The following is a 64,053-nucleotide window of genomic DNA, read 5'->3' as shown; positions in this document are numbered from 1 at the left end:
ATAATAAAAAAGAATGATTTTTATGATAAAAATATATAACACTTTATAAATATGAAACTTTTGATGAAAAGTCACAATTAATACTATAAATAAGAGTTTGTTCTTTTTCTACCTTTTACACAAGATATTACTATATAATCAACATCCTCTAAATGGTTTAATGTAATATTGTTTCAATCTTCATATTTATATACCCAATATATTCCGATATGGTATCATATCACAAGTCAAATGACAGACTTAATAGTCTAAAGTATTCTTGGATACAAGTAACAACACATCAAACCAAAAACTAACTTAGCTAAAGTGGTGGGTCTAACAACCAATAATGGTTGCACTAGAATGGGGGTGTTAGACACATTTAATAAAATTGAGTAAAGTAAGTGGTATATAAATGTATGTATTAAACTTTAACATAAGTCAATTGGTTTTGTATAATATGGTTTCAATTTTCATACCTATACATCCAATATATTCCAACAATTTTTTTTTATAAATGTAATTATGATTTATATGATTGATAGTTTGATGTTATAAATGTAATTATGATTTACATGCGTATCAAAGTTTAAAGTTTAACTATTTCCGTTTTAATGTAATTCTTATGACTTACATTTAAAAAGGTATATTTTGTTGATATCTTTAAAGAAGTGATTTAAACAAACAATTAACTCTTTAATTTTTAGTTAAAAGTAAATCTGACAATTCATGTCATTTGCTCGTATTTGTATTGTGTTAGTTCGACTTTCAAGTCAAGGACCTTCAGCCTTACTCATCCTGAATCAAAGTTGTATTAAAATCTTGTAACCTTAACTTGATTCGAAATATGACTGGGTTGGACTAATGCGGGTTGAATTGACTTGAACTATGTAATAGGTCATGTTATATCAAAACACAATCCATTTGACATGAAATAACACAATTTGTCAAGAAACGACACATTTCACCATGAAACAACATATTTTGTTAAAACGAAATTGTTCTATTATAATTTAATTGTTTATTTATTTTGTTCCATACTTATAAAAAATAAAATAAATGAATTATACATCAATTAATTAACACACATGAATAATAAAAATATGCAAACATATAAATATATCAATAAGAATCCATAAATGGTCTAAGGTCAGTAAACATTTAATTAGCTCATTTATGCCCATCTTACTAAGGTCCTTTGACTCTTTAATGATTATTACTAAGGCCAAGAGCTCGATTCTTTTTTCCTAATCCCATCAAATCATTGACAAGGTTTGAGAACCTTTTGTACATCTCCTTTGATTTCATTTCAAATAGCTTGTGTTCTCTTAAAAGCAACTCAATATTGGATTCCTTTACTTGACTAGTTCCTTTATGAGTTGTTTAACAAATAATTCATACTTATTCAGTCAATTCACATGCTGATACTCTATTAAATTTTGTCAAATCCAAAGCATAATAAAGAATATCAATAGCTTTTGCATTTAGGCTTAATAATTTTTCATCCTCATCGGTATAGTTGATCTCATTCTTAGGTTCATTGATCTTAGGACCTATTGGCACAAGGTCACCATGTTCTACAATTTTCCGTAACTTATAATCTATGGATCAATTGGAAGTCTCGTTCTAATCTTTTATTGATTAAAGTTAACACCATAAAACATTAATGTTTTAGTTGTGCTTTGTCTTTCACTAGATACAAGCATAGATTTGCTAGTCATTCCGTATGATCTTTACATATTGTTAAATTTACAACCTAGAGTCCAAGATCTTATTCTAATTGAAATTCCCTAATAACTTAAATAAATCCTAGCAGGGTGAATGGGATTAGTAAAAAGTAAAACACAAATTATAGATTCAAACAAAGATAATAATAAGCACAAATTTAAAGATATAAAGTTAGAGGATGCTCAAGGTTATATAGTGGTTCAGAGTTTTTCATGCAAGCCTCCTACGTCCACTTCTTCAAAAACAACTACTTGAAGTTTTGCTAGAAAAGAATTACTTTCTACAATAGTTGTTTAAGATTGCACCCAATACAATAGTTATATGAGATTTTACTCACAAGAGTTTAAATACAAGATGTTTTTATTACAATGCTTCCAAAAGGTTGATTACAACAAATTAAGAACAAGAATTCTCTCAAGTAATTGAATTAAATTACTTGAAAGAGTGAAATGATGGCTATTCAAGAGAATGAAGAATATAGCTTGAGTTTGTTGCTTCTCAAGGGTTGGAAGTGATGAAATAGTAGTTAAACACTTGAATGTATATATTTTTCTTATTGAAATACTCAAACAAATGGTTGTTTAGTAGGAATGCATAGTCACTCCTAACCATAAAATCACTTTTTCAAATGAAGTCAAATATAGTACAAATTCACATACCTAACTGAAGTTCTATGAATTTAGATTTTGGATTCTTGTTCTTCAAATTAAAATTGTTGTGGTGTATCAAAATATATCCACAACATGATTTGTTGTTTTATACTATTGTATTTTGTGAATTTTGTGTTCTGTCAAAAATGCTAGAGAGAAAAAACACAAAAGAGTTTTTGGTTTCCTTGTTCTTTTTAATGTGTAGTAATGGTTGAGAACAATAGTTTTGGAACTTTCACTATAGTCCCAACTACCCTCAACCTCTCTTAACTACAATGGACAATATTATAAAAATGATGTTATGTTAGGCATAGGTTAGGTTAACCCATCATGGATAGACCAAATCTAATATCTCTCACTCACACATAATGGGTGATCTGAACCAAATACTCATACATAAAAATGTCATACAACAATACATTTCATATTTACAAATGTATTGTGTGACCTTGTAAGGCACTTGAACTTGAGAGTTTTTTTACTATGCATCTGTTAAGAATACTATAATCCTTTCAATCCAAAAAAAAAAAAATAAACACAATTAAATACAAGCTAAGCTAAAAGATAAAAATACCTACAGGTGCTATAGGTGCTACACTGCCCTTCAGCTAGCTAGGACTCTTCCATTTCATGATTCACAACTTCTAAGGTCTCTTGTTCATTAAGGACATAATACATTTTCAAATGTCAAATATTATAATTCTCTCATTTGTTCAAATCAGCAATAATATTTTTGGATGTCATTGTTTGTAAGACTGCAGAAGCACATTAAACATAACATCAACTAATAAAGATATATACACATCGATTGTCATAATTGTGCATTAAAATTAAAAAAATCTCACAAAAGGCATAAAATTGAAAATTCACTTTGTTTCTAATCATTGTCTATTATTCAAATATTCGATATTTTAAAATATAATTCAATTATGATAATATTAATTTTAGATGAGTTTTTTATTAAATTCTATCAATCAAAGAATTGTCACAAAGCAACATATCAATTGTTAAATGAACAAACAATCAAAAATAATAATGATGCAATCAATATATATATATATATATATATATATATATATATATATATATATATATATATATATATATATATATATATATATATATATTGCAATATAATAACAGTCATTACAAATAACATTTCAACCATGACTAGAACCAACTTCTAAACTATTCTTAATAAGAGGTTATAATCATTAAAACATGACATTATAATTGTCAACCATTCTTCATATATATTGTTTAGTCTCTATTCAGAATCAAGAAAGACCATTTTTTCTACCCTTACAATTCTTAAACTTACTTTTTCCATGATAAAGTTCCTATACAGTTTGTGATAGCCCACATGTCTCGCACTCCGTTGATTTGGGAGAATAGATAGAGTTGTAGATTTTCTTATATTCATTACAATGCTTTATTCTTCAACAAGTTGTAATCCTTCCACATAATCCCAAAAAGTCTTAACATTCTTGTCCTAGAAAAGATTAATTTTTGTGGGATTCAATTGGTTTAACATGGACTCAAGAAGACCAATTATCCTTTTTTTTTGGTTAAAAATACATTATCATGTTTTAAATCTTTGTATCTACCATTTATATTCCCAATGTGTGCTAATGGATTGTGGAATGACCCTATCTTATAGTTCAATTAATAGTCCTTAGTTAACATATTCATCTTATACCTAAAAAATGGACAAAAATAAAAACATAATAACACAAACAAACATAAATTGACATGTTATTTAGCATCGTATAATTTAAAACATGTGCACAGAAATATTGTTACATGTTTGCTTAGGACGAAAAAAGGTCATATAAGCTTTTACACATAATAGGACCACCTAGATTTGAGTCAACGTGTAAATCCAAGATTGAACACACTACCACACACTGGTGGGAAGGTCCCACGTGCTCTTAAGCATCGAGATAAGCTCTCATGCATTGAAATAGTGTCCTTACATGCCTTCAAGCATCAAAATGGTGTCTCATGTGCCACCATGCACTAAAAAGGATTTTCACATGCCTTAGATGTGTGGCCACAAGCCACCATGTGTCGTTGCCAAATTTTGACCATTGACCAATCAACCATTGATTGTTGACTGGTGAAATATTTATTTTTGATTGGTCAACTAATGTAACACCCTTCTCCAGATACATATCTCTATCTGAAATATGATCTAAAGAGACATGCATAACTGAACTACTTCATTTAAAACTTTATAATTTAATGTATGATCATAAATTCTTAAGTGTGCAAAAAGGTATGATAAGAAGATACTGAAATATCCCATTTATTAAAATTCATAGATAAAGATGTATGAAACTAAATTGAAATAATATGTATGCATAAATAACTATAAAATCATGACTAAATATCAGAATACATATATAGATAAATTTGAAATGACTACTACGCCTTCACCCTTGCACAACTAGTAACTAGACGACTGGATTCCCCACATGCCCTAATTCTCACCTCTACCTATAAAACAACAAAAAAGAATGTGTGAGTGAAAACACTCAGTAAATCAGTGACCTCATGACACCCTAAATACTCGTAAAACTAATAAACTTGGTATCCCATTTGTGAATTTGAGCGTGGTCAAAATTACAAAGGTAACTAAGACCTAAGCTAAAATCAACATATTTGATGCCCTTATTAAAAGCATAAAACATGTTATGTGTCACTATTTCTCGTGTCTTGTGCATATGTCATACGACCTATTGGGCTAACTAAAGAGAACACCTTGATCACACCAAAAAAAAAAAATCTGGTAGTAATCTCTTCCCTTACCACATAATTGAAACTATTTTCTAAACTATCCTATGATGACCCCATATTGTGGGTACATATGTGATGCATTCCATTGACCCTGTCAGAAAATATCTAAAAAGCCACAATTCTTACCATGCACACCTAAACAAACTGGCTATGTGTTTTACCGCCAAATGCATGATGCATCTCATGGGTATCCAATCCCCTTGCTTTCATGAAACTTACCACTTACACACACAACTGGTGGCTAATTGAATATGAATTACTTTTTTCAACTTTTCTAATTTTTGACTCGGATCTAACTCAATTGAAGTCTCATGTTGTCTCTTATATAATCAGTTACTCTTTTTAGTTCTATCTTGCTTGTTTTTCTTACTAAAGTCTCTTATTTTTTTTGTTTTCTTCTTTTTCCTTTTCCTTGAGTTTCAACTAAGGGTAAAATAATCTTTTAACTGGATATATAGGTTGTATGCCTAAGGTGCACCCTCATGTGTCTCTTTTTAAGTGCAACATCCATTTTTGGAAAGCCACAAATGAGCATGTCTCATGTAACACGATTGCATATAGCTTTCCTTAAAATAAGCGCAAAAAAATTATGACATTTTCTAATTTAAACTAAGGATACACAAGTATGTATAAGACCATATATGGTCATGTATTACAATTTAGAGATTGCAAAAAGATATGGGTTATACTAATTTTGCAAACCTCTGGTGAATCATTGAAAATATCTTTTTTAAACCTTAAGATATCATACAAAATCAGTCCATAACATTTGTGAACAAATATAACAATTTACAAGTATGCTACAAACATTGAATAATCATCATCACATCATGCATCTACCATGAAATCATTTTTCATTACAAATATTAACCTAATTAAGAGCATGCTTGTTTAGTCATGAGAAGGAGAGACCAACTTACTTGTCTTCTAAAGTAAAAGCAATTCTTTGCATGAATACAGTGATTTATGCGATCAATGACTTATTTTCAGTAATTACAAAACTCTTCTCTAATTGTTCTTTTATTAGCGGTAGTTGGGTGTGAATAGAATTAAAGAAATTAGGTTTAACATACTTTTATTTCTACTTACTAAACACGATACACAAGTGTGTATAGATGTACACGGGCGTGTGCCAGTCGCGTAACTAAGACAACATTTAATCTTGCCACAATTCTTATCTTATCTAATAAATTCAAATCTGCTAATGATATACGATCGTGTATATCTCCATACATGGGTGTGTATCCCTTTAGAAACATTAATTAGCTCAATTTAAAATAATGAAAGAGACTAAAATGCCCTTCAGCTTACCTCTGGGTGTTATAATCCTTTCTCCCTTATAAGCATTTTTTCATCGAAATTCATTTGAAAAGCTATGAGAACTACTGCCTCATATTATGCTTGACCTCTCATATGGTCTCCTCAACTAAAAGTGTGCATTGGTTTGGGTTGGTGCGGTTTGATAACTTTTTCAAACCAAACTGAAAAAAAGGTTTTTAAAATTTCCAAACTAAACCAAACCAATCTGTTTTAGGTTTAAAACCAAACTAATATATTTTAGGTTTAAAACCAAACTAAACTGAAAAAATACAGTTTAGTCTAGTTTAGATTATGGTTTGAACTATAGTTTTCAATATCTTATGATACATAATACGTATCTTATAATACGATACATATGAAAAGTCATATGTATCATAAGGTGTATTAAATTAATACGATACAATAAATATATCTTACAATGTGATACATATTATCGATTCGAGTTGAAGCAAGTGCAAATGGATTGCAGGACATAAATTTTGATGGTGCAATTAAGTTGCAGGGAACAGGTACATAAGTGAATGTAAATTTGTTACAAGGAACAAAACCTAAACTGTAAATGGGTAGCAGGGAGTAAAAATTCACATGATTTAGTCACAGGGAACAAAAACTAAATTGAATGAGGATGGGTTACAGGGAATTACAACTAAAGTGGATGCAAGTGGAGTGCAAGATGAATTAGCTAAAGTAGTATAAGAAACATAAATCTAAGAAAAACCTAAAGCTTTGAAAAAATTGAGAGTAATGCTCCTAGTTACCAGAATAAGTAACCAAGATAAAGTAGATTGGTTGCAGAGAACAATTATTTAGATAGAATTCTCTCCTTATACCCAGAAAAATTAAAGATATGGTCTCTCGGTAAGTCTCACGATTATCATTCTCACTCTCATAAATAAATAAATATATATATATGTAAGGGCTACCAAAACATGATACTCTATATATATATAGCTACCAAAACGTGATACTATGTTAATTAAGGGAAGAGGAGGGCTACACAATTCATGGCTCTTACTGTAAGGCTAAGATAAGCGGTGCAAGCTCCCAATGCAAGATCTCATCTTTTAAGATAATTCTAAATTAAATTCTCCATTGTTAATCACTGTCTACTATTTGGTAGATAGTTGGAGTAGATTCAACCATGTCAATTAAGGGAAGACGAGGGCTACACAAATCATGGCTTTTATTATAAAGCTAAGATAATTGGCTCAAGCTCCCAATTAAAGATCTCATCTTTTAAGATAATTCTAAATTAAATTCTCTACTGTTAATTATTGTCTACTATCTAGCAGACAGTTGGAGTAGATTCAAGAGATGAGTTTTTCTTCTTCGAATTATTTAGTTCTATAAGACAATCAATAATAATTAATTTCAATTTTAATTTTTAATTATTTTTAATTAAAATTAATATAAATAAACGATAAAAATATAGTTAATAAAATTTTGAGAGAGAAATGTTATTTAACTTGAGATTTTTTTTTTTTGTCGTTTTAACAATTTTTTAAGAAATTTGATTGATTCTTTTTAATAAATTTAACATATGAGTAGAAAAATGGTTTTTCAAACTAAAATAGTGAGAATCTATTGTTATATTGAATCTTGGTTGAAAAGTGGTCAATTGAACACTGATAATTTTGGATATTTATTGATTTTGAATCCAAAAAGCAATATTGGAAACTTTAACCTTTAAAATCACAAACAAATTGAGAAAATATATTAAATAAGATTTTTTAAGGGTAATTGATTAAAGTAACTCTATTAAAAGATATTTGTGTGAGACAAGCTAATTTTGAAGGTTATACAGATATGACCAAAACGATTATAAAACCCATATAGTGAGATAATTACACATACCTATCTCTGACGAGATTTTAGACAATTTCAATATTCTTTTATGATTAAAATGGGAAAAATGTTAGTATATTGTTCCTTATTATGTTTATTACTTACAATATTAAGACATAGACTTTTTTCAAATATATTTCATAGGTTTCAAATTAAGGTTTCAGTGGTTGTACTTTTGTGTGAAAACACTTGAATGTTTTTGTGATTGACATGAAATTTGTCAATGATTTTATGGTTTAGATAGGTTTAAAATTGATTATTGATAAAATGAGGTTCGAAAATAGGTGATTTCATCATCATGTGTGATTCGCAATCACTATACGAGTCAAACATGGTTAAAGCCAATGAAGGTGGAGGTTTCGAATATTTGTTAAGAATGTGTAATGCATATAATGAGAGTTATTGATATTTTTCAGCATGTGAGGAGGGTTGGATATTTTTAATTAGGAAATTGAAATTTTTACCCTTATTTTAATCTATGTATGCATATATGTCACTCATCATAAAACTTAAATAAATATATCACAATAGTAATCTGTTTTTCTAAAATACCCCTCTTGATGCGACTCATACAAAGATTCTTTTTTTTTTCTCTACAACTTTTTCTCTGCAACTTTGAAAGACATTTTGTGTCAATGGAAACTATTTAAAGCAGTGAGATGATGTTATAATATATAATATAATAATAATTAAAAATTAAAATAGTAAGATAGTTATTAATGTCACTTCCAATAAGGGAAAGTGAGAAGTAAAGGGTTGGCGTCTACAGTTGAAAATTTTAAAAATGGCATGGGTTACGTAAGTGAATTTAAAAATTTTGGAGTTAAAATTTTTAGATTAAATTTCAACTTTTTTCTTCTTAATCTTATCTCCTTAAATTTTGATTGGCGTTAATATTCATATTTAAGCCACTCGTAAAGAGCATGCAGTGAAGGTTTTGGTGTGAGACATAAAATATAGAATATTGCATAGAATCTTGTAGAGATTGTATAGAATATGAATATAATGCAATGTATTCAACAAGCAAAAAATATTATAATGAATATATATGAATAATGCACTGACAAGTAAAGAATATTATCCACATATATATGAATAATGCACAGACAAGCAGAGAATATAATGAATATGCAGAAGACTTTGCTTGTGTGCTTCCATTTTTCTTTCACATGAAAGTCTTGTTTACTTCCATATATGTGCATGCTATTGCAAATTGTCTACAAAAGTATTTGCTTACTTGCTTCCATATAGCATATATAACATAGATTGTCCAATTGTTTTTTCGTGCACAAAGAAAATTCAGTGAACAGCTTCATCGATCATCAGCAGTGTCAACATAATGGCTGGATGACTGGTCAGGTTTCCTTATAAAAATGGAAGTATAATTGTATCGTATCAAATTTAGTTCAGTCTGAATTCAATGTAAATTGAAATTTAATTTGTCCAAATTGAAATTAATTTTGATTTGATCGAATTAATTTGAAATTGAAATTGAAATTAATTTGATTTGATCGAATTAATTTCAAATTAAATTGCAATTTGTGTTGTGTATCAAATTTGGGGGAGGTTGGCGAAAACGCAAAGACTTGGTGTTGCCGCCAAGGGCGGCAACACCAACACTTGGTGCCAAGCCTTGCACCCATCTATTTATTTATTTTTATATAATGTGCAACACCAAGCCTTGTTCCCATTGCTCCTATCTATTTATTTTTATATGTTGTGTCATCTATCAAATTTAGTGAATAGATTTTAAATATTTAAATGTGATTTATCTGTTTCTTTTTATGTGGCTTGAATTTAGTGAGTAGATTTTAAATATGATTTGATTGTGCAATTTGTGGCTTAAATATTTATACCCCCACCAACCTTTTTTTTGTCAGGTTTGATTCCAATTTTGGCGGCCAACAATCTTTTCTTTTAAAAAATGTTCATTTAATAATAATAATCCAGTTTGTTTGACTCATGTTTGATTAAAATAATTGTCTTTCATTAATGTAATTTAATGAATTACTATATATTTTTAGGCATTTGCAATCAACTACTAGGAGGGGCCGTACAAATTCCATGATACATACAGATTCTAAGTGCACATATCACTTTGGACAAAGATGGATATTGTCACTATAATTAGGAATAAACTAACATCTACTCAGAGAGCTATTTTTCGGACAACCTATTTCAGACACTTATTAGATTTGGCAGAGCCACGATTTAGTGTCGTATTTGTATTTAGTGGACAATTTAGATGCATTTAGTCGATATCCATGGGGGACAGTGACATGCAATAAAACAATTGAATCAATGCGGAAGGGTATTTATAACAAATATCAATATTATGTTAAACACTACCTATCGTACACCTGTCCGCTTCTTAGTTACAATATTTTGGGATATCCGATTGCTTTTTAGGTAAGTATCGCATAGTAAATAAAGTTTACATTTATACCGACAATTGTAAATACTAACCTTAAATGTTGTACAATTCAGAATCTATTGCCTTGTGTCAGTTTAGAAGCAATTGGTCAAATCCCCCGTATCCTAAAATGGAAGACAATTATACTACTGACCTGAGATGACATATTGATACTTTAGGACATTCCTCCGATAAGTTACTCATTAGTAGATTTATATTTTATGGTTCCATCTTGCATTTCATTAATTTTTATAAATTTCCTTCATGTTCCAAGAGGAGATTACAATCGCATTATATCAGACCGAGACTGAGCATAACTCTGAGTGGTACATTCAGGCTGTAGAGTTTATGAGAGAATAGACACCATTGACATTATCAGATGATGAGTCTATAAATTCAAACGATGATGATGACATCCAATCGAATCGTCCTATTATCTTTCAGATAACCTCCAGAGGGTCTTCACAATCCTCTATCACTTTCGTACGAATATCTTTATTATAAGGTGTCTGACCCATTGTTCTTGGGACATCTCGTATTGGACAGGCATCCCCTCCACAAGTGTCATCCTCTCACACTGCATACCTCCAAGAGTCACATAGAACCTTTGATAATGTACGTGTATCCCCTCCATGAATGTCTACCTTTCATGTCTCTCATCCTCAAGAGTACTAGAGGGATGAGCCTACAAAACACTTAATTCACGGGATGTCGTATAGTGATGTATCATATAACCATCTCCAATAGATCTTAATGGAACATGGAAAAGGCATCAGTTCTCATATGCAACAACAATTGGACTAGTACATTGTAATGATGCACATAGAATGAGAGTGATAGACATCGGTGTTTCGTGGGGAGTGCAAGAGCAATGGCAGTAGCAGACATCAATGTTTCATAGGGATATGTAAGCGCATTGGCAACAACAGACATCGATGTTTCATAGGGAGATACAAGAACAATGGCAACGTCAGACATCGATGTTTCAGGGAGAGATGCAAGAACTCCAATCATCATTAAATAATCGAATTATAAGACTTGAAGATTTTTATGTTTAGGCATCATGATCAGTACGGGTTATTATCCACTATACTTATATTTTATTTTAGTTAGTTGTGTTATAAAATAATGTTAACCATAATTTTTTTCAGTTGGATGATTCATCAAAGGATGATGTTCAACAATAAAAGCAGAACCAATCGATAACTATTCAGGAGCTGACGAAAACAAAAAAAGTGTCAACATTTGAACGTGTGCTGCAAAAAGGAAAACAGTTGGTAAGTCCATTCATAGATCCAATAAAGACAAAAAAGAACAAATAGCCCATACCTGAGGACCATCATTTGGACTCGCGATTGGCTGAGGCCTACTCAAAGTTCTTACGTGGTATCGTCATGCATCAGATAATGACACTCAATTTGTCTTCCTTAGGGGACCAACCTGAATGATAGCCTATATAAGCAAACCATGGTAGACCCAAATTGTAACGTTGGGGCAATGGCTGGAAAACACGGTATGCATCTTTCCTTTGTATTAGTTCATATTAGTTATCACTTTCAACTTATGGTCTAACTTATTTGTGTACGCAACACATCAAAGCTTTCATGGGAATACTCCGTAAATCTTTTCCAGATGGTAACTAGATGATTGTTTCAACCTAGTTCGTTGCACTTCTCTTATAGTGCTACAATGAGTTCAAACGGTTTGGTGCAAAAATATAGTGGCCCACATTTTTCCTAGATCTAATCAATGACATCTCACGTCAATAGTCCACTGAATTCTTTCGGTCATAGAGTAGTGTTGACAAGGTGATTTACAATTGTAAATCGTTTACGGTATATTTGATTATTGATACTTATTTCTCTTCATTGGTTTGCAGGTATTTATTCCCCTCAGCATCGACAACTAACATTGGGTGTGTAGCGCATTGGATATCAACGATTGAAAGTTGTATATATACGACTCTGCCCAATATACCACTAACTTAGAAAGGGTGAAGAAGTTGATAATGCCATATAGGACACTGACACCTAATGAAGGCGAGTAATTTCTATACATAAAAAAGAATTCAACCGCTAGATACTCCACCAACATTATAATATAGGTGTGTTCGTGACGTACCAAAACAAGATGTAGGAAGTGAAGACTATGACCTTTTTCTACTTATGTTTATAGAATACCTTGCCCGAGATCGACCATTTAATTTCATATCGAAACATTCTAAGAGGCTAAGAATGTGCGTAGCCATAACCATATTCCAAGGAAAGACCTTCAGTAAGTATTTAGGGTTTACAGGTTTGTTTATACGTTACCAGACTTTACTTAATTGATTATATTTATTAAATTCAATTGGGTTATGAAAATGCAGGTTTCGAGGAATTCGATTAAAGCGTGGGTAGGCAGGCATGCATATGGATTAGATGTCATTTTATTATTATTTCAATGATGTATTTTATTATGGTTTTACTGATGTATTTGTAGTATAAATCATAACTTCCTTTTGATGATTTTTTAATGCTTATTCATGAAATGAAACTAATTAATAAAAAATGTTATTACGAAATACATAGTATGATATAATAAAAAATCAAATATATACATAACATAAACAATAACAAATAAATGTCGTGGTAATTCTAGTCTACTATTTTGATCAATTGCCATTGTGTACATGTAAGAGCCTGAACATAAAAAATTAATACATTAAAATTTGTACAAAACCCAATAGATAAAGTACAAAAAATTAAACATGCAATATATATACAATTAAAATTATAATATCAAGCGCAATTAGAAAAATTAACCATGATAACTTATTCGATCGTTCCGGTTGCACTATGATTATGATGACCTTGTCATCGTATGTAACTTTGTATGCAGGATGAGCCAACCATGGGCATTGGAGCTAGACTTGGATAATTCAAGCGAGTATGGCCAGGTTGATGACATCGGTTGTAGTTTTGTTGTCGAACTTCCTCTCATTGTGAAGGTCTTCTTATATGGTTAGAAGGACAATCGAATCGTCGTTGTTCCATCACTGAAGGATAAATCGCAGACATATTTGATAGTGTCTAAGTTGATTGATCCTCTAATGGATTAATATCTTCTTCATACACTCTACGTAAATATTCAATAGAGTAATATGTACTAACCTAGCTTACATAGTCCGACAGGTTATTATACCTTGCTATAGTTGTAGTTGTGCATACAAAATATGGGAAAGTTGAAATTTCCCACAATCACACGTTTGATATAAAATATTCACGATGAACACTTATTGTTATGAATCATGAACTTCGTATTGTTGCATGTTGATTAGTCTAACAACCATGTTGGTAGATTTGAACATATGTTGAGTAAGCTTGTTCTCAACCCATGGTGTTAAAGGGTGAGATCTCTCACTTGCAAAAAACAACTAATAAATGCAATGAAAAAAAAGAAACATCATTAAAATTTTAGTCATATTTACCAGCCATGTTTCGCCTATTGAAAAACCAATGTTGTATTATGCTTTGAAAAAACTTAACCAATATGGTGATAGACAAAACGCAAGCATTTTGTGTCAAAGCATTAAAGGACTCAGTAATATTGGTCGTCATAATATTGTATCACCATCCTCCAAAGTGGCATGCACTTATCTTTCATACCCAATGTCAATCAAATAGGCTACTGCAGCGGGATTTACTCTAGTAATTCTACTTATAGTAGCTTGAAAGTCCTTGATGCTATATGTCTTAGCAACTTTCCAAAATAATGTTTCAATATGTTTAGTTTTTTTGAACAATGAACGCATGTTACCCTTTATGTGGTAATTACAAAATGACGGGCATAAGGCATTACGTTCGTGACCAACGTAATTATTGAATGATGATGATTAGAAATAATGGCCAAATTCAGCAAATCGCCAATGCATATATGAAGGTATGTCAAAAAAGGCATCCATGTTTTTATTCCCTCCTTGTGCCCAACAACAAATGCAAGTGGGTAAATTTGGTTATTACCATCCTTCACAACAACAATGAAAAAGACCCAAGATACTTTCCCTTTAAGTGTGAAACATCAATGCATATCACCGAACAACATAATTGTTGGAACCGTCTTATTGAACGCCCCATACACATGAAAAAAAACTTGAACCTATTCTTTGGGTCGATATCAATACGTGTCATAGTTTTTGAGTTTTAAAGCTCCAACTTATGACAATACTCGCGTAATAAATTGAAAGACTCTTCTGGAGATCTTTATAATGCATTTATTGCATATGTTTTGACATGTCATGCTTGCGTGTAGAATATGTCAATTCTGTACCTATCTGTCATGTCGAAAATAATTTCCTTTAGTCGATAAATGTGATCAACCACAAATATTGACTTAAATATGTTCCCTAACGATTTTGCACCAGCTTGTCTATGGTGCGACAATATTTGATCTTGTAGACAAGTGTGTGTCCCATCTATACGTCGTAAGACCTAATAGTCACCATCTTGCTCTCTCATTACTCATTCGCAACATTTACATTATAGGTGTATGCACTTAAGCTCATACGATATATTATCAAAGTGACTAACCTTCTATTAAATTTTTGTCTCTAAGGCATATGTTCAAAATAATACTTTCAATTCTGCCTTCGAGTTATAGAAACCCATCACTTGTTAATGGTTGCCCCTTTATGTTGCTTGATTACTAATACTTGTATTCTCAACATCAATAGCAGATTTAATAACCCATTGAAATGGATTTGGATTATGAATGTGACTTGGATATGCTCAAATATTCATAAAGCTATGATGTCTTATGCTATATTCAGCCCCCTCATTACAAGCATGACTTTGACTTTTGCCAATGTCTTGGCTCGGAACACCGTACATGTCCTTATCAAACCCCGAGAATTCTTTGTTGTCATTATCATCATCATCCTCATTACCTTCTGTTTCATAATCCTCATACATGTTGTTGTCATTATCATCATTAACATCATAATTCCCACTAAACTCTTGAAAACTTTGTGGATGTGCCCACTCATTTATTAGATGATTTTCCTTTTCTTCCTCATGAACATCTTCGGCTTGTTGATTGTCCCTTCCGTCAATTGGACTTTCGGTAACATAAAGTTTTGTATATCTTTGTGAACTTCTTGTTACAACCATCAAAAACTCCACATCATTATCGTTTACAATCTCAATCAAACCCACATCACCTAGGGTAAATTCGCGCACATTTGACTGACTTCGATCGAGTCTTAGACGATAATTGATTCTTGCAATAAATCCTTCAAAATCAACACTTTTGTTAATACACATCTCTCTCTCATTCCTACTAACATATCTTACCATATTATCATCACCTTCAATCCATTGGCCTCTATAGCGAATCTTAAATACAACTTTTTCCATCCTGATTAAAAATAAACCTAAAAAAATAAAAACTCCAAATTGCACTACTTTACAATTTTTTCAAATTAAGCTCCAAATGCAATACCAATGCAACCAAGCTTTATACATACGTATTTATAACACATTAAACTATCATATCATCAAGTGATGTACAAATATTCATTAAGGCAAGACAATAAAAAATGGAAGAAAATGACAGTGGTAATTGTGTAATTTTTTATGCAACTCTCTGTCAAGACAAGGAAAACAATACACATATGAGCACCAAATTGGAATAAACAAACATAAAAAATAAAGGAATTGAGTGCAATGGAAGAAAACAGAAAAAAATAAATAAATTTAGTGGGGTCCGGGGGGTTTGCTTTAACACCTGCCAACCTTTAGTGGTAACGCCGACCTGTTCTTCATTTGAAATTTTTTCAAGCTTGAATTTTGGTATTTTATAACCATCATTACAATATTAAACAATATTATAACAACTTTAAACGATATAAATAACATGAAATAATAACATTAAACAATCTAACAACATGAAATCACAACAAAATTAAATTTTACATGAAGTTATGAATATAAATCTATCATACTTATTTTATTTTCAATTGTTCATAAAGAAAACACATAACATATGGGCTTGAGTCAAGACCGACTTGAATGTGAATGATTTTGCTGTGAAATCTTTGCAGTAGATGTTACTTCTCTTAATAAATTTTGCAATTTTCGTCTCTCCCTCCCTTGTGTCCAAGTTAAATCATTTATAATAGTTTTCTCACGGGTTTTATTGTTCAATCATATATTTTCTCTGATGAAAAATTTATTTTTTTTCATGCTGTAGGGATTGCTTCCTCACTTGAAAGCTGAGGAAGAAGAGAGAAAAAATTGAAGAAAAAAAGAGAGAATTTCTGTATGAGTCACGTCAAGAAGAGTATTTTGGGGAAGCAGATTACTATTGTAGTATATTTGTTTAAACTTTGAGATGAGTGACATATATGTATACACGGATTAAAATAAAGCTTTGAGATGAGTGACATATATGAATTGTGTGGGGATTGATATTTTTTAGCATGTTTGTTTAATTCATTATGTGTGTGTGGTGGATTTTTTTTTAAATATTTTCCAATACGGGAGTTAATTGAGATTTTCCATTTTAGGAGTAGGCAATATTTTCAACATAAAGGATTTTTTAATTTTTTTGGTTTTTTTCACAATAAAGCACAATAAATATGTAACTATTATGAAAATTAATTCATTTATAATTTTTTTGTGTAAAATGTAACTTTAAAGCACAAGAGAAAATATGAAATACCAATTGGAAATGAGAGATTTTTAGCCTCACGCTACTTTAAGTTACAAGTAATCACATGAGGCTATTGTGACATAATGGCTAAGATTTGAGCCACAATAATAGATGAGCTAAAGAAACTTTTCAAATTGCATGCTTTGGAAAGTTAATAAATTTAAAGGAGTCTTGTTTTGATAGAGTATTAGCAGAGTTCATTTTATTAAGAGAGATTATGAGCAAACTTTGAAAAGGAGTTTGGTTCATATTAAATAGGATTGACACTTGGTTCAACCCATTGTTTGTTGTCATCACAGGACTATGATTCAATTGTCAAATTGAGATGCAACATTACCTTCCCACATAAATAGGATTGATGATTCAAGAGACATACTTTAATGATGAGGCATCAGTCAATTATGATATTGTGTTTATGGTATTTTCTAGTATTTAACCTAGTATGTAAAAAATATCAATTAACCATCTAACATTTTTATACCAAAAATATTATCTCAACCCTTTCTATAATTTGAGATTTTTAAATGCACTTCAAAATTATCAAATCAATTAAACACATACACACTAAAAAAAAAAACACAATCATCAAATAAATAAAATTTTGAGTTAAATTTCATATATATACTTGGATATATCAAACTTTTTACCTTGATTTCAAAATCACAATATTAGAATTTGAATGAAAGTGAGAAAATAATAAATTTTAAACTTTGTAAGGTTTGGTTGTGATATTGGTTTGTATAAAACATTAGGGTTTATGTAAACAAGGATAAGAGTATTTTGGTATTGGAATTTGAGTTTTGGTTATGTTTGTATGATATCTAAAGAATTGGTCAATTTTGTATAGACCCCTTTAATAGGATCATTTTAATTAATTTCTCTCTCAAATTTTTTTTTTCCAATTTCAACTACTTATAGTAAAATTATTACCATTGAATCTAAACAAACCCTTTTTCATCTTCATAATGACTTTATTTTCACTAGATTTCTCCATTTTCAATGGATTTCTCTATCTTCATTCGATTTTTCATCCATAGTGAATCTCTTTATTTTCACTCAATCTCCAATTTAATGCACTTTTTTCAAATTTAAAGTGTATAATATTCTTCTGGTTTGACTTTAAATTAAAAATATAAGGTTTATGTCTTTTTGATAAAACCCATAAATTTGGTTAGATTCAAAGTTTCAACTAGAAACTATAGGAAAGGAGGAAGATCAAGTTGGCCAAAACAAGGGTGTCAGTGTAATGAAATTTTTTCAACTAGATTTGATCAAATGGGATACATGCTATGTTCCTTGACTTTAGATGAAAAAAATCTATGGTTTATGTACCGAGCCTAGAATTTCGGCCAATAAAAAAATATAAAAGGGAGGAAGAAAAAGGTTTTGGCTAGATAGGCTAACCCCTTTGCTAGTGAAATTTGAATAAAATGGACCAACATCCCCACTTTTCGGCCAAAATTGATAATATGTTATATTGTGCACTTTGTTTGAATTTAGTTAAAACACGCATTTAAAATAAGTTGGTTGAATTCTACCGAAACAATATATCCAAACCAACTACTTATTACAAAGTTGATTTTAGTTTCTAGATAGACTCTAACCCATATTTAGTGATTGGCCCCTTTTGTTCGGAGCCATTAACCATCTTATATTTCTTGTCCTTTGAATCGCATTAGACACATTCATGTATTTGAGGAAAATGTGCATCTCAAAGCAATCATCCAAATGTAAAAGTAGTTCATGCACGTTGGCTAAAGCTTCATGAGTTATAAGATAGTTACATTTCATTTCATCAAACTTAATCCAACCAAATCGTTTTTATTAGTGACTAAATGCTCAATGATTGGACCGATCAAGTGTTCATAAGTTTCAGTTTGTCTTATACCATTTGAATTACTCTTTGGTACAAAATTAAATGATATTCAAGAATGCTAGATCAGTCCAACCACTCAATTGACAACCAATTGTCAAATATGGTCTTCTAGAAAATGTTATGTAAGTTACTGAAATATAAGATTAAACCAACTTTTTTTTCCCCTTTCTCATATCAAGTCTAACCAAATATAGTGTTGTGTTATTGTTTTTAGTTATAATTTAGTATTAAACTACTTTATTTTCTTACTGTGCTGTGTATCTACATACTAAAAGTCATAGATTTCAAACTTTCATATACCAAAGGCCAAAGGACTATTTCACCCCCAAGTTTTAGTGCATTGTTAAAGTCACATCCACAGGGTTTGAAAAACCCGAAATCCCATCTATAGACTAACTTCTGTTAAAAAAAGTTAGGATAAAATCGTTATTTCATTAATTATATTAAAAAAATATAAAATTCATTATGTTTTCCCCCCATAGTTTTAAAAACTAACAAATTTACCCTTGTCTAAAGTTTTCTAACTTTCAAAAGTAATATTCCCCCCCTCCCCAAAACCTAGGGTTTATTTTTTAGAGGCTCTCCAACCACCATCTGACCAGCCACCTCTAAAGCTTCCAGATGACCCACCAGAGACTCATCTTTATCGATTCCAGAAGAATCGACAAAGACCTATCTTTATCGATTCTAGATGAATCGACTGAGACAAGGGTCTTTGTCGATTCGTCACACCTACGGGGTTTGAAAAACTCGAAGTCTCATCCATGAACTAACTTCTGTTAAAAAAAGTAAAGGCAAAATCGTTATTTTATTAATTATATTAAAAAAATATAAAATTTATTACGTTTTCCCCCCATAGTTTTAAAAACTAACAAATTTACCCATGTCTAAAGTTTTCTAACTTTCAAAAGTAACATTCCCCCCCTCCAAAACCTAAGGTTTATTTTTCAAAGGCTCTCTGACCATCGACGTGTCTTCATTGCGTCTTCTTCCACCGGAGAGTGAAGATCTGGTGGCTGACGAGTAGTGGGTTGAAGCGTTGTTGTTAGTTGCCAGAGATGGTGGTCGAAGAATGTCTGGAAAATAATTCCTAGGTTTTGTGGGGGAGGGGGGGGAATGTTACTTTTGAAAGTTAGAAAACTTTAGGAAGGGGTGAAGTTGTTAGTTTTTAAAACTGTGGGAGAAAAATATAATGAATTATATATTTTTTAAATATAATTAATGAAATAATGATTTTACCCTTACTTTTTTAACAGAAGTTAGCTTATGGGTGGGACTTTGAGTTTTTCAAATCTCGTGGACGTGACTTTAAGAAGCCACTAAAACTTGGGGGTGAAATAGCCCTTTGGCCTATACCAAAACATAACTTTTCTCTCTTGTCAATATCAACAAATCTGGAAAAAAAAAAGAGGTTTTCCTCCAAATCACAAAATCAACTCTCTGGATGGGGTTTTGGATTGTAAGCTTGAATTTTGCATTAATGAAACTAGATTCATCAGTAGGAACAATTTAATCTACACAATGTTGTTAAATTGAATTATATTTCGTTTTGATTGGTTACCCATAAAGTGTTAGTTTCCACTTCAATGGTTAACATATCATTTAATTAAAAAGTTATTAATTAAAATTGATCATATTTTGACGGAATTATACATAAATGATCAATTTTTGAAGGACTAAACTTCCATCGAGCTTCATTAAATACAAATTTATCTTAATCTCACACTTCACAGTCAACTTTATTCCAAGTTTAAAGCGTACTCTATACTTTGATTTGCCGGAAAAAATCTTTTTTAAAAATTAATTAACTATTAAATCTAATATAATAAAATATATAATTAAATTTTTTTTTATATAATAAATAATGTATTAGTCAATTACAAAAAACAAACAAATTAATTAGTGTAGATTTCAGACTTTAGATCAGAATGAATTTTTATATAAGTCATACAAGAGAAAAATACAAAATTAAGTCTAAGAATTAAAAAAAAATATTGTTGGACTTTTTTTAAATAACAATGGTATTTTCATAATAATTAAAAATAGAATAGACAATTTTATACCTTAAGTTTAGTAAAAGAATAAAAAATATGATAAACATAAAATCCAATATATAATTCACATTTAATATACAAATAATATAAAATACGTGTTTAATATTTTTTGGGTTAAAATATTCTTTTAAATGTATTTAATACACAAATAATATGAGAATGTAAATAATATACGAATTATATGCATATTTACTAATTAGGTTAAATTGACTTTTTAAGATTAAACTAATTATCTAAATAGATAAAATTTTGTGTCTAATAATTAGATTTATAATTACTAAATTATATCACTCAGAAAGTATGATTTTGTCTAATTACAAAAAATAGCAAACTTAACTGCCAAGGCGGACCGACAATTAGAAGGGGAGCAGAATCTATTTGTATTCACGGGCATTTTCCTAAAAATAGGGTTATCTGGATAAATAATTATATGTTTATATGTTTTAATATAAATAAATATACTTAAATTAAAAATAAAATAATATTTAATTTTATAATTATATATTAATATATTATTATTTGTATATATTTTATATATGTATAATTTTATTATTTCGTTAATTTATAATTTATTGTTAGGTTTGGTCCTTCCAAAATTGGTTATTTACCACAACTCCTCGAAACCCCTAGTTAAATTTTTGAGACAAATATTCCTGAACAATATAATTAAAACAAGCAACAGTTGATGAATAAAATTAGAAACAGTAAGTCAATCAGCTGCAACTTCCATTAAACATTGGAACCCCTCATTTCTAACAACACCTCATTACAAATTGCGTAGCCCAAATTTCTTGGGCGTATACCTGAAATCATCCATGGCAGCAATCTCTATGCTCTCCCTACTCTACCTTACTTCAATCCTCGCTTTTCTTCATTTTCTTGACATCAAAATTTCACAAAAATTACTAATAAGCCATGGCAATCACAAAGTTCGCCTGAAGAAAAACCCAGATCTTCCTCTCCGGTTTCGTCACGATGGTACCTTCAAAATCCTTCAGGTTGGTTTAATTAATTAAGCTGCTAGCTTCTTTTTTTTTTTTTTGTTTGATTTGACGTGAGTATGTTGGTTTGTGAAGGTAGCTGATATGCATTATGGAATGGGGGTGATAACTCGGTGCAGAGACGTGATGAGCAGTGAGTTCGACTTCTGTTCTGATCTAAACACTACTCATTTTCTTAAGAGGATGATTGAAGATGAGAAGCCAGATTTCATCGCCTTTAATGGTAATAACCTTTTATTCATTTTATATGTTTGCTTGAATGATGATTGAAGATGAGAAATTGAATTTAGACTTGTCCATGGGCTGGGCCGTGGACAAGTGAATTAGGAATGACTGATTCAGGATTCAAACTAGGCCTATGAATCATAATAGGAGACAATTTATATGGTTTGAATATTAGAATTATTTAAATATTAGCAAATGATGATATCCACAAAGAAAAATGAACACAGCAGAACAATTTGGAATCTAGTAGATTGCCATTGTAGAATAGCAATGATATACAAACCTATTAGTTTTTGGTTGTTTAACTTTTTTAATTTTTATTGTCTCAATTGTGTATAATTTTCATACATCATTGAAGAAAATTGTGTTTAACAGAGTTGAATGTTCACTGATTAATAGAAGTTTTCCTATTGGCATAAAAAATTTAACAATTAGTTGAAAATCAATTATATTAAACGATATTAAATAAAAACCAAGTGATACTGCTAGTTCAAAGTGAGAGAAAAAAAGTGTTGCAATCCATGTATGGATTGACCAATAAACTTTTATATTCATGTTTAAAATTTTTATATATAAAGTATATTTATAAAACAGTTCATTAAAAATAACATTAAAACTGAAAATTTGATTGTGAATGATACAGGTTTGGTTATTTTAAATTAGATTACGCTGAAGAAATTGGTCTCACTTTTCTTTCAACAACACACTCATAAAACATAAAGGCGAGAGCATATAGTAAAGGAGACAACACTTTTTACATGCTTCAGCTAAAATTTAACTTATTCGTCATCCATGGGACCAAGTCCAACTCAATTAAATTACTAAATAATAAACCCAGCTGTTAGATACAAAGATGAAATTAACATACACAGTAAACACTCTTTGTTTACTAAATTAATTTCCTTACTCTCCTTCTGTCAGTGTCTATTGCCTAGATTTGAAAAACTCTGAGTATCCCACTCAGTTGTTCAAGCTCCTTTTGAACTTTCAAGTTGAAAACCCTTCACCTCTTGGTCTCAAAATCTCTTCAAGCACCAATCATAGAGTGGTATCCCATGATTTGAAGGAATAAGCTAACCTGTAAGACAATAACAAAAAAACATAGAGCAGCAAATGCAATATTTCTCTGCAAAAAATAAATTGATCCTGACAAAAAATGAGGTGCTTTAAATCAGTGCCCGAAATCAGAGAATATTAGGTCGGTGAATCTCTCGGAAGAAGCAAGATTAAATACCAAGCAAAGGCCAATCAAGAGTGACACTTGTATAGAATCACAACAGGGCATATGGACAACAACCAACAAAATTAGATACAAACAAAGGAAACTGTCAGTTGTACTTAAATGAAAAAACACATCCAGATGTTCATGCATTGATGCAACCATGTGTACACATATTATAAGACAATTTTGAGTTATTTTTTTATTTTTTATTTTCCGTTGGTTTTGGAGATTTTTTATATATATATATATGTATATATATGACATGAGTCAAAGGTTTAGAACACATACTATTGTTCATATTAGTGTACATGAGCACTATTAAATTTTCTCATAATTGTAGTTTATTATATTATTGAGATAGCTGGATAAGAACAACTTAGAGTGAAAGCTATATATTTTTTCTTTCAGTATCAAAGCTTTTTAGCTAGCTGAATATTATTTAATTTATTCCAACAGTAAATTATATAATAAGGAAATAAAAATTAAAGGTAAAAATAAAAGTGGGATTCAAACTAATTTTTCTTTCTATTGAAATCTTATCTAAAAATATACTAATATGATTCATTACGATTATGTAGGTGATAATATATTTGGAGCTAGCACAACTGATGCTGCTGAATCCATGATGAAAGCCTTTGGTCCTGCTATGGAATCTGGACTTCCATGGGCTGCAGTTTTAGGAAATCACGACCAAGAATCCACTATGAACCGTGAAGAATTGATGTACTTTATCTCCCTTATGGATTATTCAGTAGCACAAACCAACCCTGCCAAAGAAAGCATGAAAGAAAATATTGATGGCTTTGGAAATTATGACTTGAATGTATATGGTCCTCCAGGTTCCCATTTGGCAAACAGCAGCCTTCTCAATCTTTTTTTTCTTGACAGTGGGGATAGAGAAATTGTTCAAGGAGTTCGAACTTATGGCTGGATTAAGGAATCTCAACTTCATTGGCTTCACAAAGTTTCTGAGGGATTGCAGGTGAGGAAAACTGAATACAGCTATTATAACTAAGACATGCTTTAATATTCATTGCACTTTCTCTTTTTCACTTACCACAAGTGTCTTGATGAGTATGGAAAATTTTTGAAAAATTTGCCAAAAATTAATGGTGATAAATTTATTACTTATTTATATATATGTTCTCTGCTGCCAAAATTTGTTCACATGCTTATTCAGCAAAAGACAAATAAATATACTACATTCAAGTTCTTGTGTATCATATGCTTCATAAATACTTACCATGTTTTCCAGTTCCCACAAGGGAAGTTTTGTAGATTTAGATTTAGTGGTCATACACTAACAGGGCAAAATCAGGATTCCAGTTACTTGCCAGGATGTCAGACTCCAGCTTTGGCTTTTTTCCATATTCCAATCCCAGAAATTCGACAGCTGTACTACCAAAAGATTACAGGCCAATTTCAGGAGGCCGTGGCTTGTTCATTCATAAATACAGGGGTGCTAAAAAGTTTTGTAGCCATGGGAAATGTGAAGGCTGTTTTCATAGGCCATGACCACAAGAATGACTTCTGTGGGAATATTGCTGGTATTTGGTTTTGTTATGGTGGAGGCTTTGGATACCATGGGTATGGAAAGGCCGGATGGCCCAGAAGAGCAAGAGTTATATTAGCAGAACTTGGGAAGGGTGAGTTTGCCTGGATGGGAGTGGAAAGGATTAAGACATGGAAACGTCTTGATGATGAGAAGCTAAGCAAGATTGATGAACAAGTTCTATGGCAAACATGACCAGCAAGATAAGTGAGTCCAGCTATTTGAAATTTTGCCTTAACTCTCAAGATGATTGTGCATATCCTTTTTGGGGTGTTGTTAGTTGTTGTTAATGTTGTCATTATTTTGAGAAGAAATGGGCTTGTGCTTCTTGCCAGTAAGGTCTCAGTTATGCCTTTCTGCAAGTAGTAAAGTCCTTTCTGATTCTTATAGAAAGTTTACTGTGAGACACCCAGCTCTAAAGTCATTTAGAGTTAGCAAAATAATAGGAAAGTGTAACTGATTACTTGAATTTTCAGCCTTGTGCTTGAGATCTGTAAGAAAGTTTCATATAGTTGTTTAGAAATCTTAACATGAAAGAGGTATCTCCTTTTTTTCGAAATTAGGTGGTTCTGACTGTAATTAAGTTATAACTGGGAGAAGAAGAATGGTATTTTGGGTTAATAATAATGAATCCTGTCGTCTCTTCTTACTCTATTAGAAATGAAAAAAGGCCTTGAAGCCATTGAGGGTAGATTTTGTGAAGGTCTGTCATTACTCTGAAAATTTTATTAGAAAACTGAAAAAACTAGTAAGAAAAAATATTACCCTCGATTTATTTTCCTATTAACATGAGTATTTCTAATCTGAATGTTTTGGATAGAAATTGATAAACAGAAGAAAACAATAAGAATATGAGAGAAGATATGGACCAATTCGAAAGTGAGAAGTATCGAGCCCTTTCTCCTTGGGCAAGTTGCTGGTTGTGAGATTCCTCTTCAGTGGTCTTCCCATTTTCAATTACTGTTAATTTATCTGATTTTTGAAGGGTGGATAGTCTGACTGTGAGCCACAGCCAGGCTTGTCCTGCAGGGCATGGTCTTCTCCAGAGCATCTTACAACCTTATCAACAACGTTTTTCCTGGTCAAGAGCAGACATCCTGAGTGAATTGCAACCAAGTGTCATTTCATGGTTTAAACGTCATTTTGTTTTTCATACGAATCGGAAAGATAAACAATTCAGAGACAAAATTGACTTATTTTGTTGATAATTTGTTTTATGTGTCAGCATCTAATGCTTGTTCCAATGTTTGACTTATTTATGTTTACAAATTAAATCAGAGGACGATTTATGGAGCCCCAAGATGTCACCTATATTCAAGAGAAGAGAGGGAAAGTCTAATGTGTACAACAAACTTTCGGAATTTTTGGAATTTCATGCCTTTATTCATCTACTTTAAGAGGAGCACATACATTTGGTAAAGACAAGAAGAAGAAACGAAAGGGCCAGGAATGCTTGAGAAAACTACAACACTAGAAATACAGTAATTAATTAAGAGCAACACACACAATCCACAATCACATGCTCATGGGACTTGTTGGATCATTAAGAGCTGCAATGGCTGTTTGGATTTTGTTCTTCAGATATTCTTTCTCATTTTCATCCACCTGTAAAACATGAAAGAACAACACACATTTAACAATAAAATCAGCCCATCTGTTAGGTTGCAGCTTTGGATTGAAAACGACACTTTTACCAACTCTGATATAACTATAATTTGAATTTTCTAGTAGGTTCATTTCATTTCATATGATTCTGCCAAAACGACACTGCAGAATAATATAAACATCACGTGAAAAAAGACGGATTGAATTGAACCTCGTGGGAGTTATAATGAATAAATGAATCACGTGACAAAATTTACAAAGGGTGAACACGTTTTTTTCAATTGATTTCAGTCATTTTCCCCTACAAGCTTTTCGTCCAGGAGTCATATCTAACCACAAATTTTTTGAAAACTTGGACCAAGTATACAAAACATGTTTCATGTTTTGTTTTGATTCTATTTGGGGCTAAGCTAAAATTTAACTTTAATTCTCGTCTTTCATTTATACAATTTTTTTTTTTTAATAGAAACCTCACATAAATTGGATTGTCCCTTCGTAAAAAAACTGGCTCCGTATAACTTTAAATTTAATAATATATCTTATAATTATTATATTAAATAAATCAAAAATTTTATTTTGATATATTATTAAAAAACTTAAACTTAAACTTATATTTTTATATTTGATAACTCATTGCTCTATTACTCAGAGTATCGCTCAGTAGCATATTTAAAATTGAGAGTCGTTTAAATAATTTATTGTTTTCAATAATATAATTAAATATTATTTTATTTTTAATTATTTAATTATCCAATAAAGTTTTATTAAAGTAGAAATGTAATAATATAAAAAGGAGGTATTTTGTTGTGGTTGTTAATATTTAATGACAAATAGGTGGTCCACTTTATTAAAGAAGTGTAGGGTGGTCCCCATATTTCTTCTTTTAACAGATGCTTCAGCTTAATCTAATCTAATCTCATCACCAACAACCAACTGTCCCTATATTTCCCTATATATTATAATTATTGAGAGTTTTAAGGATATGTTTCAAGATTTCTAAAATAATAAAAATATGGTAATTTTGTAAATTTTAAATGTTAAAATAAGATATCATAATTTAATAAGTACTTAATAAATCCTAATAATATAAATCTTAACATTTACAGAGTTATTATTATAATTTCATCATCCCTCTAGAGTTTTGTCTTTTAACTCTGTTTTTGGAAAAGGAAATCAAAATTAATAGTACTAAAGTTGCCTGTCACACAGTCCGAGGGAAATCAGTAAACAGGAGAAAATGGAGAATCTTCTGTGCTTTTGGGAGAAACAATGAGCAAAATTTGCGCCATTTATAGATTTTTATTGACAAACTAGATCTCAAAATTTTTAACTTTGAATTTTTGTTGGGAAAAAAAAATGTATGTATTTTTTTTTTTTTTTAACTCTAATAGCAAAGTGACGAGAAAAGAGAGGAAAATTAGAGATAAAAAAACTAAATAAAAGAAAAAAAAAGAAAGACTGACCTCTATGAAAGCCGTCTTCAAAAGCCTGCCGGCTACGGCGGTGATATTGGCTGTAATTATTTTTAGCTTCAAAGATTCAAAGGCCTCACACAATTTTACCATTGTGTCAGTCCTTTTGCTACATGTGATGCTGACCACTAGAGTCTTTTCTCCCATTGAGTTAATTCTAAGCTGCAATTAAATTATTGTTTTATTATTTTTTCAATGAATGATTAGAAACAAACAGAGGAAAAAAGAGAGTGAGAGACTTTACTTCAAGAACTTCAACAGGAGAAGTTCTTGATTCTGCAGAATCATAACCCAGATTCGTTTTCTTCTTCTTTGGTCTCAACAAAAAGGGCAATTCTTCCTCAAAGTCATAACCCAAATTCTTCTTTGATTTCCCAGATTCAAGCTCCACAATCTCCTCTTGAATTCTCCTCTCTTGGTCGTGTAATTCTTGTATGTAATCAATTGCATCTTTGATAATGGAAGCCTTATCCATCTAATCACAAAATTTCAAAACAATTTCAGTATAAAACAAAGCAAAGCTTGAGCTAGAGCTATTGGGAACAAATCAACGAATTACTCACTTTAGTAATATTGGGAACAACAGCTCGAAGAGCAAAAAGCCTATCATTAAGCTTCTTTCTTCTATTTCTCTCCGAAACAATATTCTTAGCAGCCGCAATCGATGCAGCTCCATCTGGAGAACTCGAATCATAATACCCAGAAAACGCTACATCAATTGCCCAACTGCAAAATTCGAAAATAAATTACTTAAATCATACATAAAACAGAAACAAATTACAACACATGAAAACTGAAGAGGCATTTAATATACGGAACAAAACAGAACAAACACTTACGTATCAAATTCTTCATTTTGGAGAAACATTTTGGTTTCCCAGTAATGTTGATACTCATCACCAATATTTTCCATGCTGTTTTTTTCCCGTTGTGGCTTGGTTTCTTTATTCGACTAAGTTTTATTGAAATCCTTGGTAGAAATTTTATAGGTGGATAGATAAAACCAATGTAAATGGAAAACAAGGAATTGTAGGCTATATAAAGAGGAAAATTTAAGACCACATGAGGAGTCCAATTATTTTCTTTTCTTTTCTTTTTTTTTTTTTTTTCCAATCTGCTGCTTCAGAGAAGGATCTTAACCGTCCACTCTGTTTTTGGTCTACACGGTTCGTTATTCTACCATGTAATTTCCTGCACTCACGCTCTACTAATGGAGCGTGTACGTACGCACCACTAATGGAGCATGTATATAAGCTCCCAATGATTAAGGCACTATTTTAGAGGAATTTTTTTACACATGAATATAATTATTAGAATAAGTTTAGAGGAATTTACTCTTTTATGTCCCTAAGATTTTGCATCAACTATATTCATATTCAATCCGTGAATCGAATGAAGGCAGAAATTTTAATTAAAAACAATCATATTTTTTTAAAATTAATTAAAATTTATTGTAAATGGGTCCACGATTAGCATGAAATGTTAAGTAGATATAATTTAAAGTTTAATATTGATTTTTAGATGTTTATTATTTAAAATTATGTTTCATATTTGGAAACCGATTTTGGGTGGATGAATGTTATTATTGTTGTTTTTTTTTTTTAAGTTGCTTCGCTATTAATGAAAAATTGATTTAGTTTTAGGATTAAGGTGTAATTTATTGTTAAAAAAATAAATTTGACACAAAAAATCATTAAAAAACTGTTAATAGAGGTAATTTGTTCAGTATGCTAAATCATATCCAATGGTAGTTTTTTTTTCTTTAACAAAAAGAGGTCGAATGATTTTTTTCTCTTTTAGGTTTTTTCTCCCTTAGGAAAAGGGGATATTAACAAAATTATAATATACAAATAGATATATATTTGATATATATTATTATATAATTATATAATTTTTAATTAAAGATAAAATAACATTTAATTATATAATAATTCATATAAATAAATGTTTAATTATATACTTAAAATAAATAGATATAATATTACTTATAAAATTATAATAGATGGCATAATCTACAAGGTGAATACGATAACATTTGTAGGGGAAATGCGGTTAAATGCTAACGGTTTTTCAAAATTTTACAGTTGGTGTGAAGAGATTTTATCATCTTTACCTAGACAGCCACCACATAGGGGTTAAATTACTATTTGACACCAACGGTTTTTGTATTTGCCGAGGTTGTTAGGACTAATGGGTGAAATTGATAGATGCCAAAGGGCTTGATTTGGAAGAATTTGAGAGGTTTTCATATTTGCCATAATTTCTACATGGCAAGCTTTTGAAAATTTGGTTAGAGTTCAACGGATTTACTTTTTATTTCAAATTTTTGTTTTGTTTTATGGAAGAATATTTGTTTATGTGGAAATGTTTTCAAAATTAGCTGAATTATTTGACTCTTTATTGTAAGATTATGCTATGAGAGATATAATCATGATTTATATAGAAATTTAAGACAATATGTTTTTACACATAAAATTTGTCCTTAAATTTTATTCAGGGGCTCGCCTCACGCCTTTGCAAGGGGCAACCCCTTTGACTATTGATTACGGGGTTATGCCTTGCAATGACTTTTGGTCCACCTTGCGAAATCTCCTTTAGGCATGATCATACTCGAAACTCCAATGAAGATGTTCATTACCCTCCATGGAAATGTTATGAAAATTAGCCGGATTATTTGACTCTTTATTGTAAGATTATGCTACAAGAGATATAAACATGATTTATATAGAAATTTAGGACAATATGTTTACACATAAAATCTGTCCTTAAATTTTATTCAGGGGCTCGCCTCACGCCTTTGCAAGGGGCAACCCCTTTGATTCTTGATTACGGGGTTATGCCTTATAATGACTTTTGGTCCACCTTGCGAAATCTCCTTTAGGCATGATCATACTCGAAACTCCAACGAAGATGTTCATTACCCTCCATGGAAATGTTATGAAAATTAGCCGGATTATTTGACTCTTTATTGTAAGATTATGCTACAAGAGATATAATCATGATTTATATAGAAATTTAGGACAATATGTTTACACATAAAATCTGTCCTTAAATTTTATTCAGGGGCTCGCCTCACGCCTTTGCAAAGGGCAACCCCTTTGACTCTTGATTACGGGGTTATGCCTTGCAATGACTTTTGGTCCACCTTGCGAAATCTCCTTTAGGCATGATCATACTTGAAACTCCAACGAAGATGTTCATTACCCTCCATGGAAATGTTATGAAAATTAGCCGGATTATTTGACTCTTTATTGTAAGATTATGCTACAATAGATATAATCATGATTTATATAGAAATTTAGGACAATATGTTTACACATAAAATCTATCCTTAAATTTCATTTAGGGGCTCGCTTCACGCCTTTGCAAGGGGCAACCCCTTTGACTCTTGATTACGGGGTTATGCTTTGCAATGACTTTTGGTCCACATTGCGAAGATCTCCTTTAGGCATTATCATACTCAAAACTCCAACGAAGATGTTCATTACCCTTCGTATCGAAAAGTGTTATGTCTTGCTTGCAAGTGCATGAGTTGTTAAGTAATATAATAGATATTGATTCTATAAAGATTAAAAAAACTAATTACTAATTCGTTTCGAGGTCTGTATTAGCTAAGGAGACCAAGTAAATTAAAGACTATAATAAGAAAGTACAGATAATCCTACTTCTAATAATTAAACTACTATGAATATGTTTTAAAGCATACAACGGATCAACATAACTATATCACTACTATTGAACTTCATAAAATAAGAGCTTCTACGACATAAGGCTTCGCCAATAATCTTGCATAAAACTGTAGATTGTATAAAATTGTTATAATAATCATGATATATTGATGGTTGGATATCCTAAGTTACCCTAGTTCCCCTTGCGAGATTAACTAAACGTGTAAACATCAAATGAGTTCCTGCTTTCATGGCTACTCAAAAAATACCTACCTTTTACGATTTAGGATTGCAATGACACCACAAAGATTTGACCTATCTCTAGTATCAAGGTTCTAGGTTTAATGAATGAATGCACTACCTTTGTACCTACCTTCCAATAGTTTACATAAGTCTACTAACATGTGCAAAGATGGGCCTTAATCTTGTCACAAGCAATTAACTCCATTCATCAAATCAAACATCATGATATTATAAAATATAAAATAAAGATTCTACAAAATTACGGGGATTGTTGGATCCTTCTTAGTTCCTAGAATAAAGGAGATTAGCCACTCATGCTAATAAAAGAAACACAATAGCAATTATATGCAAACATTGTAACTCAAGAAGCAAAAAATAAAAGACTGTATTATCATTGATATATGCGTTTTTAGTCATTGGCTGTCACCTCAAATTCTATTGCTAATGTGCACTAGACTTATATTCCTAGCGACTTATGGAATATAGTGAGTGATTGTTATGTCACTATCGCTGAATCTTAATGAACGTCTAATATCAATGAACTCCAAAAAGCTCTCTTGTCTAATTCTTTAGCCAGTTTTTATAGAGTTTCCTTTCAATGCGATAGTGGGAATACTAGATTTTGTCCTGATTCTCCAAACACCAAATCCGTTATTTCCTAATTCATTCTTGATGTTGATAACTTGGATTCTATTTTTTGTTTTTGCTTTTGGTGCTGTAAGAAACGGGGAAGAAAATTGAAGCAAATATATACAAAGGCAAAAATCATGCACAAACTAAACAAGCAAGCAAAGGTTTAAAGTTTATACCTATTCCTTGCTTTCTTTCTTGATGTAGGATAATGGAAGAAGTCTTTCACTTGAAATAACCTCCAAAATTTTGCATCACCAAGCCTTCTTTCTCCTTGGTTGAGAGCTTTACAAAGAGAGGGGAGAGGATTTTTGGTTTTGAGAGAGAATGGATTAGTTAAAATGAACTAAATGCCCATTTATATATTGATGGTTAGTTAACAATTATGAAATTGTTAATTGGTCCCTTTAAAATTTTAATTTAAACTATGACCATGCATGTATATTAATTATATACCTTAGCCACCCTAATTCCACCTCACAAACATCTTAATTTTTAAAATGTTATTTTTCACCCATATAACACTTTATATGATTTTTTTTTATTATCCTTTGGAAGGTGCTAACCAACCTCATATAATTAATCCTCACTTTCAAAAAGTTTGGTTTATTGGTGTAACCCTTTAGGTTTACCATAATATAGTTGTGAGTCCTTTTCGGATGATCTAAAAATACATTTGAAAACTCAACAACTATAGTAAACATCTAACATTATGTCATAACCTCTAAACCATAATAAAGAAATACTCCATCAAACTTAATTTCCTGATCATATGTTTCATATAGATAAGATCCTTTTGTTGTCGATTGATTTCAGGTTCATGACATGTCAAAGCCCTAATTTCGATTCTTTATGAATTATTGATCGATCTATTTAGAATATTTCATCACGAACATTTTTTGTATGACTTACATTATACTTTGACCAAAGATTTTAGTTTCTAATATTTATCGACATTTGTTCAAGAACTCAGATTCAGATCGAATCAGTGAATATCCTAAACCTAACTATTTTTTTAGTTGATGGATCTTGTCTTAATCATCATTCATCTCTGCATACAAACAACGCACGACCAACATGGCCTTTCGTATAAAATATGATTAGCTCCGTATTTATACACCAGATAAATCACACATATCATCTCATGATATGACCATCATCATTACCTATACTAATATCATCTCATGATATTTAATGGAGGAATTTAATATGTCTATTATGTGATATTATTGCCCAACTTATATCACATTTGTAGGAAACAATTCAATGATTTAGTTTATATATTAAGCGAATCATCTAGACAGTTCACATACATACTTAATATTAATACAAATAAAGATAATAGTTTACGTGTATGAACAAAAGAGTTATTTTTTTATTAATAAATTATTATAAATGTATATACAAGATAAAATGCCTTGAAATCGACAATACGAATTGTTCTTAAGGTATACATTAATAGTACATCCATCTTTCCTAATGCGATTGGGAGACTTTATCCTTCTTTTCCTTAGTTCAATGTTCTCCCTCACGTTTTTATCTTTTTTCTCCTACAATATAAGAACAAAACAAATAGTAAAATATCAATTACTAATTATGATATTTTATTTTAAATCCTAACTTATTTTACTTATAAAATGCAAAAAATGATGCCTTTAGACATAGGAAATGAGCTTAATTTGTAAGTGCAACAAATTCCCCAAAACAAACCTTTATTTGTCCTCAAGCAAAATTAAAGTTGAAAATAAGGAGAATATGCACTACACAACTAATGTCCCCTTATAATGCAAAGTATTTCAAACAATCAACAAAACTTATTTGTAAACAATTTTCCCAAAAGGGTCAGATTCTCTAGTATACGATTTTAGCTTGGTTGTCAACTCAACCAACTCAATTAGTCTTGAGGACTTCCCTTGCACAACCTTGTATTCAAGCCTGTTGCACTTTAGATCAAGCAAATGCACGCTTGGTTTCCTATCAAGACCCTTCTGTGCTATTGCGATCTAGACCCTATATGCAAGATTGTGTTTCCAATCTCCACTAATGTAATTTCATAAAGACCAAATGAGCTGTCAAATGCAAGTATCATGTTCTTAAAACACCTTATGTGTGCTTTGAACATGTTTCATGAATAAGCATTCCTAAAACATGATCTTACATAAAGGGTTTTAGGGTTCTCGTTTATTTTTTATAATTCTACCGCTTGCTAGACTCCAACAACCCGAAAATTCCCTATAGTTACATGTATGCATAATTTATAATTTTGTTTTCATTTCCACGTTCTCATATCTCTTTGGGAATATGCTTCTCTTCATGAGTTTTGGTCTCTTTAGGAATTGCAATCTCTTGTAGAGAAAAATTAGAGGATATGAATTTTTCTATTCTTTATCAATTGCTATCTATTTAGTTTTTGGCCTTGCATTTTCAAGGAACATTGTTCTTGGATCGAACAGGTGTCACTTCTAGACTGTAATAAATAAATCAATTGTTATTTGAATGCATTGCTCATAAATAATGATAATCCTTCAAATTGTCCTTGTAGGAATCAAGCCATTATTTTCATTTTTTAATACGGTGAGCAATACACCCGTATTAGAATTCATAAATGCCTATATTGACTCACATTTGTTGCTTAAGGTTGGCACAACCATCTCGCTTGCCTACAAATGTTGAACATATGTTGCTACTTCTATATTCTCATCTTTTGTTGAGCTTTCATGCATTAAAAATGCTTTGAGAGGGTCCTCTAGATATTACTTTTTGAATATTTCCTTAATGCACTTGCCTGTGATATCAACCCTATAACAAGAATTTATAACAAACGATTGTTTAGTCAATTGGAATACATTAAAATGTACCTTCTTGTCTCCTATTTCAAATGTGAGTTTCTCATTTTTCAAATCAATTATAGATTCAGCATAACAATAAATGATCTCTCAAGAATTAGTGGAACTTGAACATCCTACTCTATCTCTAGTATAAAAAAGTCTACCAAGACAAAGAATTTTCCAATTTGGATAGTTACATTCTCTAGCACTCCTATGAGGTACTTGATAAACTTGTTTGTTATCTATAATGTGACTGTGGTCAGTTTGAGCTCTCCACTATCTAATCTCCTGCAAATAGAAATGAGCATTCGACTTATACCAACACCTATATCACATAAAACCTTGTCAAATGACTCTTCACCAACTATACAAAAGATAGAAAAACTCCTCGAATTTTTTAGTTTCAGTGGTAATATATTTTGTAGAATTGCACTCCATTCCTATAAGAGATATAAAATTGGGACATTAATTTTGTTAAGAAAGCTTTGTACATATGATAATAACTTTTTTAAAATTAATATACGGGAGTCATTTAGTTATTATGTATGAAAATTTGTGGGTGGATATATAAATAAACAATCCTAAGATTTTAACATATCAATTTGAAAATATATTTGCCTTGACACGTTATTGTTAATATACAAATTAGTAAATATTGTTATCATAATAAGGAAAACATAATTTCAACTAAATATAAATTTCTAAAATAAAACATTATAATTAATTTTTTATAAAAGTTTTCAGATTCAATTTAAAAATAATAAACGATCGAATAAAAAAGGAAAGATGTATGATGAATTATATTCATATATAACGTGAAAACAAATGCATGGATTCTAAGAATTGTGGATTTTGCGGCCGAAGAAAGTTTGACCAAGACATGAGCCACTTGTATTATGTCATCCCAATACACATCATGCGCCTACTGATATTGTAGTAAAATATGACGCACCATCTTTCCCTCCTCTCTCTTCTATTTTTTTTACTCATTTTGTAAATTTAATCTGTAATTGTCCTTTTCTTCCTCTTAATTAATTAAGTATTCAAATTTCAATACCAACTTAACTTGATCTCTGGCTTCCATCTTCAAATATTTACATCAATCTCGGGGATTATCAAACTTTATGCTAAATTCCAAAATATCTTGAATAGAAACCTGAATATATATATCTATGTATGCTTGAAAAAGACAGTGTATTGGTTATTCCTAAAATCAACATATTATGATTCATCAACAAGCACCCTTGCTAACTCCTTGTTTAATGATTCTCTTTTCATTTTTCATGCAACCAAGTCTGAGACTTAGGGCTGGACTCGAGCCGAGCCAGCTCGAGCTCGAGCTCGAGCTCGGCTCGGCTCGGTTTGAGCCCGAAACGAGCCGGGCTCTGCTCGGCTCGATCGAGCTCGATCCGAGCTCGAGCTGGCTCGGATTAGCTCGGTAGATTTTTTTTTAAAATTTTTTATACAAAACGACATCGTTTTGATCTATATATATATACACAAAATGATATTGTTTTGATATGAAAAACGAACCGAGTCGAGCCGTAAACGAGCCGAGCCGAACTCGAGCCGGCCATAAATAGACCGAGCCGAGCCCGAGCTGGCTGCTAGCCGAGCTTGGCTCGACTCGAATCCAGCCCTACTGAGACTGCACTAGTTTCTCATAAAGTGAAAATTATCGTTTCCTCCCGAGGTTTGACCCAAATTCTTTTTTCATTTTTTGGTAGCATAAATCACATTTTTTTTATCCAAATTGAAAGTTTTTTAATGAAAAAAATATACAATAAAAGAGAAATATTGTCAATTTGCTTAAACTTGGCACATATAAAAAAAAATTGATAAAATCAAAATAAAAATATAGAAAGACAAAAGAGAAAAAAAATGAGTTGTCATTTTTTTAATGTAAACATTAACTTTCATCTTAATTTTGTCAACAAATCAAAGTCTTACTCTTCCTCGGTACCACTTCTCTCATCTCTCTCTTTTTATCTTTTTCTCATACATCACCGACCATGAAAACTGATCACAAAAACATTATCACCAAGACAAAAACTTTAACACATTTCCTTTTCCTTCATTTAAAAGTTACAACGCAAACAATAGTACCAATAGTCATCCTTGTTGTCATCACCACCATCATTATCTATAGCACAAAATTCTTTTCCTTCCCATTCACAAAACTCCCCACCCTTTTAATCTAGCTAATTATTAAAAGGAAAAAAAAGTTTCAATCTATTAAAAGCCAAAAATAAAAAAAATTCAGTCTTATTCAACCATCACCACTTTAATCGCAAAAACCATTATGACACCATTGATACAATCATATCCATTACAACTACCACCAAAACGACAACAAAATGTAATAGGGAATACTTTAACTTTATGAATTGAGACCTAACCATTCTTCATCTTTAGCCAACATTTCGATGTTCATTGACAATTAATTGTTTTAATCTAATTCAATTCATGGTTACATGTGCAAATGAAGTTCTTCAAATAGAGAATCTAAGCTCTCTAAGCCTTTTAATTCCAATCCAAAATTAGTGAATTTCTATTATTTGTTACTTAAGGAAAACAAAGATGATTGATAGTGTGAATTTGGTTAGAGAGGGGTGAGGGAGGTTTAAGAGAAACATAGATGATCATTGGTTTGAATTCTTATGGTGAGATTTAACAAAAATTCTTCATCGAAGTTTTCAGTTTGTCAATCTTATGCTTAATGGAGGAACTAGATGTAAGAATACATTGGAATATGACACACTGTCATATAGCAAAGGCTTAGGGCAATCAAGGAGGTGCTTGTTTTCGTCCATCTTGGCCTCTACCAAGGTTGACATGATCCATATGTGAATTTGGTGAGAGACAAAGTAAAAGTGTTAATATGGGTAATATATTATCCTGAGTTTTGTACCATATAACATAATATTTTTAATTAACGAAGTTTGATTTTGAACAAGAGAATATGATTTATGCTATCAAGGGTGAAAAATTGTTCAGGGTCAAATTTTAACGGGTAAATATAATTCACTCTGTTATTCAACCCAAGTTCATAACTTGAACAACTCTACTCAACTTTATTTCGGTAGGTCATGAAACCCAAAAATCTAACATCAACAACATCAATATTTACTATATTTAATACAAAAAGTTGCAAAGGATTTAGTAAAAAATTTTCCAGTCTTTTTACCAGTCTTCACATAGAGTGTTTTATTTTGTATTTTAAGAAATATATATACACACACACGCACTTTGAGAAACCTTCCTACCTTGTTAATTCAGCAATGGCGTCAATAAGAGAGAGAATTGATTGAATTGTTAAGCAAGCTAGTTCCCCTGAAATCAAGGTAAACATCTGTGGAAATTTGTTTACAATGTTATTGTTCTCTATCCATTTTCCAACCGTACTTTTATGTTAATAAATTTATAATATTCCATTCCAAAAATTATTATTTTATTTCTAAAGCAAGACCTTGTATGAATTTAAACCATTAATAAACACTCTTTTTTCTTCTCCAAGCTGTCTCCAATCACTGTTTAATTAGGTTTTAGGCATTAATACTATTCAAAGTTAGACTATTATATTATTTTAAAATAAAAAGTAAAGTAAGTCCGATTTAAATATTAAATTCTATTATTTATTTTATTTTACTATAACAAAACAAAGGCATGCCACTTGTCTTTATTCTCTTTCTTTTCCTTTCTTTTCTTTTATTATTTATAGATGTTTGTTATGATTCTTCGTGAGCAAAACTTGTTTTACCTTTAAATATTTATTAAGTTTGGAATCAAATTTAAAAGAGAATTCAATTGATTACAAAATCATCATAAATTTGTATTACATTTTACATCAAAGTTTTATATTATATTAACTTCATATGGTTAAATTATAATTATTATTTATGTTCTTTTTATGTTTCGAATTATATATATATATATGTTTATATATCCACACACGAACAGTTTCATTCTTTAATAATAATTAAAAAAATAATTAAAATAACCCAATACCAAAAGAGATTTTGTTTTTTTATTTGGTTTGTCCTGACATATGATCTATCACCATTATTTATTTATTTGTGGCTTATGGTAGGCTCTATGGATAAAAAGTGACAGCTCATCCTTATCAATTTATAAACGTTTTAATTGTGAGTAGATCACGTTTTCCCACCCAAGATTTGGCTTATAACTTAACGGTATTTTACAATGATAATTCATAAATTAATAAATAAATCTTATTCATATTAAATCTAGGTATTTTAAATATAATAATTTTAAAAAAATTTTAATTGTTATTATTTTAAAATTGTATAATAATTTAATAAAATATTTAAAATAAAATAATAATATAATTTTTTAATATTATATCATAATTTTTTATTATTAAATTTTGATTTTAGGGTAGAAAATATCCTCGATATACTATCAAAAGGTGGAAAACACTGTCAGGCCAAACCTGTGGTGAGACAATGTGATTTTCTCTTTAATTGTTTATTTTGTGATTGGTAGAATATGAATCATATTTAGAACAAGTTTTCCTTTTTTAAAAGGATTGGCATGATTCGTTTGCTTTTGCCATCATCGTTCTCAAATGCAGTTACGTCATTGGATTTTTTTAACAACTCTTTTCTCTCTTATCCAAATTGAAAAATCAACTTGGATTTTCTGATGGCTAAAGTCTGAACACAATTATGTCTTTACCCCTCTTTCTCTCTAATTTTCACATCACCTAATTTATACATTTTGAGAAATAAATTCAATTAGCCTAATATCCAAACAAAATAAAATAACGGTCAAAGATGATAAATACTTTCTAATCTTTTGTACAAACCTATTAAAAACCCACAAACAAAACAAATAAAACAAGATTAAATAAATCAATGGATGCCAAATTTTTAATATAGAAAACCTTCCCAATATGGAAAGAAAAAACTATGAAACTTAGTTCAGATAAATCTTCCTAATAATGAGTGCAAACAGATTTCTTCCTAATAAAACTAAAGTCATATAATCAACAATACATCAAGAACAACCATTGTTGGCAATAAGGAAACAAATAACACAAGTTTAATGGAGATAAATCACCAAAACAGGGTTTCTATTTGCATGTCTAGATTCGGGTCTAGACCACTTGAAATCAGATATTTACTATTCAAAATGTAGAACCTTGTGTCTTGAACACCTCCACAAAATTTCAGCTTGATCCAATGATGAACAACTTCGAAAACATCGATTTATGAAAACTCTTTGAGTATGAACAAAACAAAAAGGTGACTCTTCTTTTCCTTTTTTTTCTCTCTATTTAGATAGGGTTTTCAACTCTATTAATTCTCATATGAATGGACATTTATAGGTCTTCATTAAACTTGATGAAAAGACTAAAATAGCCTTCATCCACATTTAACCAAAAGGTCAAAAGTGGGTAACGTAATAAATGGGTCATCCTTTCACATAAGAGGAAACCTTAACAAATCTCCCTCTTCTCGATTATGTGAAGGAGAGTGTCATCTCAACAATCAAACGACATACATCAAGTTTTTCTCTTGGCAAACCTTTTGTCAACATATCTGCACCATTTCGATCAGTATGAATTTTTGCAAGTTCTAGCAACTTCTCATTCAAAACATCTCTAATCCAATGATACCTCATATCTATGTGTTTTGATCTTGCATGGAAAATGGAGTTCTTACCTAAGTGAATGACACTTTGATTATTACAGAATAGCACATAATTTTGTTGCGTGAAGCTAAATTCCAAGATAAAATTTTTAGCCCAAAGTAACTCCTTGCAAGCTTCAACTGCAGCAATAAACTCTGCTTTTGTGGTGGAAAGTGCAACACATTTTTGAAGCCTAGATTGCCAAGCTACAACCCTACCTGCAAAAGTTATCAACTATCCCGAGGTAGACTTGTGAGTATCTATATCTCTTCCCATGTTAGCATTAGTGTAACCAACTAACAATGGTTTTTCATTTCCAAAATAAAGACTTAAATTGGAGTACCCCTAAGATATCTTATGATCTACTTAACTGCATTCCAATGCTTTCTACCAGGATTTGATAAGAATCTACTCATTATACCAACTACATAGGCTATGTCTAGTCTTGTACAAACCATTGCATACATTAAACTTCTTACAGCTAATGCATATATAACCTTTTCCATATCTTTCTTTTCTTCATCTATGGATGGGCTCTACTTGGAACTCAACCTAACTTGAGTGGCAAGAGAAAAGTTAATAGCTTTTGCTTGGTTTATATTGAACCTTCGAAACACTTTTTTAATGTACTTATCTTTTGACAAGTAAACCTTCTTACATATTTTATCACGAGTGATCTTAGTGCCAAAAATTTGCTTTGCTAACCTTAAGTCTTTCGAGGCAAAAGCTTGACTTAAATGTTTCTTTAGCATAGTAATTCTTGAAGCATTCATAGTAATAATCAATATGTCATCAACATAAAGTAATAAGATAATACAATTATCAGTAAAAACAAAATCATCAGAAGTAGTCTTCTTGTAACCATGCTCTCTTATAATTGATTCAAACTTCTTATACCACTGTCTTGGGGCTTGTTTTAACCTACAAAGACTCTTATTCGGTTTGCACACATAACTTTCCTTTTCTTTTACGTCAAAACCCTCTAGTTGTTGCATATATATCTTTACCTCTAGATCATCATGGAGGACGACAATTTTTACATCCATTTGTTCAATGTCTTAGTCTAGGCTGGTTGCTAAGCTAAAAACTATACGGATAGATGACATCTTTACAACATGATAGAAAATCTCATCAAAATCAATCATTTTTCTCTAACTAAATCCCTTAACAACCAACTTAGCCTTATACCGTCTGTTAGAATTATGTGTTAGGGTAGGTACTCTAGAGCTAATTTGACATTTGTGGATATAATTTTATATTAATAATTGATAAAAAGATTGCTTGTTATTCAATTTATATGTTGACTATTTATATGATTTTATGAATAACACGCCCTTCAAATGGTAAAACTGTGACAAGGGGATCAAACAATTGATCGTGAGAATCATATGTACATATTAAGTAGTCATTCTAGAAACATCTATAATCCTAACATTACAATGAATAACGACATGTGTAATGATGATGAGATTATTATAGTGTTAAATGATCTTACTAAAGGTGGTGATATTTCTCACATGTCAAAATTGTTGAAGGTAGCTTGGTGTAACACATGGGTATATATTGTATGTGTGTTCATTAGATTGATTCGACCAGAGGATATCCATATAGATGGTTGTCTTAGTGTCTATAGAATAAATCTTTTGAACATCGTAGGTATATATGATTCTTTGACTCGAGATCGTCATATCACCTCGTGTAAGAATCAGTATGGCTTGATACTATCAACGTGCCATCATAATTAGGATAACTATAAAGATAGTAATTGACTATACTGTGAGATACATGAATGGTATGATTGATCAATGAAGGATTCGTCGCTCCTAAGCACAGAAGAAAATATTTTACATAAGAATACTGAAAAACATCTATAACTGCTTGAATATGTGGTCACAGTGGGTAAGGTTGTAGTCTAATTCGTGTTAGTTATTGATGTGTATCAAGTTATACTAAGTAATCAGTGAGATAGACATACTTCTATATCTTAGTCTCGAGAAATATTAATTAACAAAATGATTAAATTGCATGTAACTGTGATATTATAAAAGCTTAAGAAATATCCATTGACACTTTGTCGTTCAAGTGTCCATAATATTTTGCTATAGACCAATTTTAGTCTGTGTTTAAATTCACCAAGAATTTGAACACTATCAACTTGATAGAGAGTTTATGGGTCACACGAATAAAAAAGTTGAATTGAACTAAGAGGAATGGATTACTTGTTGATAATCTTAAAGTTTAGGGCCGATAAAGAGATCGCAAATAAACTGGGTTTGCCCAATGGGTTGAAAGGACTTGGGTTTGATTATGTTGTACATTAAGTATGCACGATCATGCATCACATATTTAAGTAAGGACCAAAATTTTTAAGTCCATGAACGAAACCATGCACAATCTCGTTCCTTTGCATGCATAATTGTTGTTTGAATTATAAATGGTTGTGCATCATTAGTGCATGATTATGCATTGCTTGACTACTTGCATTTTTCAAGTTTTGTCTATATTGATTATAACATTAGTCATGCCTTGGACAAATAAGTGAATATAAGGAACATATAAGTGAAAACCACTTAATAAATAAGTAAACTTTTGACACTTTGCACATAACATAACTCATAAATTTGGTGTTTCATCACTAAGTCTCAATGTGGTTAAAACGGTTGTTTTTTTACATACTTTTATGCCCATTCAACTATTCTCGCCACTCTTATACTCTAAGTACATACTCTATGTCACAAAAACTATTAAGGTTTAAGCGGAACTTAACATATCTAATGCCCTTGTGAAAACAATCGACATCTCATATGTCTATTAACTATTGTGCCTCATGGATATGTCAGCTTAACTCTTGGACTAATTAGCTATGATACCTTGGTCACCACATATGCATAGTTATGAGACTATTTGACTTAATTATCATCCTTGAATAGCCATATCATAGGCACGTATGTGATATATCTCGTTGACCATGTGAGAAATTAACTGAAATGTCACTATGAATTGAAAATGAGTGGCTAATACGTCTTGTCATCAAATGCATGATATGTCTCATGAGTACTTATCTCTTATATAACCCTATTGATTTCACATATCTTGTCACTTACGCACTCAAGACAATTATTGAATAAACAAATGGTACAATATATTCATAATATAAAATGAAGTTTCATACAAAAAGCATTACTAATATAAAAATCATATAAATTCAAATCATTTCAATGACTAGGACCATTCCTGACTAGAACTAGCCTCTAAACCATCCTTGATTCAAGGTTTGTATTTGTTAAAATCTGGCATTTTAAATAACAATTGCTCTTCCAATTTCTACTAGTCACGGGGACTAAAGGCCTCTTTAGTTGTTTTTTCAATGATCCTCTGAGTGACTTTATCCATGATAAAGTTTTTATATTGTTTGCGATAGCCTATATGTTTCGCACTTCGCTGCTTTGGGAAAATAGATAAAGCTGTGGATTTTTTTATGTTCATGACAATGTTTCGCTCATTCACAAGTTATACCTTGTACAAACAATTCCAATAGGTCATCATTTTGTTTTTGTCCCAGATAAAATTAGTAATCGTAAGAGTCCAATGGTTGGGCATTGACATCAAAAGTCCATATATCTTGTCATTATGGGTTAAGGATAAGCTTTATTTCTCAATTCCAATATCCTTCTAGTCATGGTCCAAATGTGTTCAAAAAGGTTGTGTTCCAAATTTATCTTATAATTTAGATAGTAGTCTTTAGTGAACATGTTTACCCTATATATGAATAATAAATGGACAAAAATGAATTACACATGCATAACAATACAAAAACATGTGTTCACATGTTATTTAGCAATGTATAATTCAAAACACGTTCCTAAACACTGATAAGTGTTCAATTTATATGAAAACAGGTTGCACAAGTTCTTACGTGACATAGGACCTATAGGGTCCGAGTCAACGTATCGATCCAAGCTCGTACAAGCTACCACATGTTGATAGAAATCTTACATGCACCAAAACAAGCTTACACATGATCTCACGCACCACCACTCACCAGAGAAAGGTTTCCATGCATCAGAGAAAACACTCACACATCAAGAAGGTTGTCACATGTCAGTGTCAGACTTTTTCCAGTGTTGGTCAAACTTTAACCATTGCTCAAACATTGACCATTTATAGTCAATCGACCTATAGGTTAAGACTTGGGTTGGACTACACAGTTGATCAAGTAAGTTGACTCATTGACTGATGGGTTTTGACTAACTTGTTGACCAACTGGTTGAGCAATTAGGTTTTGCCAATCAAATTGCAACATGCGATGGTGAAGAACCATAAAACTTTGTTGATGGAATTGGTTGTCTTCTGACCGATGGTCGATGGCAACATAATGGGGCTTTTGAAGCCCATATCATGATAGTTCTAGTTGTTATAGTTTCTAATGCCAACATTGTCAAAATCTGACAAATTTGGGACATAAACATCACAACATAAGGTGATGATTTTGGCTTCTGGATTCATCAATTCGAAGCCAATTTTGATGCCTTTTTTAAATGAAAACTTACAATAACCATCCAACAATCATCCTATTATGATTTTATGCATCAGTTTTATTCGATTGCATTAAATTGGGCAAAAATGTAATCCAAATCTATATTAAAAATTTAACTCAGAAATTATCAAAAATTCATATTATATTCTAATCATTCATAAGCCAAAATGATCACTATTATATGTGAACAAATAACATAGGCTCTGATACTAATGTAAGCATTTTCCAGAAATTAATTCTAAGGAAAAATAAATTTCCAAAATCAAGGTTTTATCAACTTACCTGATTGATGATCCTTTGTAGATGAAATTTACGTAGCCTCTTGAATTTTCCACAACACTTTTTGCCTTCTTTTGCTTTGTAGATTTTGTTTTTGTTTTTGTATATTTGGTAAAGAGTTTTGGGAAGAGTTCTATGAGAATGTGTAGTATGTTACTTTTGGATTTTGTTTGCGTTATTTTATTTGGGGGGTAGTTGAATTTCAAAACTTCAACTACTGTTAACTGCTAGTAACAGTCAAAGGCAGTTTTATCAATTCCCATCCCATTGGTAATTAAGACAATTCCTTCATTATCTGGATATAAGTCGAGTCAACCCATCATACGTGAACCAAGCCTAATAGCTAAGATACCTAAAATGAATAGTTTATTATATATCAAAGTATTTTTCTATCATAAAATAGATTTAAATTTCTCCATATGAACACTTCATAATGAATTGCTGATTGGGTGGGCAGACAATGGTTATAGACTCCAAAGGTGCATTCCACAAGATTGTTGATATTAATATGATAGGGTGCAAATCAATGAATCTGATGTTGGCAGAGTCATATAATGAGTTTTGTTGAAAGAGGCAACTGAATTAATAATGTCATGGTTTTATATTCTTGTATATATAATTAAATATGTATATAATGTGTTATTACATTATTAGATATATTATTTATATATTTAATTATATATTCAAAAAATATATATATATATATATATATATATATATATATATATAATTTGATTACAGTGAGTGTATTTGTTTTCATCTCCTATAGTAAAACCCTCCTTCCACAACAATCTATCGGTAACTGTGTCGACATCAAATAGACATTGAAGGCTGTACGTCTCTTGCTATTCGAAATTGACCCAAATAAGGATTTCATTTGTAAATCTTTTATGTATTAAGAGATCTAATTAATTATGTATTAAATTCTGATACAATCTTAAAAAAAAAAAAAAAAAAATTCATTGTGTTTATTTTAATATTTCATAATTAATATTAAAATAGTGAAATTTTTATTATGACTTTTATTTTTATTTGGAATATATGGACATAAAAAATTTAAACTAGGTAAAGAAAACCAATTTGAAAATTGGTAATGAAGTGATTGAAAATGACACTGTTGAATATCTGTAGATTGAAATTTGAATCAGGTGGCCCAATTAGGTGTATCGTTCTTTTCATTTGGTCCACGTTGGGAGGAATTACAAGTTGATTTCAAGAAAACAACAATATGTATCTGAAACTTTGTTTCAAAAGATTTTAATATCATTTATCTAATAAATACATATATCTATTTTGAGTATATAAATAATTACATATTTAATATATATTATTTTAAAATTTAATATTTTTAAATTAAGAATAAAATAATATTCAATTATGTGATAACATATATAAGTGTATATCAATAAATATATTTAAAATAGATATATATAGTGTTGTTTTATCTGATAATACTAGCTCTGGTAGTTTATATCATTGGCCATGTTATTGTCATGTCAATTTAAGTTTTGAGTTAGATGCTTTCAACTTTAATATGACCTGAATTATAATCATATTGAAAAATTTTAATTCTAATCAGACTTTTTAATACTACCCCTAGTCGTTTATATCATTGGTCATGTTATTGTCATGTCAATTCAAGTTTTGAGTTAGAAGCTTTCAACTTTAATGTGACCTGAAGTATAATCATATTGAACAATTTTAATTCTAATCAGACTTTTTAATACTACCCCTAGTCGTTTATATCATTGGTCATGTTATTGTCATGTCAATTCAAGTTTTGAGTTAGAAGCTTTCAACTTTAATGTGACCTGAAGTATAATCATATTGAAACATTTTAATTCTAATCAGACTTTTTAATACTACCCCTAGTCGTTTATATCATTGGTCATGTTATTGTCATGTCAATTCAAGTTTTGAGTTAGAAGCTTTCAACTTTAATGTGACCTGAATTATAATCATATTGAAAAATTTTAACTCTAATCAGACTTTTTAATACTAGCCCTAGTCGTTTATATCATTAGCCATGTTATTGCCATGTCAATTCAAGTTTTGAGTTAGAAGCGTTCAACTTTAATGTGACATGAATTATAATCATATTGAAAATTTGTAACTCTAATCAGACTTTTTAATACTAGCCCTAGTCGTTTATATCATTGGGCATATTATTGTCATGTCAATTCAAGTTTTGAGTTAGAAGCTTTCAACTTTAATGTGACCTGAATTATAATCATATTGAAAATTTGTAACTCTAATCAGACTTTTTAATACTAGCCCTGGTCGTTTATATCATTGGGCATGTTATTGTCATGTCAATTCAAGTTTTGAGTTAGAAGCTTTCAACTTTAATGTGACCTGAATTATAATCATATTGAAAATTTGTAACTCTAATCAGACTTTTTAATACTAGCCCTAGTCGTTTATATCATTGGGCATGTTATTGTCATGTCAATTCAAGTTTTGAGTTAGAAGCTTTCAACTTTAATATGACCTAAATTATAATCATATTGAAAATTTGTAACTCTAATCAGACTTTTTAATACTAGCCCTAGTCGTTTATATTATTGGACATGTTATTGTCATGTCAATTCAAGTTTTGAGTTATAAGCTTTCAACTTTAATGTGACCTGAATTATAATCATATTGAAAATTTGTAACTCTAATCAGAGTTTTTAATACTAGCCCTAGTCGTTTATATCATTGGGCATGTTATTGTCATGTCAATTCAAGTTTTGAGTTAGAAGCTTTCAACTTTAATGTGACCTGAATTATAATCATATTTAAAATTTGTAACTCTAATCAGACTTTTTAATACTAGCCCTAGTCGTTTATATCATTGGGCATGTTATTGTCATGTCAATTCAAGTTTTGAGTTAGAAGCTTTCAACTTTAATGTGACTTGAATTATAATCATATTGAAAATTTGTAACTCTAATCAGACTTTTTAATATTAACCCTAGTCGTTTATATCATTGCGCATGTTATTGTCATGTCAATTCAAGTTTTGAGTTAGAAGCTTTCAACTTTAATGTGACCTGAATTATAATCATATTGAAAATTTGTAACTCTAATCAGAGTTTTTAATACTAGCCCTAGTCGTTTATATCATTGGGCATGTTATTGTCATGTCAATTCAAGTTTTGAGTTAGAAGCTTTCAACTTTAATGTGACCTGAATTATAATCATATTGAAAATTTGTAACTCTAATCAGACTTTTTAATACTAGCCCTAGTCGTTTATATTATTGGACATGTTATTGTCATGTCAATTCAAGTTTTGAGTTATAAGCTTTCAACTTTAATGTGACCTGAATTATAATCATATTGAAAATTTGTAACTCTAATCAGAGTTTTTAATACTAGCCCTAGTCGTTTATATCATTGGGCATGTTATTGTCATGTCAATTCAAGTTTTGAGTTAGAAGCTTTCAACTTTAATGTGACCTGAATTATAATCATATTTAAAATTTGTAACTCTAATCAGACTTTTTAATACTATCCCTAGTCATTTATATCATTGGGCATGTTATTGTCATGTCAATTCAAGTTTTGAGTTAGAAGCTTTCAACTTTAATGTGACCTGAAGTATAATCATATTGAAAATTTGTAACTCTAATCAGACTTTTTAATACTAGCCCTAGTCGTTTATATCATTGGTCATGTTATTGTCATGTCAATTCAAGTTTTGAGTTAGAAGCTTTCAACTTTAATGTGACCTGAATTATAATCATATTGAAAATTTGTAACTCTAATCAGAGTTTTTAATACTAGCCCTAGTCGTTTATATCATTGGCCATGTTATTGTCATGTCAATTCAAGTTTTGAGTTAGAAGCTTTCAACTTTAATGTGACCTGAATTATAATCATATTGAAAAATTTTAACTCTAATCAAACTTTTTAATGTTCGGATTGGTTTAACACAACCTAAATTAATTCAAAGTTGTCTATTATTTTATTCTTTTAAGTGTTTTTAACGTTTTAATTTCTTTTTCAAATTACCCTTACTTACTATTAATAAAACATATAATATAACATTTTATCTTATTTATAAATAGTCTATAAATTATATACTAAACCTTTAAAACATGTTATTAATTTTATTAATTAAATCACATTATCACTATTGAATAATAAATAAATTATTTAAATAAATAATAATAATATAAGTAATTACAATTTTATAAAAATAAAACTAAATGTAATCGATAAATAATTTAATTGTTATTGATATTGTCTTTTAGTATTTTTATAATTTATTTTTAACAAATTTTACTAAAATAATATTTTTTTAAGCATTCTATTTAGTTTAAGTAACTTTTGTATTAACCTTTTGAGTCATGTTGAGTTAACTTGAATGATATATTTTTTTTAATTTTATTTTAATTAACTATAAATTTAATATTCTAATATAATCATAATTAAATTAATTTTTATAGAAAAAGAGGAAAAAAAAAAAGTTTCTTGTCCCCGATTTATAACCTCGCTATTCACTAACAGTTATAATTTATTGTATAAAATGAGTTAATAAATGTTATTATTTATTTAGATAGAATAAAAAATAAAAGAATTTAAAGGAATTTCAGTTGAGTTTATAAATTTGTTTGTTAGGACTGGTTGTTATATTTCCTAATCTGTGAGTGGCATTAGAATTATTCCGAACTTTGAGGGTAAAATATATAAACCCTTATTTAGGATAATGACACGCGGCTGGCCGATTGACATCCAAGTGAGTCGCAACAGTCAAGAAAGCAGACGCGTTTCCTTGGGTTGACTCAGTAGATGCCACGTGAGTTCTTGTCCAAGGAAATTGCTTTGAAACTTCATTTCTCAATTTTCATGCGGCTTCACTCTGTGCTCTTACTTTCCCTTCAAGACTCCTCCCAAGGAGAAATTACTTTCTTCCTCATTAATTTTTGAAAATAAAATTTTATTTTTAATACCAAATTCATGCAATAAAAACATTAATATATTTTAAAAAAGAATAATTTTTTTTTTTTTGAAGTTGATAGGTTTTCTAAAACTTGGTATGAAGAAAATCACTTAATTTAGTAGTGTCCTGTAAGAGATTTTTTTTTTAATAGTATTTTTCATAATGATTAGTTGGAGTGTTAATGTAGTATTTAAAATTTTGTAACTCCAATTCTTGAAACTTATTAAAATTCATATATATTTCAAATTTTATAACTTCTATGATATTAACTTTATTTTATAACTTTTCATATAAATTTAATTTCATAACTCCTAAATATTGATGTTATGTTTTTCAAAACTTCTAAACCCTCCAACAAAGGCTTAAAAACTTTTCTATGATACAAAATATTATTGATTAATTTGCAATATTTTATTATGCAAATCGGTATTAGAGCCTTTCTAGATTTAACCTATAGTTAATGTTGTTAACAACCATTTGAGGTAGATGGGCGAACTATGTCTTGAACTTTGTTGCTTGATATGCATAATGCCGATAAGATTTGGTTTTTATAAGTTATTGTTATTAATGGTCTTACATTTTGTCTTGATTCTCCTGAGAGTTTTTAGAGAATAGCCTCATTGTCATGGTGGGGATATTACAACTTTTATTTAGGTGAGTTCTCCAAGGGTATGTGTAATCAGTTCCTCGTAAGAATATTCTTACCTTGAACTCATTTAGGACACATGTTTTTTTTAACATCACATAACAAACACTTTCGTCAAAAAAATGAGTCAAAACATATCTTCTTTTGGAAACCTCTATATTACCTATATTGTTTAATGAATTGTGCAATATGAATTATTTTCCACCTGTTCAACCTACTTCATGAGATCTCTAATCGTAGAGGTTAATTCCTTAAGTGATTTCCTTATGGCTTTAAGCCTATCCTCTTAGATAATTCAAAGATATTTTTTCTTAAAAGTCCCTTAGCTAATTGATCAACAATGTTTGATTAAGGCTTTATAAATTCTAGAGTTATTACAACATTACTTAAATTTTTTTTTTACTAACTTATATCTTACCATGTCTATTCTTTTTTTTTTTTTTTTTGGTTAATAAAAGATTTTTCCACCAAATCTATAACTGCTTTACAATCACAATGTATGGGAATGGCAATAAAATGTTTATCACTAAAGACATCTCCATAAAAAGAATCTTAATTCATTCAACTTCTTTACAAGTGGGTATCTCGAGTTATAAGTTTAGTTTCCACAATACTTCTTGATATAATAGTTTATTTCTTAGATCAACGGGATCTTATTGCTCCTAGTAGAAATGCAAAACCACGTGTGGACTTAACATCTATGTTATTTGTTATCCAATTCCCATCGCTATATCTTTCTATCACATTAGGATAATTTTTATAACACAAGGAGCAATCAATTGAATCTCTGAGATATCTAAATACTTTTTCTATTGCACTCTAATGCTTTTTACTAGGATTATACGTATAAATAGTTAGTCGCCCACTCCATATGAAATTTCAATTATAGGTTCATTTGTTATGTTGAAAAAACAAGCCTATCATTTCCAAGTATGTTAATTGAGATATAGGCCCTTCTTCATTTTTCTTTAACTCTAGTTAGTATCATAAGGTGTACTAATGGTTTAGAATCAAAATGCAAATTTCTTAACATCTTTTCGATAAAATTTTCTTGATTAGAAGAAATCTCTTCTAAACTTATATTATATCTTATTTTATTATAACTAGTTTTACCTAGATCTTTCATAGATATAATTTAACATCTTTACTATCTCAAAATTTGACTCAAAAATCAAAATATCATCTACGTATAAACTTAAATTAACATAAACTCCATCATTCGGTTTGTCTAATATCAGTTTACCAAACTTTTCATGTCATTGCTTTAAGCTTGTTTAAGTCCATAAAGGAGCTTAACCAACTTATACATTTATTTTACTCCTTTCACCATAAAACCTTTAGCTTGTTTCATATTTATTTCTTCATCCAAGCCTCCATTTGGAAAAAATTGTCTTTACATCCATTTGAGGAATAACTAACTCATGATAGATGATACAACAATAAACATTCTAAATGTTGTAACACTATAGATTGGTGAATAAGTATCAAAGTAGTCTATCATTTCCTTTTAGGTAAACCCTTTAGCTGTTAGTCTACTTTTATATTTACCATCTAATGCCTTATTCCCTAGAGAAAGCTTTGTCAAAATCTGAAGTAATTGTTATGAAACTATAAATGTTTGGGTTGATGCCCTAGAGTCAATCCCCATAATGATACAAGTTCATTAATGAAGATTATATTTGTACTTTTTAATGGCTTTCTTTGTCCATAGAGCATATTAACATGCTCAAACAAATGTCTTAAAAATAGTTAAATCGTGATAAAGAGATTAGTGTTTGACACTTGATCGTGAGAACCTTATATGCACATTAAATAACTATTCTTAAAATCGTCTATGACTTTGATATTACCATGACCAAGGTCACAAGTAATAGTAATAAAGTTATCATAGTTTTGAATGACCTCATTGAAAGATAATGATAGTTTAACATGTTAAAGTTGTTTGTTGCCAAGTTAGTGTAACATATAGGTGCATGTTGTTAACATATTCACCGGACTAACTCATTAAGATAATTTCTATAGATGGTTGCTTTAGTATCTATAGAAAATATTCTCTTTGTGAACGAAGGTACATGTGATCTTTAAACTTGAGGTCATTGGACCGTTTTATACAATTATCGATATGGTTTAACATAAACCAAACATAATCTAATTAGAAGATTGCCAAAAAGGTGTTGATTGTCATATTAAGATCTATACAAAGGCTATGGAGAATCAATAAAGGATTTGTCACTTCTGAGCACGAAAGCTGATATCTTAGTTAGAGTTTATTGACGGATGTAAATGACCAATTAAATTAGTAGTCATAATGGAATTAAGTTGATCCTTGATTCAATATTATCTGGTCATTAACATAAGTCAATCTATATAATTTGGGAACTCTTGAGGGAGACATATAATCTATACCTCAACCTTAAAGAGATATCGTATGACAAAATGATCGAATTGTATGAGTAATCCTATCACTGATAGGTTAAAAGAAGTTACATATTGACCTCTACTAATCAAGTAACCATGATGCCTTGTTAGAGATCAATGTTGGTTTGTGTCTAGACAAATGTTAAGAGCCCAACACAAATCTAGTCGCTATCGATTTAGTGGAAAGCTTATGAATCACACACAAAAGGAGTTAGTGAACTTTGGAGGTGTTAGGATTATCCAAATTGGATTTGATTCAGATTCTAGATTGAGAATCTAGAGACTTAGAAAGGTCTATGAACTCAAAATATATTTTAATAAATTTTGGGACATTTGGTAGTAATTCTGAGTTTCTTGGGTGTTTGAGAGATTTGATAGGATTGAGTTAGATTACTTAAATCTATATCATCTAATTTGAAATTCAAATTAGGATTGTAATTGAATTTTATCATATCTCCATTAATATTATAATATTCTAATTTTACATTAAATTCTGAAATGGTGGAGAGTTAATGAGATATTCGTGAGGAGATATTCATGCATTTATCACACTAACCAAGTTTACAACTTTCATAAGTTGTATACACGGTAGCTGGGTGGGAAATTTCTCATCAAGTCATGTCTGCCCTACATATTCATGTGTGAGGCACGCATAAGTTAGATGCCTGGGGTATATTTGAGTCTCGAATGGTATATGTGTGATATGTATATATGTGTCTTTTCTCATTTTAAAATATACATTGCATATTTTATTCAACCCTAGCCATAGCAGAGAAATATTTTCTTCCCCTTTCACTTAAAGTTATCCTTTGGTTTTAGCAAGCTACAAGCATGGTTGAGCCGACATAGTTTTATTAATTTGTGTGGATACCAAAGAGCAAACCTTCACTTGGTTATGAAAACTTGGCTTCCTAACATTTTCACCATCAGAGAAAGATGAAAGAGTCACCTACATAAATATATTGAATAAACACTCTATGCATATTTCACATGTTTGTGAATTAATCATACTATAAGAATGATCTAAATGGGGGTTTTGTGAAATGTTTGATATTAATTATAAAATTTTAATATGTTATTCTGTTACTGAAAATTTCAAAATCCCTATAGTGGTATCATAGCTACCTTTAGGGGATTAATTCACAAAACTTTGCACCTATGAATTATGTTTATTTGATTGCATATTTTTATCAATTTCAAATGATGTTTTTGATTTGTAATTGTTGTTATGAAATTGTCAAAGCAACTTTATAATTGATGCATAAAAGAACATAAATTTATGTTAATTTTATTGAGTTTGTATCTCTTAATTTTGCTAGATATTGTTGAATTTAATATACAAGTTATTAAAATTTTGGTTGAAGGTTGAATAGGTTACGCATTGTTGCACGAAATCAATTTCAATGTAGTTGTTGTGCATTTTGAAGGTTGTTATTGGCATGAGTATGGTTTATGTGCCATGTTACCTTATCACGCTATTGTAGCTTGTTAAAATTAAGAGATTTTGTGATGAATTGCTCCACAACAATTTGACACAGAAACATGCCTGGAACAAGCAACACTTTCTCCCAGTATTAAGCTTTTCATGGCAATATCGGTTAGACACTTCTGACGGTAATCATGTCGTGTTAGAAATTCATATGTGCATTAGTAGTATCTTTACCTAGTAAATGCCCTTGGAAGGCACGATTGGACACTTTTGTGCATAACCATGCCTTGTGGAAATCACATGTTGTCCTAGGGATGGCATGACCATGCCACAAGTTGTGCCATATGTAGCATGGTCGTGCATGATTAGCATAGGTGACACTAAATCATTCTATAAGCTATGCACACTTTTGGAATTTTGGTCAATTTCAAAAACATAGCATGCACAACTGACAACCAACTTGCATGCCCAATTGAGGTAGAGAAAAATTCAATTTAGTCTTATTTAGATGAACTAAGATTGAATTGCAATTTTTCCTAGCCTTTAGGGTTGAATTGTAATTGTGTAAAATTTGAAGGACTAAAAAAATTAATGCTTGGGTAAAAATAATTAAATTAATTGTTTTTAATTTTGATTATGATGTATACATTTTTGGTTGATATACGTGATATTTGGTATACAGTTAGACAACCTATGTTATGAATGTTTTATTGGGTTTGTATTTTTAAAATAGGACTCGCGTGTCCTGTCTTCTCTTAATTTATGATGTACTTCTCTTCTCACCTAACTCCTCTCGAATATAACTCAAGGTTTCTATTTTATAAATGTAAAATTAGAATAGAATTTATTTTTCTTTATTAGAAAAATTGTAACTACAAATTAAAGTTATGTACTCTTGAAGATTGAAGACGAAGGACTTTTGAAAACCCGAAAAGTAGAACTTAGGTTGACCAGTCAAGCCTTTATAGCTCAGTTAATTGACATTAGTTAAAACCGCATACTGACACATTTAAATTTACATTGTAGCATGCATGTTAGATTTTATTTTCAAAATAATCATCTCACATGCTAAACAATTAAAATTGATGAGACCATAATAAATCCTTTAAATTTATTAAATCAAAAATAGCCAATGTCTTCCAACACGATGCATCAAGACAAGTCTTTGTTCATTGGAATCTTGTTCACTAAAGCAAATGGTATACTTCTATCAAGTGGAAGACCAAATGATTGTTTGTATTGGGTCCAACTTAACTAGTTTGCTAAAGCAAAAGTGAAAGTGTATTAAAGGCAGAGTTAGGGACAAGTAATTATCATTGCATAGATGATATGTTCCATAAACAGAGACTTAAAATTTATGTCGCATGATTGGTTCACACTAATTGTTAAATTAGAGATTATGGATTTTATTGATTGGTTTGATTGACTTACTTGTTGATTGATTCAAACTTGTTCACCAAAATGAAGGAAAGAGTTGATGCAATAGGATCTCAACCCACTATAAAGTCCACTGAGAGTTCTCGAGTTCAATAGAGAGGGTTGTTGACTTGAATAAAATAGTAAGAGCATTTATTTGACAAAAGATCACTTTAAATAAATATAAAATCAGAATATGACTTTATTTTTGTTTTTGTAGATTGGACTTAACAATTGAACCAACCTTTGAAAAGATATTTGAAAACAAGTTTGGGTTGAATGCTAGATATCTCGATTGGTATTGCTTTATATAAACTGTTCTAGAAGAGAAGAGAATCTTGTATGCAGTAGTACAAGACTTACCTATTATGCCCAAACATGACATTGAAATGAGGGAATAAGATGTTTTCAAAAAACATAAAAATGATGCAAGATTTGTATTGAACATCATACTATCTTCGTTGACTCATGATATGTAAATTAATAGTTTATCTGATAAAGATATAATCGATTATTTGCATAAGATCTTTTGAGGTCATGCTCATTTAGAGTAATATTAGGAAATGAAACAAATCCTTATTCAGGAAATAGATGACGAAGTGAAGAATGAAACTCGTATGTTTAATAAAATTAAATTGATTGAGAGAGTCAAAACTCTAGGCTTACGTATAACAAATAGCATGACTTTCAACCTTGTTATGTCATCTCTACCTAAACATTACACTAAGTTCATTATAGACTTTCTGAAGGATAACAAAGGAGAATCCATGGAAGGATTGTTAAGGATGGTAGTGTTTGCTGACGTACATATAAGAATGGCCAAATAGGTTGAAGGCAGTTTAAAAAAGGGAGAAAAAAAGAAATAAGGGTAAGGCCAAACTGAATTCTAAATCTTAGCTAGTATTTCAGGACACACTAAACCCTCATAATAGTGCAATTGGCAAGACTAAGGTATTGTTTTCAATGTGGTAAACCTAACCACTAGAGTAAACGTTGCAAAAACCTTATCAACTAACAAAAAAAAGAAGACCAAGTCTTCAACTTTAAGTATGATTGAGAATTAAACATTTTCTCAAAATCTTGTGTTGTTTAACATAGGATTTAAAATTCTTATATTTGATTGATGTGTAGGAACCTATGGGTTGGAAATGCAGCACGTGCACGCCACATTAGCTATAGATGTAGGATTAATGTATTCACTCTATCTACGGGTAAGATGAAAAGAAATAAAACTAATTGTAATATTTTTCAGCAATAAAACTTCTGCATTAACTCTCAATCATATAAATTAATTGGACCATTAATTTGACACATAAAGGACTAAGTCATAACTAGTATTTTGAGTTACTCGATTTGTCGAATAATGAATACTAGTTATGTTTATCTAGACAAAGATAATATATCAATCTCTTACTAACTTTAGTAAGAATATTATTCAATTGTTGAACATTGTCTCAATGATGATTATTAAACAATTGCACGAAAGACTAAGTCATAGCTAGAATTTTGATTCATTCGATTTTTATTCAATGATGATACTAGTTATGACTTTTAGACAAAAGTGCCCATGTTAACTTCTCATTGCTTTTAGTGGAAGCATTATTCAAGTATTAAATTTCATCTAAACAACAAGAATTAACCATTAGTGTAGAACACAACAAATTTTGAATTTCATCTGATTTATTGGAAATTCTAATGAATATGATCTGTAGTTCTTCAGAAATACAAATATGAATATCTTAAAGAAATTTAAGGAATTCAATAATGAAATAATGAATTTATTAACATGCGTATTCAATTACTTGGATTAAACCAAAAAAGTGAATACATAAAGCAAATGGTCCAGTTTACTACCTAAGGTGTAATAGGAGTTTTAATATCCACTAAATATCTAAGACAATACCTTAGAGATTGTAACCCACATTTATGTCTATAACTCATTTTATATGTGTTGTACGCATTGGATTGAAGTCCAATAATTTATTTAATAATGGTAGTGACAATGATTTTAAACAATTAATTTGAGTTAGTTAAACCATATGTTAAATATATTTTCTTGTGCAATATTATAAAGAAAACTTAAAAATATGACCCTTCCAATACCAAATAAGTTTTAAAATATGTTTTGGAAGATTTTTTTAAATGTCATTCTTTAAAAAATTCAATGGGAGAATAACAAAACTCAATCGAGTTCTAGCTTACAAAAAAGATAAACATAAAATATATGATGTACCATCAAAAGATGGTTAAACATCACAATAGAGGTTATTCATCCCTAAAAGCACCTTAGAAATTATCCTTGAATTCCTTAAAAGAATATAAATAATTCCTAATATCTTGAAGGATTAAGTCACTGAATGAGAAATGGTGATATAAGACAAATAAGGTTGAAAATATTGAATATCAATTCAAATGATAAATCATATATACATATACTAAATAAATTCTACGTTAAAAGTTGAGTATGAGGCGTTTAAAAATGTAAGACCTTAAATGGTATATTGGATCATGAAATTTGAATTTTTTTCGCATCATTAATTTTGTACTAACATTACCAAACAAATTGTTCATAAAAGTCATGGTCTCATCAAACGATTTAATTGTATACTTTGACAATTTCACCTTGTTAATCATGATTTACAAGAAGAAAAGTTAGTTGACCTTAGAAAATTGAATGAACAAATTATATCAATAAATTTTCTATTGCCATAAAAGTAATGATGGGTGTGTATAGTCATCCAATGTTATTTATATGTATGATTGGCTATAGTGCAAGTAGGAGATCGTTGGGTTTGGTGCCCTAGAGTTGATCCACATAATGATACAAGTTTATTAATAAATGTCATTTATGTAATTTCTAGTGGCATTATTTGTCCATAGAGCATATTGATGTGCGTAGACAAATGTTCTAAGAATAAATAAACAATGACAAAAGGATCAGTACTCAATACCTAATTGTGAGAATCCTATATACATATTAGATGGTTGTTTTTAAAACCATTCATGACTCAAATATTATCATGACTAAGGGCATGGGTAAAACTAATAGAATTATCATTATATTGAACAACCTCATTGAAAGATAATAATAGTTCTTACATGTTAAAGTTGTTTGTTGAAGACTTAGTACAACACATAGATGTACATTATAGAAGTGTTCACTGAACTGGTCTACCAAAAGGATTTCATATAGATGGTTGTTTTAATGTCTATAAAAAATATCCTCTTAATGAACGAAGGTACATGGTATCCTTAAACTTAAGGTCACCAAACTATCTTATACAAAGATCGATATGGTTTGACACTAACCCAATGTAGTTTGATCAGAAAATTACCAAAAAGGTAGTGATTGGCCATATCAAGATCTATATAAAGACTATGGTGAATCAATAAAAGATTTGTCACTTTTGAGCATGAAAGCTGATATCTTAGTTATGACTTACTGACGGATGTCAATGCCCAATTAAATCTATGGCTATAGTAGAATTGAGTTGATATTCAATATTATCCAATTATTAACAGAAGTTAATCTATATAACTTATGGAGTCTTAAATGAGACACTTAATATGTATCTTAACCTTGAAGAGATATCATATGAGGAAAGGATTGAATTGTATGAGTAATTGTATTACTAATAGGTTAAAAGAAGTCACATGCTAACCTTCACTAATCAGATGGCCATAATGTCTTATTAGTGGTCAATCTTGGTTTGTGTTTGAATGAATATTGGGACGAAAGCTTGATACAAATCCAATCATTATTGACTTAGTAGAGAGTTTATGGGTTACACATAAAAAGAGTTAATGAATTTTGGAGGCATAAGGATTATCTAAGATAGATTTGATTTAGATTTTGGATTGAGGATTTAAAGGCTTGGAAGGGTCTATGGACCCAAAATATATTTTAATATATTTTCAGACCTTAGTATAATATTCTTGAGTTGTTAGGGTGTATGCGAGATTTGACAAGATTGAGTTGGATTGACTCAAATCCACATCACCTAATTTGAAATTCAAATTAGCATTATGATAGAATTTTATTTTATCTTTATTAATATCGTAATCTTCTAATTTTAGGTTGAATACCAAAAATGGTAGAGAGTTAATGAGATATTAGTAAGGATATATACTTGCATTTATCACATTTACCAAGTTTACAACTTTCATAAGTTGTATACATAGTAGTTAGGTGGGAAACTTCCTACTAAGCCATATTCGCTTGGCATATTCATGTGTGTTACACATGCATGAATAAGTTGCCTAAGACAATTTTAAGTCCCATGTGGTAGACATGCGATATGTATGTATATGTGTCTTTTCTCATTTTAAAATATACATTGCAATAAAGAGATATTTTCCTTCCCACTCACCTAAAGTTGTACTTTGGTTTTCTAGCAAGCCACAAGCACAATTAAGTCTACATAGTTATTGCTTCGTATGGATACCAATGAGCAAACCTGTAGTTGGTTCTAAAAATCTAGCTTCACAGCCTTTTGCTATTTAAGAAAGATGAAGGAGTCATTTACGCAGGTATATCAAATAAACACCTTATGCGTGTTTTACATGTTTGTAAATTAATCATACTACTCTGATGATCTAGAAGGGGGTTTTGTGAAATATTTGATGTTAATTATAAAATTTTAATATCTTATTCTGCTACTTAAGACTGTAAAATCCTTACAATAAATTTTAACACTCTATTTATGATTAACTTTTAAAAAAGTGCATTTACAAAAGTTTTAACCTCTATATAATAAATAGGGGTATGCATAATTTGGTTCAAATTGTAAAACTTAATTTAACCACTTAAAAATTATAGTTTGGTTTGGTTTGTTTTAAACTGTTATTTTTAGTTTGGGTTGCGGTTTTGATGGTTTTCAAACTAAACCAAACTGTAAACTATATATTTTTCATTTTTATTTTACATATTTATACTATATTCTACAGACCTATAATTCAATTAATTTTATTAGATAATATATATTTAAAAGTGAATGATTTTAATTAGTTCAAAGAGTAATTCAAACAAGATCAACCCGTATTTTTTCAGTTTGATTTTGGTTTAAACAATTTTCAAACTGTTTTTCTAGTTTGGTTTGAAAAATATCTCAAATTAGACTGTATATACCCCTAATAATAAACCTCTATACTTTATGTAATTTAAGGATATGAACTTTTCTTTTTCAAATTTCATAATGCTTCTTATCTAAATCCTTTATAACTACCCCATTTAACATAAAACATTCAATTAAAGTGATTTCCCTCCACAAGTTCTCATGTAAACCAGAACTTAACAACATTGACCTAACCATATCCATAGGTTCTTTACTTTTTCGTTCAAAAAGTACTTAGTGCATTCGAATTATTCTCTTTACCTAATTTTCTTTAAGTTTTTATCTAGTTGGTTTTTTATTGAAGGATCGAATGGTTAAAGAAAGAAGGGGTGAATTAGGCTTTTAAAATTAATTATACCAACTTAAAAATTTATGCAATTAAGACCTCTTTATGAGTTTTGACTAATTTTTATTAGAATTTATAAAGATATCAATAATTGATTCAAATAGTCAATGCAAACAAGATAGCATATAACACAAATAAAAGGCAAGAGATCATAAAAGCAAACACATGATATATAGTGGTTTAGTACAACCTGACCTACGTCCATTCTTTCAAGCTATCTCCCTTAGAGTATTCCATTAATCCTTGGTTGACAAAACTTCAACCAAGATTTTTTTTGCAATACAAATAACTTTCAAAGTGTTATTAATCTTTGCAAATGTTATAGCTCATTTTCTCTCACTAAAGATCTCTAGTCTCACCTAAAGTAAACCTCACTATTTTATAATATGAATTTTTTGAGAAAACTTATTCTTTTGATTTGATAAAGTATAAATATCAATATTTTAAAAATAGTCATAAATGAAAGTCAATATATTTGTTATCTCCTTTAGCAGTTGTAACACTCTTCTCCAGATATATACTTTTGCATAGAATATGATCTAAAGAGATATGCATAACTTAAACTCTTTCTTAACTATAACAAAATTCAACCATGATAATAAATATTTATCTTTAAATGTGTGCAAAAAGGTGTACACATTTTAAATGAAATACCTCAAATCATATTAATAATTATGTGTCATCCATACAAATCATAGTGTTTGAAATCAAATCCCAAAGTAACTATGCATAATTGAATACAATGTCTCCAATTGTAAATAGATACATAATCTTATAAATATTCTCATGGAATGGCTTAAGCTAAACCACTAGCTCTCCCGCATGCCTCGCTATTCACCTCTATCTGCAAAACTACAAAAAAAAAAAAAAAAACACGAGTGAATATTACTTGGTAAGTTAGTGACTTCTTGATATTTTACACACAACATCTTATGCACCAGTGTTCTATTACTATCTCACTATGTTGTTACAATCAAATTTTTTTGATATCCTCTTAGCCCATTTGTCTTATCTCAACATCCTTATGCACTAACTACATAGGCTGTATCATTTTGGATGATTAATGCTTAAACTAAAATTGTAATATTTGATGCCCTTGTGAAAGTAATCAACATCCCTGATGTCTATTATCTATGTGCCTTACACATAATATCAACTAAACTTTAGGCTAACAAACTACGATACTATAGTCATATGACGAAATTGTTCGCAGTCCCTTTTTTACCATATATGTATAGCTAAGAGATTGTTAGCTAAATTACCATACTAAGATGACTCTTATCACGGGTGCATATGTGATGCATTCCACTGACCACATGAGGAAACTAATTGAAACCACTATCCATACATACTTGAATTGAACTAAAACAAATGGTTGATATGTCTTAGCAATGAGTGTATTGTGCATCTTATGGGTACATATATGTCATATAGTCGTATTGCTTTCACATGTAATGCCACTTTTGCACATAGTTGGTGGTTAA

At 30.2% G+C, this 64,053-nt stretch overlaps 2 protein-coding genes across 3 annotated transcripts; one reads left to right on the top strand and one right to left on the bottom strand.

Moving 5' to 3' along the window:
* The first annotated feature begins 22,036 nt into the window (after positions 1–22,036).
* Positions 22,037–25,913, top strand: LOC123200656 (probable inactive purple acid phosphatase 28). 2 transcript variants are annotated; one of them, XM_044615971.1, is made up of 4 exons: positions 22,037–22,352; positions 22,431–22,578; positions 24,381–24,784; positions 25,121–25,913. In XM_044615971.1, the coding sequence occupies exons 1-4, from the start codon at positions 22,170–22,172 to the stop codon at positions 25,547–25,549; spliced, it is 1,164 nt and encodes a 387-aa protein (XP_044471906.1). In that variant the 5' UTR covers positions 22,037–22,169; the 3' UTR covers positions 25,550–25,913. The 2 variants fall into 2 exon arrangements, with proteins under 2 accessions (XP_044471906.1, XP_044471905.1); XM_044615970.1 differs by having other exon boundaries at positions 25,058–25,913.
* A 794-nt stretch (positions 25,914–26,707) lies between these two features.
* On the bottom strand, positions 26,708–29,451 carry LOC123200657 (transcription factor bHLH35-like). Its single transcript, XM_044615972.1, has 5 exons — positions 29,271–29,451; positions 28,995–29,157; positions 28,676–28,906; positions 28,423–28,593; positions 26,708–26,959 (listed from the first exon to the last, which is right to left on the bottom strand). The coding sequence occupies exons 1-5, from the start codon at positions 29,342–29,344 to the stop codon at positions 26,870–26,872; spliced, it is 729 nt and encodes a 242-aa protein (XP_044471907.1). The 5' UTR covers positions 29,345–29,451; the 3' UTR covers positions 26,708–26,869.
* Between the last annotated feature and the right edge of the window lie 34,602 nt (positions 29,452–64,053).

This window comes from Mangifera indica, chromosome 17 (assembly GCF_011075055.1).
Source record: "Mangifera indica cultivar Alphonso chromosome 17, CATAS_Mindica_2.1, whole genome shotgun sequence".
NCBI classification, from domain to species: Eukaryota; Viridiplantae; Streptophyta; class Magnoliopsida; order Sapindales; family Anacardiaceae; genus Mangifera; species Mangifera indica.
Note: the sequence above shows the minus strand (reverse complement) of the source record. Positions and strands in the feature narration are given on the sequence as shown.

Bases quoted from the DNA above. Each gene is read 5' to 3' on its own strand.
- LOC123200657 (XM_044615972.1), bottom strand. From the start codon at position 29,344: ATGGAAAATATTGGTGATGAGTATCAACATTACTGGGAAACCAAAATG. The intron at 29,158-29,270 runs GTAAGTGTTTGT...CGAATTTTGCAG, and splicing joins CAAAATGAAGAATTTGATAC to TTGGGCAATTGATGTAGCGT. The intron at 26,960-28,422 runs GTCAGTCTTTCT...CATGTTTTACAG, and splicing joins TGAAGACGGCTTTCATAGAG to GTGGATGAAAATGAGAAAGA.
- LOC123200656 (XM_044615970.1), top strand. From the start codon at position 22,170: ATGGCAGCAATCTCTATGCTCTCCCTACTCTACCTTACTTCAATCCTC. The intron at 22,579-24,380 runs GTAATAACCTTT...ACGATTATGTAG, and splicing joins AGATTTCATCGCCTTTAATG to GTGATAATATATTTGGAGCT. The intron at 24,785-25,057 runs GTGAGGAAAACT...CATGTTTTCCAG, and splicing joins AAGTTTCTGAGGGATTGCAG to TTCCCACAAGGGAAGTTTTG.